This window comes from Urtica dioica, chromosome 3 (assembly GCF_054948205.1).
Source record: "Urtica dioica subsp. dioica isolate 48M chromosome 3, U.dioica_male_clone48M_v1_H2, whole genome shotgun sequence".
Taxonomy (NCBI): Eukaryota; Viridiplantae; Streptophyta; class Magnoliopsida; order Rosales; family Urticaceae; genus Urtica; species Urtica dioica.
This window is the reverse complement of record NC_142758.1, coordinates 33644733-33716821: the sequence shown is the minus strand read 5'-3', so window position 1 is coordinate 33716821 and position 72089 is coordinate 33644733. Positions and strand designations below refer to the sequence as shown.

Below are 72089 nucleotides of genomic sequence, written 5' to 3'. Positions count from 1 at the left end.
AATAACTACTTTGTTAGAGTACCCAAAAAAAAATGTGTTCATAATAATTGCAGTAGCCGACAAAAATTGACGTGACTAATGAAAATTACGATGAAAAAATTGTTATCATTATAATTTCAAAATAAATATTTTTTGATATATGGTCTAATATTCTATTCAAACTAAAATAATTAAACAAACACTACTAATATATAAAAAAAAAACTGTAAATTAAGATGTTATTTTTATTATATATATATATATATATATATATATATATATATATATATATATAATCACTACGTGGTCGTGAGATATAAAAAGAAATTGAAAAAGAAAAACAAAGTACGTGTAAGTTTTTTTTTTATTTTTTTTATACAAAAGCTGTTTTTTCAATCCTCTCTCTTCTCTATTCTCTCTTTTCTTTCTCTCGGTTTATACTCTTTACCCACCCGATATCTCACACCCAAAAATCTCCTGCAACTTTTAGATTGCGTTTTGACGGTCGAAAAATCGTCGTAATAATGCTAATTTCTCAAAGTTGGGTGGCATGGGTCGCCCCCGTGTTTCACGTGGGTCCGCTTCTAGATATTAGCTATTACCATGTATTTATCAGCCTACAAACTTTGTTATTTATCAAAATTAATCATTATAAATTTATAAATATCAAATGGATTACAAAATTTCACTTATTTTTAAGAAAAAACTATATGAAATAATCAAATGGCTACCTCCACTTAAAATTATAACCCAATTATTCAAATATTAAAAAAATAGTCCAACTCATGTTTATATCTCTATAATACGGCGCATGTGTCTTGCTTGAGTTTCGATTTTTCTTAATTTTTAGAATATTTTGTTAAATCTTTTATCGTATGGGGTTTAATGTGCTATATGACTAACTCTCTATTTTTTTAATATGACGATATGATGAACATGAGAGGAAGAAAAACAAGAGAAAAGTTTCAAAAATAACTAATTTCTAAAACGGCGTTTAAATCGAGGAAAAAAAATACCGTTTTCGTTGTCGTTTCGAGTCTCCTGATTTACGGAAAATCGACAAGCCGATGGAAAACCGAACGGTAAAAATGTGGAAAATGACATTCGATTTGCCGTTTTCAAATGTCGTTTTCCATGGAAAACCGACAAGCCGATGGAAAACCGAACAGAAAAAATGTGGTAAAATATATTTAAAGTATATACATGTAATACATACATATATTTTTCAATTTTTAAACATATATAAAGAAAATACATTATGTATATAATATTTTTTAATAGAAAATTGTATATATATATATATATAATATTTTATAAATTTGTGCTATTTTGTATGTAATATTTTTTATATAATATTTTGTATGTAATATTTTCATATAAAATAGAATCTTCACAAAATATTTGAAGACTAAAATATGTAATAATATTTTGTATGTAATACTTGATACATTGTATATAATACTTTAGAGAGATTAGGGTTTGAGAGCGAATTTGATGAGAGATTAGGGTTTGGGAGGGAATTTGATGAGAAATTAGGGTTTGAGTGTGGATATGGATTCTTGTACGATATAAAATAGAAGGGTAATTAAGACATTGTATAGGTGACAAATATGCAAAAAAAAAAAAAAAAAAACGAATATAATTTAGACTCATTTGTGATACAAATGAAATAATGTGCTGTTGTTGTGATTTCAACAGCAAATTCCAAAATAAATAGCATATCACAGGCCACATTTTTTTTTCTTTGGTAAGCTTGCTTTTGTGTGCAACTGAAGGGGGAAAAAAGAAAAAAGAAAAAAAAAAGTAGGGAATTGAAATTTTCCAAAAGCTTAGAAAAAGAAAGAGAGCTATGAGTTCCACAAATTTGGGGAAACAAAAAAAAATCAGGTTATATATATATATTAAGTTCCATTTTTGGGTTTTTTTTCGTGTGATTAGTTAAATTATATCTTTTTATTTGTGTGCTTTTATTTGCTTTATGAGCTGTGAGAACATAAAAAAAAATTATTTATTAATGAAGAGAATTGTAATACTTTGATTTGAATAAAAATTATAGTTGAAGATTTTTTTTTTTTTTAATGTATCATCGTTTCTTTGTAGGGCTTGGTTTTTTTTTTTCTCGTCTAAGGCCTCAATATGTATTAGGCCGACCCTGATCGGCCCTAAGTTAAGTTAAGTTAAATTAAGCGTAAAGTTGTATGAGTTGATATTAACAAATAATAATAAAACATCTATTCTTATATTGATTCTAATTTTTGTCAATTTCTATTCTCATACTTGTTATTTTCTTTTACTGGAGTCCTTGTGTTTGTAAGTCCATCACAATTATAACGTACTTCATTTGCTTAATATTAAATTATATTTTATGTATTAGTAATGTTAACCGTCTATCTAATATTCAATATCTTAATTAATATTTACGCCCAAATTTGTCAAAGTTGGCATGATAAAAGTATATATTATCACAATTATTAGCGTTTTATCTAGTAATGAATATTTTATTGGTTTTACAAGTTAATTTAGATAAATAAGCATAATAAACTAGACATTATGGATTATTAAACTTATACTAAGATGGTTGTTCAATTACGTATTTGAGAAGAACAAGTTGAACAACTACTCTATGCAAGATCAATTACACAAACCCATTTGGAAACAGTGAAATATTAAAGGATATAGAGAAATATAACCTAATTCGCTTATAAAGCACGTAATGTGGAGATTGTATATATTCAAAAGTGGAAAAAAAATTCACTACTACAAAATTGAAATTTTCACTTAAGAAAATTCTTCAAAATGACATGTATTGTAAATATGAGCATCTTGATTTAGATGTAACATGTCGCATCTAAATGATATCCTCCATATAACACTAGAACATTTAGACGGGGCAAGTTACTTCTAAATGCAACGTACACAATACAATAGAAGCGACATTAGAGTCACCTTTTCACTTCTAAAGTCACTTATAATTTATCTGCGAGTAGTTATTATTGTAGTGATTCCCTAACTGATTAGAGGTAAGCATATCAAAATTCGCAAAATAGCTCCCTCCATCAAATACACTACTACAAATTAGCATATTGGGTGCGGAAGGGTATTAGGTGCGACATGTCGCACCTAATAGTCGCACCTAAGCCCATATTAGGTGCGACATGTCGCACCGGATACTCATCCGGATGACTAAAAATTTCGCTAATGTTTAGTGTTATTCGGTGCGACATTGTCGCACCTAAAATGAATATGTCGCACCTAATACCTTTAGGTGCGACATTTGTCGCACCTAATACCTTTAGGTGCGACAAATGTGGCACCCAATGAGTTTTAAAATTAAATTTGTCAGCGAATCCCGCCGAATTTTTTTTGGATCTGGGATTTCATATTGGGTGCGACAATGTCGCACCCAATATGATTATTAGGTGCGACAATGTCGCACCCAATAGGTTTAGGGTTTTAAACCCTGCGTTTCTCCTTTTTCACACATTAACTCACTCTCTCTCTCTCTCATCTCACAAGGTCTCTCTCTCTCAGCCAGCCCCCGCCGCCGTCCTTCCCCGCTCCGCCGCTGCCGGCCCATCCTGGTACGTCCCCATCTCTCTCTCTGTCTCACCGGCCGTCTCTCACCATCTCACACTATCTCTCTCTCTCTCTCAGCCAGTCCCCGCCGCCGTCCCTCTCCGCTCCGCCGCTGCCGGACCTTCCTGGTACGTCCCCCTCTATTTCTCTCTCTATCTGTCTCACCGGCCATCTCTCACTCTGTCTGTCTCTCCCAGCCTGCCCCGCCGCCGCCTGGACCAGCCCCGCCCCGCCGCCTGGACCAGCCCCCTGCCCGCCCGCCCCACCGCTGCCTGGACCAGCCCCCCGCCCCGCCCCACCGCCGCCTGGACCAGCCCCCCGCCCCGCCCCACCGCCGGTTGGACCAGCCCCCGCCCCGCCGCCTGGATCGAACAACATTCTATTTCTGATTTTGTAATTTTTTTTTAATTTTAAAAACATATTAGGTGCGACATTGTCGCACCTGATATGTCGCACCTAAAGGTATGACTATTAGATGTGACATGTCGCACCTAATGACTTTAGCGACGGCATATTGTGATCTAGTGGGAGCTTGGATCATAGTTCACATGACCATCTCCTAAAGATTGTTTTAGCAATCAAACGCAATTACACATTACAATCAATGCTATGCAAGTACGATGTGCGCACATATTGAAGTTAAACACTCTTTCTTACTTATAGATGAAGAACCATAATCAATGATTGGGTAAGAGCTAAGTCGGCGTGTGTGATTAAAAGTGTTTTTTGATACTTAAAACTCTACGTAGGTTTTATTAGAAACCATAAAAGTAACCAAATCCGATCGTATCTCCAATAATATGTTAACTAAAAACACAAATATATTTTTATTTCGATTATCCCGGGGAAAAATATGTGACCAAAGTTACACTTAAGTCTTGACCACATAGTTGAATAAAAGTCTTGAAAAAAAATATGTTTCTCCGAAACCAAAACTATGCCTCAACAAATTAATATAGTACCTCTAGAAGACACACCACTCCTATCATGTGCATGTCATTGTTGGAATAGATCTAGGGTTTAAGAAAAGATTATCGCTTCTAGCAAGAGGCGGAATATAAAAATTTCTTTAGAAAATCATAAAACGTATTTACTACCTAGACAAAGTGCATGAGCGTATAATTTAAAATTTTAAAACTAGTTTGAGTTTTCACTCGGTACCGACATTGAATGGAGCTTGAGCGTTGAGAAGCCTTAGGAAGGTTGAATCGCTCGTCTCCCTACTTAGCTCGCCTCTCACTAGTCTTCTTGAACCTGTGAGTAACCACGAACGTTTCTACCACAAGAGTATTTCGAGTATGGTTAGGATTTAGTGTGTGGGCACTTTTAAACATTATGATTCAAGAACTTGTCTTGGAGTCAAAGAGCAAAACAAAACACTAGGTCTAATGAGGACCTAGGTGCCAAAACAAAAGAACAAGAAGAGAGCTAGAGAGAGAGAGAAGAGGGCGGCAACTTCTAGAGAGAGAGGCTCTCAATCTCTAAAACTGTGTGTTGTGAATTGTGAATGAGGTGGGGTATTTATAGGAGGAGGTTTTTCCTTGAAAAGGTACTTTCCTCTTTTCTATTGAATATCACATATTCATGAGCAAATCCATTGTTTCCTCTTTCTCCCTCTTGCATGTCCAACATGTCCTCATGGATTTGTTTTCTCATTTGCTTGCCTCTATGCTTGCCGCCACTCCTATTTTCTTATGGATAAAATTTGTTTCCTCTTTTTTTTTTACAAGTATCTTCATACATCAATGTACAAAATAAACTCTCTTTCTCCCTTATGCTTGGATGGTTTTAAGGCTTCTAGAACATGCTTCTAGATATTTCTTTATTTGTTCATGACAATATAAGAAAAACCCATTTAGAATTTTCACATAAAATTCCATGAAATGAAATTCAATCATCAAGGCCCAATTCTTTAATGTGGCCGTGTGACATGAATTCATAGTCATCATATGACAATGTCAAAAAACTTATTTATTGACATTCATACCATCCTGTCCAAAAGGACAAAATTACCCTTTAGACAATTTTCGTAAAACTTGTCTAGTTCAACATTTGAACTTGTTTTGACTTAGCTTTCTTGTTTAACTAATCCTACTCTAATGACTTGTGGTAGTGACCTCATGGATCCAAATGAACAAAGCTTGAGCTAGCATACTGGGAATCAAAAGTTCACAAACCTTTTCCAAGTTCTAGCTTAATGTCAACTGACTCCACTAAAGAGTTGACACTGAAATCTCTCGGTTCAAATGAATATATGTTCTTTTTAATTACCATTTTACCCTTCTAATTTTTATTTTCTCAACTCCTTTGTCGCTTATGAATTAGTTAGAAATAATGTATTGACAAGGAGCTAACCAGTCACATTGATTCATCCAAAAAAGTCATGACTCAATTTGGACACTGGCCAGTTCATTTATTCACATTCCAAGGAACAAAGCATGAGGTGATATACATTGCATTTCAGCAATCTTGTACATGAATTCCGTATCTATGAGATCATCACAAAGTTGTTCATGACATCTTCATAACTTAGTACTTCACCAATAAGTCTTGTCTATATCACATAGTGAATCTAGAACTCTGAGTTTCTCAAATGAGAATACGTAAGCTATGAATGACATGTTTCATTTCAGGATTGAGGTAAGCATGATGGTGACTCTGAGACATAAGAGGTTAAATGGTTTGTCCTTACAATGTCTCAAGAAGTGCACTGGTCAATTCAGTACCTTCAGAAGATACCTAGGATGAAAATATAAGTCTCCAACTCTCCTCATAACCAGACATCATAGATTCTCCTAACAATCATACTGAGATCAATAGCCCTTTGATCCTTAGATCATACCTCATTCACAACTCACAACACACAATTTTGAGATTGAGAGCTTTTCTCTCTAGATTGTTGGCCGCCCACCTCTCTCTCTCTCTCTCTCTCTCTCTCTCTCTCTCTCTCTCTCTCTCTCTCTCTCTCTCTCTCTCTTTCTCTCTCTCTCTCTCTATCTCTTCTTGACCTTTTTTGTTTTGGTACCTAGGTCCTAGTTAGACCTAGCGTTTTGATTTAACTCTTTGGCTCAAAGATTTTTTCTTGAGTCATAGTGTTTAAAAGTGCCCACACACGAAATCTTAACCACACTCAAATACTCTAGTGGTAGAAACTTTCGTGGTTACTCACATATTCAAAGAGACTAGTGCGAGAGGCGAGCTGCATGGGGATTCTCAACGTTCTTAAGGATTCTCAATGTTCAAGCTCCATTCAAGGTAGGTACCGAGTATAAACTAAATGTAGTTTTAAAATTTTAAATTATATGGTCATACACTTTGTCTAGGTTGTAAAATCGTTTTACGTGTTTTAAAAAACATTATGTTCCGCCGCTTGCTAGAAGCGATAAATCTTTTCTTAATCCTAGATCTATTCCAACAAATAGTATCAGAGCTATGGTCAAAGTATTAGCATGTGCATATAATTTGAAATATGAGTTTGAAAATTGTTTTCTTGAATTTACTCGAGTTATAGTTTTGCTAGAATTGTTATTTTAGATTTTTTTTAATTTATTGCTCGTGCCTTTAAGTGAAAAGGCATGTTTATTTTCTACACCTTTGGGATGATATTAAAACACATTAGAATCAGTTCTAAAACTTTTTAATTTTTTCATAATCAAAATCACGTTTTGATAAGTTTGAGAAATTTCGGGTAATTTTGTGACAAGTAATATTGTCTTGCTTGCTTTGCTTATTTACTCGCTCGTTTTATTTTTGTTGTTACTTTTTTTTATGCTATACTATTACCATGTTAATAAGACACATCTAAAAAACTTAACAACTCAATAAAACGTTCTGTTACACTTAAATCTTTTGCACTTAAGTCCCGACCGAATTTCTGTCCAAATTTCCTTGAGCTTAAGAATACATACTGTAAAAAGGATGTATCTCTCTGCTCGGAACTTGGATTTGAATGGTTCTTGAACCAAATTAAAGGTATGTGAGTCTCCTTTCCAATACAGTTGGAATTAGCTCAATTGGCATTCGAGTCGCCATTTACGACATTTTTACTCCGAGGTGTTCGCTGCCCGAGTTTCCAGGATTTCTTGAAAATTTATTTTTGAATTCAGAATCCCCGTTGGAATTAGCTCAATTAGCTCATTGAAAAGTTTTGATTTTTGAATATTTAATTGAAATTGAATTTTTACAAAACAAAAAAATATAGTTTGAATTTTGAAAACCGTTTTCACTTTCAAACTTGAAAATATTTTGTCATCAAAATCAAATAAGTTTTCAAAACTATATATATATATCACTTATTTTCAAAATATATTTGTTCTTTAAAATTTAAGTGGGAGGTCTCCTCGTAGACTAGTCGAAAAACTGCAAAAAGATGTGTAATCTCAAACTTCAAGTGTTTGAATGAGTTAGAAGTTCACACTTCACTCATACACTTTCCCAAGTAGAAAATATAGGAAAATGTCTGAGTATGTACCTTGTGCCTTTATGCACTAACACTGCTCTTCCTAGAAACATGACGATCTAAGGTTCAATTTCTAGAATTCAACTCTATCGGTCTATAACTAGGAAATGTGTTTCCGAACTTATAAAAGACGATGTGCCAACTATAAAAACTAAGTGGGAGGGTTATACTTATTGTTTGCAACCCACGATCCCCAACACTAATGAAAAGTGCAATTGTCGCGAGACTAAGAGTCACCCTCGTTGCCCTCTCTTAAATGAAAGTACACAACGACGCTTTGCTCTGATCATTGCTCGAAGAGCTACATCCGAGAGTGAGATGATAAGACAAGGCCTCCCCTCGGTGGATTGTTTTTTCAAAGTCGATCTCTTGGACTAAGTGGTTGGTTACACACATAGACTCAATCCCTAGTAATCCTCCCTGGAGGCCATGCGAAAGGATGTGAGTGATCAAACTTTTTTACAAGGTTGCTAGTCAATTTTGATGTATTGAAATCTTGGCTATGCATGAATGATGAGTCATTTACTTATGAAATAAGACTCTTTGCGGCCTTCCCTCGAAGGAGTAAAGTGTCATTTCGTTCATAACATCTTTGGATTTTTCCTGTCTTGTTCATCCTAAAAACTTACAAACTTAAATCCTAAACCAAAAGACTAATCATAAATTTGTGTCAACTTAATATCAGCAAGATGTCTCTCAACTCTCTCTCACTCATCACTTCCTCAAATAAACTCGAAACCGAGAACTACGTAGATTGGAAACGTAACTTCAACATCGTCCTTACCGTTGACAATCACAAATGGGTACTCATCACCCCGTGTCCTCCTCAAATGAATGATGATTTAACTCAAGCAAACGAAGATGCCTTGGCGGCCTGGCTCCACTCCGATGAGATTGCGACGTGCTATATCTTAGCATCGATGAACAATGTGCTGCAATAGCAACATCATGATATCAAGACAGCCGCCAACATGCTCTACAATCTCCATGAGATGTTTGGAGGGCAAGGGCGTCAGGCCAGACAGCAAGCAGTCAGACATTTTATGAACTGGCACATGAAGGTTGTGACTCCTATCAAGGACCATGTGATGCTGATCATTAGTTACCTGAATAATATGAAAATCCTGGGATCCGGGATTAATGGGTAGACCAAAATAGATATGATCTTGGAAACTCTCCCCGAATCCTTCGATACCTTCAAGCTGAACTACTCCATGAATAAACTAGAGTACACTGTTACCGAGCTAATGAAGAAGCTTCACACTACTGAAGGTCTAATTAAGAAAAACAGAAATCAAGGAAAGGCACCTGTTACTAAGCACAAAGCCTCCACCTCTAGACATAAGAAGAGACCTCACAAGGCCGAGAAGAAGAATTGTCCTGCCTACCTCAAAGCAAAGGAAAATAGTAATGTACTTATTACCGAGGCATGCTTAGTAGCTGATAATGTATCAACGTGGATTCTTGACTCCGCTGCTACTAACCGTATTTGTTGTTCCTTGACGGGTTTAAATAAAACCAAAAGCTTAGAGGAAGACGACTTCTCCTTCAGGTGGGGTGATAGGAGCTCAGTGTCAACAAAGGCCATGCGATCAGTGACACTATCTTTTGAAGTTCGAACCTTAAATTTGAATAATGTTTATTTTGTTCCTTCCTTCGGGAGGAACTTGATATCTGTTGCTCGTCTTTATGAGCAAGATTATTGTTTGAAGTTTATTAAGAATGGAATTAGAATTTCTCTTTCCAATAATTCTTTCGTCACTACTGCATGTATGTAGAATGCACTCGTTTACAATAATTCTGATTCCTCCGATCTAATAAAATTAACATATCTCTGACACTGAAGACTTGGTCATATCAGTCTAGACTGGATTAAGAGACTTGTGAGGGACGGTCCACTCCAAGCCTCTACAATAGGTTTCATTACCTACTTGTGAATCTTATATATAGAAGGAAAAACGACTAAGCGACCTTTCTCTATTAAGGGTTGAAGAGCCACTGAGTTGCTGGAACTCGTACATTCTGATGTATGTGGTCCACTTAATACACATGCACGGGGAGGATACGAATACTTTGTTACCTTCACCGTTGATTACTCAAGATACGGTTTTGTCTATTTGCTCAAACACAAATCTGAACTTTGACATATTTAAGGTCTTTCAGGCTTTAGTGGAAAAGCAAACTGGAAAACAGATCAAAACCCTTCGATCTGATCAAGGTGGTGAGTATATGTCTGGAGAGTTTGATGACTTTCTTAAAGAAGAAGGTATCGCTTCTCAGCTTACAGCATCTGGCACACCTCAACAAAATGGACTGTCAGAGAGAAGGAATCGAACTCTAATGGAGATGGATAGATCAATGATAAGTTACTCATCACTCCCTATTTCCTTTTGGGAATATGCCCTCGAAACAGCATCTTACATTCTGAACCAAGTTTTGTCTAAAACGGTTCCTGGTACTCTTCATGAACAATGGACTAGCCGTAAAAAGACTAGCAAGTTGGCTAGTAGGTCAGAATTGTGTCTGTTTGTTGGATATCCGAAGGAAACCAAAGGTTTCACATTCTATAGTCCCGAGGATGACAAGACTTTCATTAGCACGAATGCTCGTTTCCTTGAGGAGGACTTTATGAAAGATGTAAAACCTAGAAGCAAAATTGTGCTTGAAAAATAGTTGGGTGAGGATGCTTCTACCTCATCTTTAAGAACTGTTCTTACCCCAATCGAAACACAACATAACTCATCAGAGTCTCGTCAAGTAGTACTTCGATGTAGTGGGAGGGTTTCTCAAAAACCTAATAGGTACATGTCTTTCGGAGATACTCTCGTAGCTATCTCTGACATGGATGACCCTGTTTCGTACAACCATGCAATGGCTGGGTTTGAATCAAACCTTTGGCTTAACAACATGAAAGTTGAAATGCACTCGATGTATGTCAACAAAGTCCGGAAACTTGTAGACCTTCCAGAAGGGATTATAGCCGTAGGGTGTAAGTGGATATGTAAGAAGAAAAGGGGTCCGGATGGGAACGTCGAGACATTCAAAGCACGACAAGTGGCTAAGGGTTATACCCAAAAAGAAGGGATTGACTATGAAGAAACCTTCTCGCCAGTCATGATGCTTAAATCCATCCGCATGCTTCTATCCATAACTGCAACTCTCGATTATGAGATCTGGTAAATGGATGTCAAGACTGTCTTCCTGAATGGAAATCTTGATGAGCGCATTTATATGGCTCGACGAGACAGTTTCGTGGAGGAAGGTCAAAAGACCAAGGTTTGTGAGTTGCTTAAGTCTATTTATGGATTAAAGCAAGCATCTAGGACATGGAATATTAGATTCAATGAAACTGTGAAGAGCTTCGGTTTTGAGCAGTCAATAGATGAGCCATGTGTTTACAAGTTAATACAAAAAGGAAAAGTTGTGTTTCTTGTACTGTATGTCAATGATATATTACTCATAGGTAATGATGTGGGTAAATTGTCTGATGTTAAGATCTGGCTAGCAAAGCAATTCGATACGAAGGATCTAGGAGAAACTGCGTACATTCTGGGAATCCAAATCTTTCGAGATCGGAAGAACCGGACTTTATCGCTCTCTCAAGCATCTTATATTGATAAGGTGATGGATCGCTTCTCTATGCAAGACTTCAAGAAGGGCCAAACACTCTTTAGGCATGGAGTCTCACTCTCTAAGGACCAGTCTCCCAAGACTGCACAAGAGATTGATGACATGAGAAAAATTCCTTACGCCTTAGCTGTAGGAAGTCTCAAGCAATCTTGCATTGCTGACTCCACAATGGAAGCAGAATATGTGGCTGCTTGTGAAGCATCCAAAGAGGCTGTATGGCTTAGAAAATTCCTCAAGTATTTGGAAGTTGTTCCAAATGTCGACAAGCCCATGACACTTTATTGTGATAACAGTGGGGCTGTCGCTAACTCAAAGGAACCTCGAAGCCATAAGCGCTCTAAGCATATTGATAGGAAATACCATTTGATTCAAGATATCGTGCATCGCGGAGACATGGTGGTGAAGAAGATCTCAACAGTGGACAACATGGAAGATCCATTCACCAAAGCTTTAGACAACAAGGTACTCACATCTTCTTTGAGTCAAGTGGGAGTTTGTTGTCAATGTTGCCCACAAGAAGAGTATTAGTCTTTACTTATGTACATTTGATGTAATAAAGTCTCACGAAGACTCTTGCTTGTAATTGCTGAATAATTAATAAAAGTTGAAACGTTCATTCATTCTTCCTTGTCTGTTTGAAGCTTTATGCTAAACTATAGTCTTTAGTCCTTAAACAAACCTAACAAATCAAGAGTCAAGTATAGATTTGCATGAAGGAACTCTTCATGGTTTGCTTAAAACAGTATATTCACAATCTACGGATCAAATGGCTATTGATCTCGGTATGATTGTTAGAGAATATATGATGTCTGGTTATGAGGCATTGAGAGTTGGAGACTCTATAGTTCTTCCTAGGTATCTTCTGAAGACACTAAATTGATTAGTACACCTCTAGAGACAATGTAAGAACAAACCATTTAACCTCTTATGTCTCATAGGCGCTATGTATGAATTGCATCATGCTTACCTCAATCCTGAAATGAGACATGTCATTTCATAGCTTACATACTCTCATTTGAGAAATTCAGAGTTCTATATTCACTATGTGATACAGACAAGACATATTTGTGAAGTACTAAGTTATGAAGATGTCATGAACAACTTTTTGAAGATCTCACCTATATGGAATTCATGTACAAGATTCCTGAAATGCAATGTATATCACTTAATGCTTTGTTCCTTGGATTGTGAATAAATGAACTGGCCAGTATCCAAATTGAGTCATGACTCTTTTGGATGAATCAATGTGACTTGTTATCTCCTCGTCGATACATTGTTTCTAACTTATACTCAAGCGACAAATGAGTTGAGGAAATAAAACTAGAAGGGTAGAATGGTAATTTTGTAAATCCCATCTAGTTAATGATATTCTTGAAGGGTAAACATAGATAATATTGAATGGATCCACTCATTACAATTAAGAAGAATTCTTGAGTAGAAAATATATTCATTTGAACCGAGAGATTTCAGTGTCAACTCTTTAGTGGAGTCAGTTGACATTAAGCTAGAACTTGGAAAAAGTTTGTGAATTTTTAGTCCAAGTATGCTAGCTCAAGCTTTGTTCATTTGGATCCATGAGGTCACTACAACAAGTCATTGGAGTAGGATTAGTTAAACAAGAAAGCTAAGTCAAAACAAGTTCAAATGTTGACCTAGACAAGTTTTACGAAAATTGTCTAAAGGGTAATTTTGTCCTTTTGGATATAGGATGGTATGAATGTCAATAAATAAGTTTTTTGACATTGTCATATGATGACAATTGAAATGTATCACACGGCCAACATCCATGGTTTGGGCCTTGAAGGCAGTTTCCTTAGATCATCAATGCTTAGCCATCGTACTACAAATGGCTTCACATTTGACCAGGATTGAGATTCTCATCTTATGGATTCTCACCTTGATTTATATCTCTATCAGTTATGTTGATCGATGTATTTCTCATTTTATATTCTTCCAGTATATGCTACTTTGCAAGTGATCTTTGACTTACCACTAATGGTCAAGTCATACTGTTCGTAGTACATTATTTTACTATTAAACACATTAGCACTTTGTACATCTTTTAGATAATACACCAGACTTTATATCTTTCAGATAATAAGTCTACCTATTCTTGGTGCATCCCTATTGTTGCCAAGACTAGTTGAGAGCGCGACCCAAAAGGCTTGACCAGGAGGCTGAGGGGCCGACTGGGAAGACTCAGTTTCAATTGTGTCTTCTGTCTTGCCTTGCTTAGTTCATGTTGTGGCCGATTCATGTACGTTGAGTTCTTGAGATCCGTGTCTTGTGTTATATGCGTTTCAAGATGCGTGTCTCATGTCGCTAGTGCCTCAGGATCTGTGTCACATGGTACTTTTCTATTGGAGGGGTCATTTTTTGGTGCCAAAAAATGATGCCTTAACAAGTATTATTATTAAAAACAGATACTTGCATGAAAGGCTACATTATGCGCACGTCCGAGAGAGATAGATAGAGAGAGAGAGAGAGAGAGAGAGAGAGACGTATCTTGGAGGCGAGGAGCACGACGACAGCGAGTCTGGGAAAGAGAGGGAGGGCGAGAATTAGCAAGAGATAAACATTCCGAGAACGGGAGGCACGGCGGAGCACGATGGCGCGGTGGAGATCATAGGAAAAGAGAAAACAAGAGAGAGGTCGCGGCGAGTTTTTCGTTTTGCCTTTTTTTATCCAATTTCGAATGAATGTGGTGAGGAAGAAGAAGGCTTAAAATTGAATATGACTTATTTCTTAGAAACAACATTAGATGCGACATATTGCATCTAAAAGGTATGTCAAATTAAAAAAAAAAGTTAGCCTGCTCTTATTGTTACAAAAAAGTAGAGGCGATAGTTTTTACTATTAACTGATACTTGCATGGGTATGGATGAATGAAATACTACGTTGAGAGAGAGAGAGAGAGAGAGAGAGAGAGAGTAAACATTAATTCAATATTATTTCTAAAATAAACTGTCATGTATTTCAACATTATAATCAATTAATAATCGATAGATAGATCTTGTGTGCAAAATAGGGAATTAAAATAGAGGAGAAAAAAGAGTGAAAATAAAGAATTTTCTTTTATCCTTAATTAACGACTATCTTAAGATAGATAGAGAATGTTTGCAAAATAAGGAAATAAAATCAAATATAAATTATATGTTATTTCTAAAGTATATTGTCATGCAATTCACACTTATAAACAAGGACAATGAAGCAAAATAGCGAAATGAAGTTTGGGTCACATGCAAATTAGCCACGGTGTTAAAACATTTGAATAATCAGCCGTTGTGTCCATTAATTTTTGGATGATGTAGCTAAATCATCAATTTAAAGTTTTGAATTTGCAAAATAGCTGTTAACGGCGATTTTGGGTCAACACTTAGAACCGTCCGGGGTTCGGTCTAGGGCCGGGCCCTATGACCGCACGTAGGTTGGGTGTGGTGAAGTTCTTCTCTTCTCGTCACGTTCATCGTGTTCTTCGCGTTCTTCGTGTTCTTACACCTGAGAATCAAGGAACATGAACTAGGGGGCGCGGAGGGTTTTCCCCCGACGCGCACTCCGACGCTCAACATTAGTAGAGGTGGGGGGTCTCATCTCGTCTCTATAGGGTAGAGAGAGGAAATATTTCTCTAGTGAGAGAGAAGCAGAGCTTTTTTTTTTAGTCCAGAGAGAACTTACCTTTGTGAGTGAGTAGAGGGGGGGGTATTTATAGCTTTTGAGCTTGAGGCACATGGGCCTTGGAGGCAATTTTTGCCTTGAGACTTGGTTTGGCCGATGGTGTGCCTTGGATGCCGATAGTTCCACGCCGATAGTTCTATGCCGATAGTTCCATGCCGATAGTCTCGGCCATGAAGTTCGCCGATAGTTCCATGCCGATAGTCTCGGTCATGAAGTTCGCCGATAGTCTCGGCCATGAAGCTCGCCGATAGTTTTATGCCGATAGTCTCGGCCATGAAGCTCGCCGATGGTCTCGGCCATGAAGTTCGCCGATAGTATGGCCGCCGATAGTTTGGTCTTAAACTTCGCCGATAGTATGGCCGCCGATAGTTTGCATGACGATGGTTTCAACACGTCGATAGTTAGGTCTTGAACTTTGTCAATTCTTGTCGTTTTTGCCCTCGGGGTATCACTTTTATATTGTGAAAACGACGGCATAACATTAACCCCCAGTTTCTTGTGCGATTTGTCGTGCAGGAAACTTGTGCTTCTTGGGCCGTGGATATGTAAAATGTAACCCTGTGGAGCTCTGTCTCGTAAGACGTGACCTCGTAAGGTTGACTCTGTGGGGCAGTGTATCGTAACACTGTTGTCAATGGTGCCCACAAGAAGAGTAGTAGTGTCTATTTATGTACATTTGATGTCATATAGTCTTACGAAGACTCTTGCTTGTAATTGCTTATTCATTAATAAAAAGTTGAAACGTTCATTCACTATTTCCTTGTTTGAAGCTTTATGATAAAACCTTAGTCTTTTAGTCCATAAACAAACCTAACAACTTACGAAGAGACAAATGTAGATTTGCATGAACAAACTCTTCGTAGTTTGCTTAAAACGATATATTCGCAATCTTAGGGTCAAAGGACTATTGACCTCAGTATGATTGTTAGAAGAATCTAAGATGTCTGGTTATGAGGCATTGAGAGTTAGGGACTCTATAGTTCTTCTAGGTATCTTCCGAAGGTACTGAATTGACCAGTGCACTTCTAGAGACAATATAAGAACAAACCATTTAACCTCTTATGTCTCGAAGTCACTATGTATGAATTGCATCATGCTTACCTTAATCCTGAAATGAGACATGCCATTTCACACCTTAGTATTCTCATTTGAGAAAGTCAAAGTTCGGACTCACTATGTGATTTCGAACAAGGCCTATTGGTGAAGTACTAAGTTGTGAGTCTGTCATGAGTAACTTTGTGAAGTTCTCATAGATATGGAATTCATGTACAAGATTGCTGAAATGCAATGTATGTCACCTCATGCTTTGTTCCTTGGAGTGTGAATAAATGAACTGGCCAGTGTCCAAATTGAGTCCTGACTCTTTTGGATGAAACAATGTGACTTGTTAGCTCCTCGTCAATACATTGTTTCTAACTTATTCACAAGCGACAAAGGAGTTGAGGAAATAACAGCTAGAAGGGTAAAATGGTAATTTAGTAAATCCCGACTAGCTGATGACATTCATGAAGGGTAAACATAGATAATATTCAGTGGATCCGCTCATCATAATTAGGTCGAATTCTTGAGTAGAAAATAAATTCATTTGAACCGAGAGATTTTCAGTGTCAGCTCTTTAGTGGAGTCAGTTGGCATTAAGCTAAACTTGGAAAAGGTTTGTGAACTTTTGAGTCCAAGTGTTTAGCTCAAGCTTTGTTCATTTGGGTCCATGAGGTCACTGTCACGAATCACATCGATAGGAATAGTTAAACTGGAAGCTAAGTCAAAACAAGAACGAAAATAGTTAAAAGGGTATTTTTGTCTTTTGAGACAAAGGATGAAATGAATGTCAATAAATTTTTTTGACAAGTTCATTTGATGACCTAATGTCACTCGGCCATGACTTGATCATTGGGCCTTGTGAATTAATTTCATTTCATAAGAATTTTATTGAAAATTCTAAATGGGCCTTTTCTTATGTTGTCATGAACAAGTGAAGAAAATTCTAGAAGCCTTTTTCTAGACATAATAGGCGCCCACTACCCAAAGAGAAAGGGAAATTATTTTGTGCATAAATGTATTTAGATACTTGCCAAAAGAAAAAGAGGAAACAAATTTGCATAAGGATGCACAAGGTATTTCGGCCAAGAGAGTAATAGGCAAGCCAAGGAACAAAAAAAGGAAACAAATCCTAGCCTTCTAGAAGGCTGCCTTGGGCGCCCAAATGGAATAAGAAATAAGGGTTATTTTGCTCATGAATATGTGATATTCTATAGAAGAGGAAACTACCTTATTGAAGGTAAGACCTCTCCTATAAATAGGAGCCTCATTATTCTCATTCCATTCATTCCACACAAGTTAGAGATTGAGAGACTCTCTCTCTAGACATTGTGGCCGAAAATCCTCTCTCCCTCTCTCTAGTTTATTTTCGATTTTTTCTTGTCTTGGCACCTAGGTCCTCACTCGACCTAGTGTTTAGCTCTGCGACTTCGAGACTCGTTCTTAAGTCGTAGTGTTTAAAAGTGCCCACTCACTGATTCCTTCTTTTCGAGTGATTTAGTGATAGAAACTTTCGTGGTTGCTCGAGGTGCCGAAGAAAGAAAGAGAGACGTGCTACGAGGGGAGACGAGCATTGCAAACTTTCCAAAAGCTTCTTCAAAGTTCAAGCTTCAAGAAAGGTTAGAAAACTCTTAGCTCATATTGATTTTAATTACATGTACTTGCTTCTTTGTCTAGGTTAGTAAAAACTGTTTTTACTTGAAAAGAAATTTTTTAAAATTCCGCCGCTTCCCGAAGCGTTTAATCTTTTTCTTAAACCCTAGATCAATTCCAACAAAGACATGGCCCCGTAAGGCTTGATCCCGTAGGATGAGTCTCGTGGGACGTGGCCTCGTAAGGCTAACCCCGTGGGGCAGTGTCTCGTAAGATATGGCCTCGTAAGGCTAATCACTTAGGATTGAGTTCCATGGGACGTGGCCTCATAAGGTTAACCCCGTGGGGCAGTGTCTCATAAGACATGGCCTCGTAAGGCTTGATCCCGTAGGATTGAGTCCCGTGAGACGTGGCCTCGTAAGGCTAACCCCGTGGGGCAGTGTCTCGTAAGACATGGCCTCGTAAGGCTTGATCCCGTAGGATTGAGTCTCGTGGGACGTGGCCTCGTAAGGCTAACCCCGTGGGGCAGTGTCTCGTAAGACATGGCCTCGTAAGGCTTGATCCTGTAGGATTGGGTCCCGTGGGACGTGGCCTCGTAAGGCTAACCCCGTGGGGCAGTGTCTCGTAAGACATGGCCTCGTAAGGTTGATCCCGTAGGATTGGGTCCCGTGGGACGTGGCCTCGTAAGGCTAACCCCGTGGGGCAGTGTCTCGTAAGACATGGCCTCGTAAGGCTTGATCCCGTAGGATTGAGTCCCGTGGGACGTGACCTCGTAAGGCTAACCCCGTGGGGCAGTGTCTCGTAAGACATGGCCTCGTAAGGCTTGATCCCGTAGGATTGGGTCCCGTGGGACGTGGCCTCGCAAGGCTAACCCCGTGGGGCAGTGTCTCGTAAGACATGGCCTCGTAAGGCTTGATCCCGTAGGATTGAGTCCCGTGGGACGTGGCCTCGGAAGGCGTGAGTCTCGGACGACTTCGATCCTGGCCTGGAGGGCGAGCCTGGCCGGAGGTCGAGATCGCATGGGGGTCGAGATCGCCTGGAGGTCGAGCTCGCCTGGAGGTCGAGCCTGCCTGGAGGTCGAGCTCGCCTGGACGAGAGGTCCCCTCAGGGGTGAGCTCGACTTGTCTTAATCCCGGGCTCTACTCTATGGGCCGGGGTTGCCATGCATCCTCGCTTGAGTTCGGCCATATGTGGAGGTCGAGCTCGCCAGGAGGTCGAGCCTGCCTGGAGGTCGAGCTCACCTGGAGGTCGAGCCTGGCCTGGAGGTCGAGCTCGCCTGGAGATCGAGCCTGCCTGGAGGTTGAGCTCACCTGGAGATCGAGCCTGCCTGGAGGTCGAGCTCGCCTGGAGGTCGAGCTCGCCTGGTGGTCGAGCTTGCCTGGAGGTCGAGCTCTCCTGGGGGTCGAGCTCGCCTGGAGGTCGAGCTCGCCTGGACGAGAGGTCCCCTCAGGGGTGAGCTCGACTTGTCGTCTCTTGCCGAGGCTTCTTGATCGCCTCCGATTTGGAGTATTATGGCCATCTTTGAGGCTAGGTCATCGATCGCCGAGGCGAGAGATGTCGAAGTGAAGGCTAACGTCATTGTTGGAAACCCTTGTGGAGAGAGATTCGGCTCGATATTCGTCGGATTGATGATCTACCGCGGAGGAAGTGGATTTACTGGTGGGAACTCATGGTTGTTTTCGGGTCCCCTCCTTCTAGCGCCAAAATGTTAACGCCGATTTTGGGTCAACACTTAGAACCGTCCGTGGTTCGGTCTAGGGCCGGACCCAATGACCGCACGTAGGTTGGGTGTGGTGAAGTTCTTCTCTTCTCGTCACGTTCATCGTGTTCTTCGCGTTCTTCGTGTTCTTACACCTGAGAATCAAGGAACATGAACTAGGGGGCGCGGAGGGTTTTCCCCCGACGCGCACTCCGACGCTCAACATTAGTAGAGGTGGGGGGTCTCATCTCGTCTCTATAGGGTAGAGAGAGGAAATATTTCTCTAGTGAGAGAGAAGCAGAGCTTTTTTTTAGTCCAGAGAGAACTTACCTTTGTGAGTGAGTAGAGGGGGGGTATTTATAGCTTTTGAGCTTGAGGCACATGGGCCTTGGAGGCAATTTTTGCCTTGAGACTTGGTTTGGCCGATGGTGTGCCTTGGATGCCGATAGTTCCACGCCGATAGTTCTATGCCGATAGTTCCATGCCGATAGTCTCGGCCATGAAGTTCGCCGATAGTTCCATGCCGATAGTCTCGGTCATGAAGTTCGCCGATAGTCTCGGCCATGAAGCTCGCCGATAGTTTTATGCCGATAGTCTCGGCCATGAAGCTCGCCGATGGTCTCGGCCATGAAGTTCGCCGATAGTATGGTCGCCGATAGTTTGGTCTTAAACTTCGCCGATAGTATGGCCGCCGATAGTTTGCATGACGATGGTTTCAACACGTCGATAGTTAGGTCTTGAACTTTGTCAATTCTTGTCGTTTTTGCCCTCGGGGTATCACTTTTATATCGTGAAAACGACGGCATAACAATAGCCAAGGTTTGTCTTAGTTTAGTGAAATAGCCAAAATGTGCAACAATCTGATTTCAAAAAATAATTGACCACAAGATTAATTTTTTTTTAAGTGATAAATTGCTTATAATAATCGTCAAAAAAATTTAATCTTGACTATTTTGGCTATTTTGCTAATCAATAAGTTTCAAATGGATATTTTGTACAATTTTTCTTTAAATTAATTAGAGATGACTAATATATTCTTCATTTAATTTGATCTTTTTAAAAATAGGAATAAAAGCCAATTAAATCAATTTAGTCTCCAAACTAAAAAAAATAACCACTCAGACGATATTTATTAAATAAAAAAGGAAACTTAAAAAAAAACATAACAAAATACAACTAAAAAATAGGGCCTAATTTTGAAAAAATCAGGATTACGTTTTTAAAACAACAAACATTTAGGTTTCTAGAAAACAAAAGAATTAGTTTTACACATTGATTTAATTTTCAAAACACAAAATAATAGCGTTTATATATAAACAACAAACAAACAAACCAGTATTGTATAAAAAGACGATTATTTGTAAAAACTTGTTGTTATTTATTTTAAAATATAAAGTAATTGTGTTTATAAAAAAACAAACAAAATGATGTTTATTGTATATTTTTTCAAAAAAATAAAAAATAAAATGTATTTTTATTTTGTTTTTCATTAAAAAAAAAAAAAAAAAAAAAAAAAAAAAAAAAAAAAACTAGAGTACTACCATAATAAATAATCGTTACCATTAAAAAAAAATTAAAATCAAACCATTTTAAAAGTGACCTAAAAATTAGGAAAGTCAATAAAAATAAATGCCAAAATTATTCTAACCAACCAAACAGGAAATTGCAAGATTAGTAATAAAAAATAAATTAAAGGAAATGATATAATAGTAAAATTAGTTAATAAAAGATTACCTGAAATAACGAAGATGGCTAGTTATTACAATATAATGAAAGTTTAGCTATTTTTTTATAGAGTTAGTTTCAAGAACAATTTCTTTATAAATAAATTAGAAACTGATACGTGAACTACGAATTAAGATAATAAAATAATTGAGAGAAAACTATCTTAGGGCGAAAATTCGTCCCTCAAAACAGAACATTGGCAACGGTCAAACAAAGATTGAAAAAATAAATAACGGCCCGCCAAGGGAATACCGACCTTTAGTAGAGACTTAATCGCCAAAATCAGGGTTGAGCGCACCCAAGCTATCCAACGGCCCATGGCCTTGCCGACCAAAGGCAAGGCCCCGCCCCTACATGGGCGGCCACTCTCCCAGGCTCCGCCACTCACCGCGTGGCTCGGAGGCCCTCGGACCCTCCTCACAGGGTTCTGACGAGGCCTCTTGGAAACTGTGCCATGCATGCCCTCAGCCCATATGCCTATATATATGGGTTACCTCTCTTCATTTCAGTAAGTCGCTCACAACCCGAGAAAGCCCATACTCTCTAGATTCTCTCTAAAACTACTCTAAACGCTTCCGAGCTAAGATGACGTTCACTCAATAACGCACACATTACACTAATACTAATGTTGAACGTTGGAGTACGCGAAGAAAGAAAATCTTCCGCGTCTCTGTAGTTCACGTTTGTTTCCTCTCACAAGTCACAGACATAACACGACTCCCGACCATCATCAAAAGAGCTTGGTGATCTCAAACATTTGACGACACCAGCTTATGTGCAACCTCAGGGTCCGGCCTTAGGTTGAACTGTCGACGGCTCACTAGTGTTGACCTGATTCCGAGCGTTAACAAAAACGAAGAAAAATAAAATAAAAATATTTTATCATTAGTTTGCTGCTTCAAAGAGAGAAAGAGAATGTGAGAAAAGAGAAAAGAAAACTAAGTATTAATCAAATTTTATTTCTAAAGTAAATTATCATGCAATTAATGTTTTTATTTTATTTATGAAATGAATTGGGACATAATCGTTCTTTTGGACCCCTAACTCATCAAAATCTCGTCAAGTAGTACTTCGACGTAGTGGGAGGGCTACTCAAAAGCCTGACAGGTACATGTCCTATGGAGACATTATTGTAGCCGTCTCCGACATGGATGACCCTGTTTCCTATAGCCAAGCGATGGCTTGTTCTAAATCAAACCTTTGACTTGACGCCATGAAAGTTCAAATGCACTCGATGTATGTTAACAAAGTCTGGAAACTAGTAGACCATCCTGAAGGGATTAAACCCGTAGGGTGTAAGTGGATATACAAGAAGAAAAGGGGTCCGGATGGGAACGTCGAGACGTTCAAAGCAGGACTTGTGGCTAAGGGTTATACCCAACAAGAAGGGATTGACTATGAAGAAACCTTCTCGCCAGTCGCGATGCTTAAATCCATCTGTATACTTATATCCATAGCTGCAGCTCTCGACTATGAGATCTGGCAAATGGATGTCAAGACGGCCTTCGTGAATGGCAATCTTGACGAGCGCATCTACATGTCTCAACCAGACGGTTTCGTGAAAGAAGGTCAAGAGACCAAGGTTTGTGAGTTGCTTAAGTCAATTTATGGATTAAAGCAAGCATCTAGGTCATGGAATATTAGATTCGATGAAACTGTGAAAAGCTTCGGCTTTGAACAGTCAATAGATGAGCCTTGTGTTTACAAGTTAATACACGAATGCAAAGTTGTGTTTCTGGTTCTATATGTCGATGATATATTACTCATAGGTAATTATGTGGGTAAGTTATCTGAGGTTAAGGTCTGGCTTGCAAAGCAATTTGATATGAAGGATCTAGGAGAAGCTGCGTACATTCTGGGGATCCAAATCTTTCGAGATAGGAAGAACCGGACTTTGTCGCTCTCTCAAGCATCTTATATTGATAAGTTGATGGATCGCTTCTCGATACAAGACTCCAAGAAGGGTCAAACACCCTTTAGGCATGGAGTCTCACTCTCTAAGGACCAGTCTCCCAAGACTGCACAAGAGATTGAAGACATGAGGAAAATTCCTTACGCCTCTGCCGTAGGAAGCCTCATGTATGCTATGCTTTGCACTAGACCTGATATCTGTTTCGTTGTTTGCGTAGTTAGCCATTTCCAATCCAACCCTAGGCCCGAGCACTAGATTGCTGTTAAGCATGTTCTCAAGTATCTTCGAGGAACTAGGAACTTGATGCTTACATACTCAGGTACTGACCTGACTATGACGGGATATACCGACTCCGATTTTTAAGCGGATAAGGATTCCAGGAAATCCAATTTCGGTATCTGTGTTCATCCTTAATGGTGGAGCTGTTGTGTGGAGGAGTATTAAGCAATCTTGCATTGCTGACTCCACAATGGAAGCAGAATATGTGGCTGCTTGTGAAGCATCCAAAGAGGCTGTATGGCTTAGAAAATTCCTTAAGTATTTGGAAGTCGTTCCAAACGTCGACGAGCCCATGACCCTTTATTGTGATAATAGTGGGGCTGTCGGTAACTCAAAGGAACCTCGAATCCATAAGTGCTCTAAACATATTGAGAGGAAATACCATTTGATTCGCAAGATCGTGCATCGCGGAGACGTGGAAGTGAAGAAGATCTCAACGGTGGACAACCTGGCAGATCCATTCACAAAGTCCCTAGCGAACAAGGTCTTCGATCAACATCAAGAGGGATTAGGCATGAAGGACTACACACATCTTCTTTGAGTCAAGTGGGAATTTGTTGTCAATGGTGCCCACAAGAAGAGTTGTAATCTTTATTATGTACATTTGATGTAATATAGTCTTTTGAAGACTCTTACTTGTAATTGTTTATTCATTAATAAAAAGCTGAAACGTTCATTCATTCTTCCTTGTCTGTTTGAAGCTTTATGATAAAACATTAGGCTTTAGTCCATAAACAAACTTAACAACTTACGAAGAGACAAATGTATATTTGCATGAACAAACTCTTCGTAGTTTGCTTAAAACGATATATTCGCAGTCTAAGGGTCAAAGGACTATTGACCTCAGTACGATTGTTAGGAGACTCTATAGTTCTTCTAGGTATCTTCCGAAGATACTGACTTGACCAGTGCACTTCTAGAGACAAAATAAGAACAAACCATTTAACCTCTTATGTCTCGAAGTCACTACGTATGAATTGCATCATGCTTACCTTAATCCTGAAATAAGACATGCCATTTCACAACTACGTATTCTCATTTGAGAAAGTCAGAGTTCAGATTCACTATGTGATTCTAAACAGGGCCTATTGGTGAAGTACTAAGTTGTGAAGATGTCATGAGTAACTTTGTGAAATTCTCATAGATATGGAATTCATGTACAAGATTGTTGAACTGCAATGTATATCACCTCATGCTTTATTCCTTGGAATGTGAATAAATGAACTAGCCAGTGTCCAAATTGAGTCTTAACTCTTTTGGACGAAACAATGTGACTTGTTAGCTCCTCGTCAATAAATTGTTTCTAGCTTATTCACAAGCGACAAATGAGTTGAGGAAATAACAGCTAGAAGGGTAAAATGGTAATTTTGTAAATCCCGACTAGCTGATGATATTCATGAAGGGTAAACATAGATAATATTCAGTGGATCTTCTCATCATAATTTGGTTGAATTCTTGAGTAGAAAATAAATTCATTTGAACCGAGAGATTTTCAGTGTCAACTCTTTAGTGGAGTCAGTTGACATTAAGCTAAACTTGGAAAAGGTTTGTGAACTTTTGAGTCCAAGTGTTTAGCTCAAGCTTTGTTCATTTGGATCCATGAGGTCACTGTCACAAATATAGTTAAACTAGAAGCTAAGTCAAAACAAAAACGAGACAAGTTTTACGAAAATTGTCAAAAGGGTATTTTTGTCTTTTTGGACATAGGATGAAATGAATGTCAATAAATTTTTTGACAAGATCATTTGATGACTTAAGACCACTCGTCCAAAATTGATTTAATTGGGCCTTGTGGAATAATTTCATTTCATAAGAATTTTATTGAAAATTCTTAATGGGCCTTTCTCATGTTGTCATGAACAAATGAATAAGCTTCTAGAAGCTCCTTCTAGAGAGCATTGGCCGCCCAACACAAAGAGAGAAAGGGAGATTATTTTGTGCATGAATGTATTTAGATACTTTCCAAAAGAAAAAGAGGAAACAAATTTCCCCTATATGGAAAGGAGAGTTTCGGCCAAGTAAGTCAAGGGAGAAGCAAATAAAAGAGGAAACAAATCCAAGGCTATGCATGGATCCTCTTGGCCGTGTGAAATAAGTGGGAAAGGATGGAATATTTGCTCATGAATATGTGATATTCTATAGAAGAGGAAACTACCTTATTGAAGGTAAAGCCTCTCCTATAAATATAGCCCTCATTCTTCACATTTCATTCATTCCAAAGTTTTAGAGATTGAGAGTTTTTCTCTCTAGAACCTCTTGGCCGCCCCTCTCTCCTTCTCTCTCTAAGTTCTTTTCATTTTTGTTTTGGCACCTAGGTCCTCATTTGACCTAGCGTCTTAGCTCTTCGACTTTAAGACTTGTTCTTGAGTCGTAGTGTTTAAAAGTGCCCACACACTAATTCCTATTTTTCTCGAGTGATTATAGTGATAGAAACTTTCTTGGTTGCTCGAGTTGGCGAGGAAAGAAGAGAGACGTGCTACGAGGGAGACGAACGTTTTCAACCTTCCAAAGGCTCATCAATGTTCAAGCTTCTAAAATGGTTAGTAAATTTATTACGCTCATAATAGTTTTTATTTACGTGGACTTGCTCGTTATCTAGGTTAGTAAAATCGTTTTAAAATTCCGCCGCTTACCCGAAGCGTTAAACTTTTTCTTAAACCCTAGATCAATTCCAACAAAGTGCGCACTCACTAATTCATTTTCTCTCAAGTGATTCTTGTGATAGAAACTGTCGTGGTTGCTCGAGTTGCCGAGGAAAGAAGAGAGATGTGTTGCGAGGGGAGACGAACGTTTTCAACCTTCCGAAGGCTCATCAACGTTCAAGCTTCTAAAAAGGTTAGTAAATTTTTAATTCTCATAATAGTTTTTATTTATATGTACTTGCTCTTTGTCTAGGTTAGTAAAATCGTTTTACTGGTTTCAAAGAAAATTTATAAATTCTGCCGCTTGCTCGAAGCGTTAAACTTTTTCTTATCCCTAGATCAATTACAACAAATGGTATTATAGCTATTGTCAAAGATATGCATGTACATGTAATTAAAATTATGAGCTTGAAAATCATTTTTGAAAGTTTACTAATTTTGTGACAAGTTAGAATTGTTTTCTTAGATTTTTTTTTAATTTATTGCTCTTGCCTTTAAATTAAAAATCATGTTGATTTTCTATGAATTTGGGATATTATTACAACACATTAGAATCAGTTCTAAATGTTTTTAATTTTTATATTGAAAAACGTGTTTTTAAGTTTGAGAAAATTTCGAGTAAATTTTGTGACTAGTTTTCTTGTCTTACTAGTTTCTTTTATTTACTTGAATCGTTTTATGCTTGTTGTTATTTCTTTTGTACCATGTTATTACCATATTAATAAAACACAAATAAAAGGTTTAAAAACTTCCTAAAACGTTCCGTTACACTCGATTCTTTTTGCGCACTCAAAGACGGAACTTTAATTATTTTTCTTTTCTTCGAGCTGGAGTAAAACCCGCAGTAAAAGTTGCATAACTCTCTGCTCAGAATTCAAAATTTAATAATTCTTGAATCAAATTAAAGGTATGTCTGTACTCTTTCTAATACTATCGGTTTTACGTCAAAAGGACATTAGAGCCGCCAGTTATGGTGATTTTACTCTGAGGTGCGCGGCTGTTCCGAAGGTCCAGTTTTTTAGAAATCCGGATTTTCAGCCCCACTACCATGAGTTATAGAACTCTAATGAGAAAATTTTCTTGAGCAAAAATGTTTTTTATAAGATTATAAACATAATGTGAAAGATTAAAATGTTTTGATTTTTGAAAATTTAATTGAAATTGAATTTTTTCAAAACTAGTTTGAATTTTCAAAAACCGTTTTCGTTTTCAAACTTGAAAATATTTTATCATCCAAATCAAATAAGTTTTCAAAAAATTTTCAAAACTATATATATATCACATATGTTCAAAATCTATATGCTCTTGAAAATTTGAGTGGGAGGTCTCCTCGTAGACGAGCCAAAAAATAAAAAGATGTGTAATCTCAAACTTTCAAGTGTTCGAGTGAGTTGAAGTTCACACTACCCTCATGCACTTTCCCGAATAGAAAATAGGAAAAGATCCGAGTATGTACCTTGTGCCTTTATGCACTAACACTGCTCTGAACATGAAAATCTAGGATTCTTTTCTAGTTGTCCACTCTATCGCTCTATAACTAGGAAATCCGTTTATAAACTTATAAGAGTCGACGTACCAACTCCAAAAACTAAGTGGGAGTGTTAATGATGTGTCATTTACTTATAAATGGAGATTTTCTGCAGCCTTCTTTTGAGGGAGTAAATTATCGTTTGGTTTATAGCACCTTTGGATTTTATCAAATGTTACAAACTTAAATCCTAAACCAAAGACTATTCAAAAACTTGTTTCAACTCTTATAGGCAAAATGTCTCTCAACCCTATCTCAACCATTCTTTCCTCGAATAAACTCGAAGGCGACAATTACGTCAACTAGAAACGTAACCTCGACATAGTCCCTACTGTCGACAAGCACAAATGGGTTCTCACTACCCCCTGTCCTAAAATGAATGAAGATTCGACACAAGAGGAAAATGACGCCCTGGTGGCCTGGCTCCGATCCGATGAGGTTGCGAGGTGCTATATTTTAGCATTTATGAACAATGTGTTGCAACAACAACATCTTGACATCGAGAATGTCGCTAATATGCTCTGCAATCTCCATGAGATGTTTGGAGGGCAAGGACGTTAAGCTAGGCAACAAGCGATCCGACAGTTTATGAACTGTCGTATGAAGGCTGGAACTCCTGTTAGAGATCATATGATGCTGATCATTAGCTATCCAAACGAAATGGAGATCCTTGGATCTGAAATTGATGGGGAGACTAAAATAGACATGATCATGGAAACTCTCCCCGAATCTTTCCATGAACAAGCTAGAGTACATTGTTACCGAGCTTATGAAGGAGCTTCACACCGCTGAGGGACTCACTAAGAAAAAGAGGGCTCAAGTAGAGGTACATGCTACTGCCTCCACCTCTGGATCTAAGAAGAGACCTCGCAAGGCCGAGAAGAAGAACCAACCTAAGGTTCAAAAGAAGAAGAAAGCGCCAAAGGCTCCGAAGGTGGACAAGTCTAACGTCAAGTGCCACCACTGCAATGAGCCTGGTCACTGGCATAGGAACTGTCATGCCTACCTCAAAACCAAAGAAAAAGGTATTGTACTTGTTACTGAAGCTTGCTTAGTAGCTGATAATGTATCGTCGTGGATTATTGACTCCGCTGCTACTAACCACATTTGCTGCTCCTTGACTGGTTTTAGGAAAAGCAAAAGCTTAAAGAATGGCGACTTCTGCTTCAAGTGGGGTGATGGGAGCATGGTGACTGCGAAGGCTGTGGGATCCGTGACGCTGTCTTTTGAAGACCGCACTTTAAATTTGAATAATGTTTATTATGTTTCTTCCTTTAGGAAAAACCTAATATCTGTTACTCAACTTTTCGAGCAAGATTATTATTTAAAGTTTATAAAGAATGGAATTCGTATTTCTTTTTCAAATTCTTTTGTCACTGATGCTTGTATGAAGAATGGTCTTTTTTTTTACATTCATCCCACTCGACCTTCTCTTTTAGACACCAAAATAGATAACGATCTAATTAGGGAGCCAAAGAGGATCAAACTTTATGAATCCTCCGATCTAACAAAATCAACATACCTCTGGCACTTAAGACTTGGTCATATCAGTCTAGACAGGATTAAGAGACTTGTGAGGGACGGTCCACTCCAAGCCTCTACAATAGGTTCATTACCTACTTGTGAATCTTGCATAGAAGGAAAAATGACTAAGCGACCTTTCTCTGATAAGGGTCGAAGAGCCACTGAGTTGCTGGAACTAGTACATTCTGATGTATGTGGTCCGCTCAGCCAACAGGCACGTGGAGGGTACGAATACTTCGTTACCTTCACCGATGATTACTCACGATATGGTTTTGTCTATTTGCTCAAACACAAATCTGAGACCTTTAACGTATTTAAGGTCTTTAGGGCTTTAGTCGAAAAGCAAACTGGCAAAGTGATCAAAACCCTTTGATCCGATCCAGGTGGTGAGTATATGTCTGGAGAGTTCGATGACTTTCTTAAAGAAGAAGGTATCGCTTCTCAGCTTACCGCACCTGGCACACCTCAACAAAACGGAGTGTCAGAGAGAAGAAATCGAACTCTTATGGAGATGGTTAGATCAATGATGAGTTACTCATCACTCCCTCTTTCCTTTTGGGGATATGCCCTCGAAACAACCGCTTACATTCTAAACCAAGTTCCGTCCAAAACAGTTCCTGGTACTCCTTATGAACGATGGACTGGCAGTAAAGTAAATCTTGGCCGCATCAAAATTTGGGGTAGGTCAGAATTATGTATGTTTGTTGGATATCCAAAGGAAACCAAAGGTTTTACATTCTATAGTCGTGAGGATGATAAGACTTTCGTTAGCACGAATGCTCGTTTCCTTGAGGAGGACTTTATGAAAGATGTAAAACCTAGAAGCAAAATTGTGCTTGAAGAAAATTGTGTGAGGAAGCTTCTACCTCATCTGTAAGAACTGTTCTTACCCCAACTGAAACACAACCTAAGTCATCAAAATCTCGTCAAGTAGTACTTCGACGTAGTGGGAGGGCTACTCAAAAGTCGAACAGGTACATTTCCTATGGAGACACTCTCGTAGCCGTCTCCGACATGGATGACCCTATTTCCTATAGCCAAGCGATGGCTTGTTCTGAATCAAACCTTTGGCTTGACGCCATGAAAGTTGAAATACACTCGATGTATGTCAAAAAAAGTCTGGAAAAACCTTCCTGAAGGGATTAAACCCGTAGGGTGTAAGTGGATATACAAGAAGAAAAGGGGTCCGGATGGGAACGTCGAGACGTTCAAAGCACGACATGTGGCTAAGGGTTATACCCAACAAGAAGGGATTGACTATGAAGAAACCTTCTCGCCAGTCACGATGCTTAAATTCATCCGCATACTTCGGCTTTGAGCAGTCAGTAGATGAACCGTGTGTTTACAAGTTAATGCACGAAGGTAAAGTTATGTTTCTGGTACTAAATGTCGATGATATATTACTCATATGTAATGATGTGGGTAAGTTATCTGAGGTTAATGTCTGGCTGGAAAAGCAATTCGATATGAAGGATCTAGGAGTAGCCGGGTACATTCTATCCAAATCTTTCGACATAGGAAGAACCGGACTCTTTCGCTCTCTCAAGCATCTTATATTGATAAGGTGACGGATCGCTTCTCGATGCAAGACTCCAAGAAGGGCCAAACACCCTTTAGGCATAGAGTCTCACTCTCTAAGGACCAGTCTCCCAAGACTGCACAAGAGATTGAGGACATGAGAAAAATTCCTTACGCCTCAGCCGTAGGAAGTCTCATGTATGATATGCTTTGCACTAGACCTGACATATGTTTCACTGTTGGTGTAGTTAGCCGTTTCCGATCCAACCCTGGACCCGAGCACTGGATTGTTGTTAAGCATGTTCTCAAGTATCTTCAAAGAACTAGGAACTTGATGCTTACATAGTTAGGTACTGACCTGACTATGACGGGATATATCGACTCCGATTTTCAAGCGGATGAGGATTCCTGGAAATCCACTTCAGGATCTGTGTTCATCCTTAATGGTGGAGTTGTTGTGTGGAGGCGTATTAAGCAATCTTGCATTGCTGACTCCAAAATGGAAGCAAAATATGTGGCTGCTTGTGAAACATCCAAAGAGGATGTATGGCATAGAAAATTCCTTAAGTATTTGGATGTCGTTCCAAACGTCGACGAGCCCATGACCCTTTATTCTTATAATAGTGGGGCTGTCGCTAACTCAAAGGAACCTCTAAGCCATAAGCGCTCTAAACATATTGAGAGGATATACCATTTGATTCGAGAGATCGTGCAGCGCGGAGACGTGGAAGTGAAGAAGACTGCACTCTCCTTTAATACTAGAATTATATTTACTCATCGTGACGAGTGTCCACTGATTTAGTCAGTACGTGATCATGACCCTCCAAGTTCTGCCCGTATCGAGATAGGTCCATTTGTTCCGTTATACCTTTCTCGTTACATATAAGCCCTAAGCATCGTTGCTTCCCCAGCGAAAGATACAACCGAACGTAAACCAACTTCGAAAGTGTGCACAATCAATCGGTTCTGGAATAACCACTTAGGCGAGAGATCATTAACCTTCTTTCAGGATGGCTAGATTCCATATCTGTAAAACACTTTCTTCTACAATCATGTCCCGACTTCCCCTAAGACACCTATTTGATCGGTGTATAACCAGCCTTCAACGTGGTGAGTCAAAGAAGCCGGTAACATGATCTAGAAGTCCATGATTTCTTCAGGATATTAGATCAAGCGCCACTGTGACCATCATAAGCGGCCTCGGCTAGTGCATTGTAACGATCCTTAAACGACCCATCTATCCAAACCAAAGCATGTCCAGGTCATACACCTTCTGCAAGTGTATAATGCTCCATCTGAGTGATCAACCCTCACTCATGTTCCACATATATGAGTTTAGATAAGGTTTTCCAGGCGCATATCAGTCATCGACCAAGTTTTAGTTCACTGCCCGATCTCGGATGCCCAGCATGCGATTCAGTTTGATACGGAGACTATGGATGATAGTTGTTATTGATTCTGAATTTTAGCTCTTCAACTTTGAGACTTGTTCTCGAGTCGTCGTGTTTAAAAGTGACCACTCACTAATTCCTTTTCTCTCAAGTGATTCTTGTTATAGAAACTGTCGTGCTTGCTCGAGTTGCCGAGGAAAGAAGAAGATGTGCTGCGAGGGGAGACGAATGTTTTCAATCTTCCGAAGGCTCATCAACGTTCAAGCTTCTAAAAAGGTTAGTAAATTTTTAATGCTCATAATAGTTTTTATTTACATGTACTTGCTCTTTGTCTAGGTTAGTAAAATCGTTTTACTTGTTTCAAAGAAAATTTTTAAATTCCGCCGCTTGCTCGAAGCATCAAACTTTTTCTTATTCCTAGATCAATTCCATCATATCGATTATAACAAAAATCCAAGAGTCATCATGATTATTTGTTCGTTTTTAAAATGTACCTTTTAATAAAATGTTCAGTAGTATCTAACTACGTAGATCCAAAGTCAACAGAACATGTTCCTCAAAGGACAGTTCATCTTATTTTAAATAAGATCCCAAATGAACTGGTTCGTGGTATCAGAGAGAAGGGCAACATCATTGCCAGTGTCTCTTCTCAAGGGCTCAATCCCTTAAGTACCAATCCGCTTGTTCGAACACATTCATTGTTCAATTTATAGATCTCTCAAATCCTTCAAGCTAATAGCTTGACAGGTTGATCTACTAAATAAGAGTTTATTGACTTAAAACAAGTTAGCTTGATCTTCATTATTAAAGATCAATACATTCATTTAATGAAAGATTATGTTGATGTTTAAAATATCAATACATTCATTCTTCGGGAACTCGAGTAACAACGAAAGTTTCTATCACATAAATCACTCAAGGTAAGAAGGAATAAGTGTGTGGGCACTTTTAAACACAAAGACTCAAGAACAAGTCGTAGAGTTGAAGAGCTAAAATAAACGCTAGGTCAAATGTGGACCTATGTGCCAAAACAAAAACGAAAAGAGTTAGAGAGAGAGAGAGGGAGAGAGAGAGAGAAGTGGACGGCCAAGAGTTCTAGAGAGAGAATCTCTCAATCTCTAAAACTCTGGGATGAGAAACAATGAAAATGATGGCTCTATTTATAGGAGAATGATTACCTTCAAAAGATAGTTTCATTTTCTCTATAGAATATCACATATTCATGAGCAAATATTTTGTTTCTCTCTTTCTATTTGGACGTGCAAGGTAGGGCTTCTAGAAGCAAATTTGTTTCCTCTTTTGCTTGCCTTCTCTTGCCTTGGCCATGTGACTTATTTCCTCCTAGAGAAATTTGTTTCCTCTTTTTCTTTTGGCAAATATCTTCATACATCAATGCACAAAATAATCTCTCTTTCTCTTACTATGTTGGACGTGTAACACCTTCTAGAAGAGGCTTCAAGATTTTTCTTCATTTGTTCATGACAACATAAGAAAAACCCATTAAGAATTTTCAAGTAAAATTTTATGAAATGAAATTAATCCTCAAGGCCCAAATACTTAGCCTTGGCCGTGTGGATCAATTCATTGTCATCATATGACAATGTCAAAAAACTTATTTATTGACCTCCATTTCATCACATGTCCAAAAAGACAAAAATACGCTTTAGACAATTTTCGTAAAACTTGTCTAGTTCTTGTTTTGACTTAGCTTCTAGTTTAACTAATCCTACTCGAAATGACTTGTGACAGTGACCACATGGATCCAAATGAACAAAGCTTGAGCTAACATACTTGGACTCAAAACTTCACAAACCTTTTCCTAGTTTAGCTTAATGTCAACTGACTCCACTAAAGAGTTGACACTGAGAATCTCTCGGTTCAAATGAATTTATTTGCTACTCAAGAATTCAACTTTATTGTGATGAGTGGATCCATTGAATATTATCTATGTTTACCCTTCATGAATATCATCAGCTAGTCGGGATTTACAAAATTACCATTTTACCCTTCTAGCTGTTATTTCCTCAACTCCTTTGTAGCTTGTGAATAAGTTAGAAACAATGTATTGACGAGGAACTAACAAGTATCATTGTTTCATCCAAAAGAGTCAAGACTCAATTTGGACACTGTCCAGTTCATTTATTCACATTCCAAGGAATAAAGCATGAGGTGATATACATTGCATTTCAGCAATCTTGTACATGAATTCCATATCTATGAGATCTTCACCAAGTTACTCAAGACATCTTCATAACTTAGTACTTCAACAATAGGTCATGTTCAGAATCACGGTGTGTCCGAACTCTAACTTTCTCAAATGAGAATACGTAAGCTATGAAATGACATGTCTCATTTCAGGATAGAGGTAAGCATGAAGCAATTCATACGTAGTGACCTCGAGACATAAGAGGTAAAATGGTTTGTTCTTATTCTGTCTCTAGAAGTGCACTGGTCAATTCAGTACCTTCAAAAGATACCTAGAAGAACTATACAGTCTCCAACTCTCTATGCCCCATAACCAGACATCATAGATTCTCCTAACAATCGTACAGAGATCAATAGTCCTTTCATCTTTAGATTGCGAATATATTGTTTTAAGCAAAACATGAAGAGTTTGTTCATGCAAATCTATATTTGACTCTTCATTTGTATTAGGTTTGTTTAAGGACTAAAGACTATAGATTATCATAAAGCTTCAAACAGACAAGGGAGAATGAATGAACGTTTCAACTTTTATTAATGATTCAGCGGTTACAAGCAAGAGTCTTCATGAGACTTTATTACATCAAATATACATATGTAAAGACTACTACTCTTCTTGTGGGCACCATTGACAACTCTTATTAGACTTATTTAAGAATTTCATCATAAATGATGCATAAAATCATGCGAAGGATTAAGCTATTTTAAATTCATTCAATAGCGGCAAGATTCTAATTAAAGATGCACCCACTTATTAATTGATTATTTATGGCAAGTCAATAATTAATTACACTTCCACTCATATTATTGTCATGATTGCAATTAATCCATCTTATAGGTTTCCATCATAAATGATGGTAACAATCATGTGAAGGACATTGCTGTCATTATATTGTTCAATAATGACGATATTTTTATAAAGATGCTCCCATTAAATTCAATGAACAATCGTGGCTAGAATCGTTTAACGGATGCTCCCACTCAATAATATGATTCTAGTGACTAGGATCCAATAAAGGATGCTCTCACTTAATCAATTCTAGTGACTAGATTCCATTTAAGGAAGCTCCCACTTAGTTATTGAACTAGAGTGTCTAGGTTCTTATAAAGATCTTCCCACTCAATCAATGTATCATCAACACCAACTTTAAAGTTGTGTTATCTTATTATCTCTTAATCACACAAATCATTTGTCGATATGAGATAATTATTTAGACACTACCAGAGTTCTAAATAGTTCTTATCATTTCTTAAAACACATTTATAATAGCAATTTTAATAAAGCAATAAAAGCTAATTAAAATTCTAACAGAGATTATTAACTCGGATAGTATAATATTGTGCACCTATATAGTTAATGAACGGAAACACGGTCCTTCATATTCTATATTTAATTAAGGGTTAAGCATTTATGCATATTCAAATATCATAAAGGCAATTTAAGGCAATTCATAAATGAGTAGAGAAATATTTAATGACTCATTCATATGTTCATAATTAATGTAATAAATAAAACATAAAGAAAGAAAAGACTCATCCTATCTGGAATAGTCATAAAAGACTACAGTCCAGAAAACCTCGGATTATTTGTGACACAACTCTTATGTTAAAAAAATAAATCCAAAAATGAAAGTAATAAAACTACTGGGAAATTTTAGATCTTGAGCTGGAGCATGAGCTTCTCAATAATTCGAGCTTGAATCCGACATTGCTCAGCAAGCTCACCAACACCATCGCATTCCTCCAGATCTATTCTGCAACAAGAAAAGAATTATGCTCATGAATAATTATCCTCAAAAACAATTTTAGGATATCATGAATTTTTCGGTCCATTACCAGCATTCTTCTTGTTCTTTTCAAGCTCGGCTATGCATAAAGGACAGTTCCTCTTCCAATGGTCTTCAGTGTGACAGTGGTGGTATTTGCCCACCATGTCACGCTTCTTCTCTTTTCATTTTCCACTTCTCTTGAAGTTTCTCATTTCCTTGTTAGCGGGAGCTTTCCCCTTCGAAGTACTAGGACGTGTCTTTAATGACCCAGCTCCAGAAGACATGTTCTTCTTGGATTTCGGCAAAGAACTTTTGTCAGCTTACAGAGCTGATCCTTTGTTCTTTCTTACGTCAACTTATTCATGATATAGTTCGACGTGAACTGTATGAAATCACTCGAAAGGGAATTTAGGATAATTCCCACCTGAGTGACCTCATCCATCAAAGCCCCATGGATTCAGCTTCTGTGAAGTAATTAATTATTTTCATGACATGATCCCTCAAAGGAGTTCCCGTAATCATCCTAGTGCTAGTGCACGTACGGGTGAGTTCAATACGGGCTTGCTCGTTCTGCATCCCAAACATTTCCTGCAGCGAGTCAAGGATCTCCACAGTAGTCTCCTTACCTTCCAAATTTGTTCGCAACACATCAGATATGCTCGCGAGCATGTAGGCTATGGCTTTGTTGTTAGCCGCAGTCCACTTGTCAAAATCATGGCCTTCTGCGAGCGGGATGAATTTGATGTCGGAAAAGGAGGTCTCTCTTCAGTGAGGATAAAGCGAATGCTTTCACTCACCAGCACAGTATTCAGGTTAGACTTCCATTTCGGGAAGTTCTCACCAGTCAGGACGTCTTTCGACAACAGGACCATAATAGGGTTCGACATGATTACTAAAATATAAAAGCACATATATATTAAAAATATGAAAAGAAACAAGTTATCAATAAGATTTAGGAAAATAAAAACATTATGTAACCAAGCACGGGATAAAATACTAAGAAAAGAACCCAATTTTCATATTTCACTGTAATCCACTAATAGCCATAGTCCGTCCCACTATGGTGGCGTAACGGAATGCACATAGTGAAAATCGAGAACCATCTCAGATTAGTGAACAATCGTGGTTCATGACACTTCATAACTATGTTCACTAACTACCAGCAGTCATTTCAAGCATAAGTCGACCCAACATTTCGGCTGAAGTGAGCTTAGCTCGCTTGTGCTAGCGTAACTAGTCAGAAATGAGATTTACCCCTTCCCCTATCGTTAGAGACATAACATTGGTATTGCAATCAGAAAAGACCCTCCGAATGGAATCAGTCAGACATGGCGTTCAAAAGAAGATCCGCTAGCACTGAGGCGATCAGTCATCCTCACGGTATTATGTCAATGTTGGAGACCATTACAGACTCATTATACTTTCAGTATTATTATTTTTGATCTCCTAGCATTCACTTTCATCTAGGTGATCCACTCGAATTATCTAATTATATTAAAAACTCGAGTGTTTCTAAACTACCCTTTAAAAACAATTAAGTTTCGATATAGCTTAGTGATTAGGAGCATCATGACATCTAGTCTTGATTATCCTAATAGCATTCCTTCACAGAAAAAGCTTCCAGAGAGGAGGGAAGACATAGTCTTTTAATAACCCCCAAGCTTAGTCTCTTATCGGCTTGGTGACAAAGCTTCTCTGATCATTTCAACTCATTTATTAAAATATATCCTAATCATATTACATAAGTTACATATAATAAATGAAAGCCCATGATAGCCCACAAAATAATTTTTCAAGATATATCATACATGGCAAAGCAATTAATTAAACAAGTATAACAAACCATATATGGTTTTGATTCGGATTGATCGTATCCTAATTGATTCTTATAAATCTAACTTGATGAACTCAATCACATAAGTTCATAGATTCTTGTTGAGCACATTCTCTGTCTCAAGTGAAAAATAAATAAGTGTCAAAGATTATTTATTTTTCCATATATTATCAAAAAAATAATTTAATGATTAAGGCCCAATACAATTGGCCTTTGAAAAATAAATTGATGTCTATGATCATTTATTTTTCATGTTTTAAATAAAATTTATTTGGGCCCAGCCCATATAATTAATTTAAATAAAACATCAAAAAAAAAATTTATAAAAATCGGTTTGGGCCTCTTGGACCAAACCGGGCTAACGGGCTTTGACCTGGTCGAATCCTTGAGCCCACTTGCCAAGGTAGGGCTCAACAAGTTAGCTCGGATCAAGAGCCAAGGGGGCAAAAATCCGAGACTCCTATCTAAGGGGTAGGCGGAATTTTGTAACAAGGATGTCACAAAATTCGTCTTCTTTGTCAAAGGTGGATCTCTGGAACTCCGATGGGGCTGTGCTTCGCACCGTCATCTCATCTTGCAGTGGGTAGTCAGCCTTCCGACTTTCACGACGATTGGATTACAAAAAGTATTTTAAATAAAATCACAAAAACCTATACCCTTTGAATTTCGGGTTTAACAATTCTAGAAAAGCGAGAATAAAAAAACCTACGATCAACCACGAATCACAATTCACATATCATATCATACTGAATTGAATGAATAACATATCACAATATAAATTCATAAAAACCATATTAAAATTAATTACTAGAACGAATCGATTAATTAAGTAATCAACTAGCTCTGATACCACTTATTGGTGATTAATGCACCTTAAATAACCAATTAAATGCGGAAAAGAATAATTACCGTAACAAGAAGTAATTATTAACATGGTTATTAAACAAGATCTAGATTACTTAATTAATTAATCATAAGAAACTTCATCAAGCATCCATATCAGATAAAAGACGAGTTTAAGAAAAGTTACAGTTATTGGCTCACGAACCGAAAGATTTCACAATCCGTCTTTGTCTTGAATATACAAGCCTCCACACGATCATATTTGGAACTCCTCCTTCAAGGACTCGATGTGATGACACCAAAGTCTTCCGAAACGTAATCTCCGAGGAAGATAAGACAAAAGAGTGAGCTTCGTTATATCTCACTAGATCTGGAAACGGGGTGTTTTCGATCTTTTTCTCTTATTTCTAATAATGAAATTGATGCAATTCCGAGGGGAAGAAGGAGAAACAAGCACGCAGCCACAAAGGAGAGTGTGTGGGTGTTTTTAGCTGTATCGGTAGGTTCCATATTTTGCTTCACATCAGCCCTCTATTTATAGCAGTTTAAAAGGTATCTTTATAAAATATTCCAGAATATTCTAAAAGATATTATTTACTTTTATTGTGTTCACACTAGTGGATTAAATCTCAACCCTTGGATCTCAACAAGTGAATCATATTTTTCATCTCATTCATCAGATCAATATCTAGGATTTTATTTTATACAACAGTATAAAATATTTTCTGTTGAGAAAATCTAGGAAATTATATTCTCCTAAATATCCTCCTAATATTTAGCCTAAATATTAGGAGAGAATACAGGAAAATATACTTCCTATTTATTCTCATATATTTTAGGAACAGAAAAAATACTGGCTACCACATTAATGCAAAAAAACGTCCAACACAGTAGAGGATAGGCGATTTTTTTTATTTTTCAAGGCCCAATAGATTTAAGCCCATTAAACACTTATTTACTTTTTCAACAATAAATAATAAGTTTATTTACTTGATCTAGCAATAAATAAACAGTTTTACTATAAATATTTATTTAATTCCCAAAATACCATTTTTGGAATTAATGTTGTCAATCACTATTACAGCAAGTGAGATTATAATAATAATACATACTATTATATTAACGTTCTTATCCGCCTTTATCGAAACCAAATCGGAGACGATGGACCTAGTAGTAGAAGCTTAACAAATCCGATTAAAAGATGAAATAGTCCTTTCTCTTTTTCGATCGATTTGTCCATTCTTAGTCAATACTCCACCGTGTAAGCTATGACTGAACTCTCCTTTAATACTAGAATTATATTTATAATAAATCTCATTTTTACCCTCTGGACTCGAAAATGTTCCAAACTCAAATCAAAACTCAGATACGTGTTACAAAGCCCCACTTCTGTCAGTATTTGGACGTTAAGTTATCACATTTTGATGACGTGGCATTATTTTAAAGGCTATAATAGTATTTTTGGTTATTCTATATACTTTTAATATTTAAAATTGTTTATCAAATTGTTATTATATCAGTTCGATTTTGATTGTTCATCAAAGCTTCGCTGTGAATCCATGGACGGAGGGAAGTGATTTTCGCCTGATATCTTCGGTGATTCAGCTAGGTAAAAACCCATGGAAATCCCTGTTTTTCCTTCAAAAATTAGGATTTTCTTATTTCAAATTTGGGGCTTTTGGAGCTTCGAAACCCTAACAATGGCGAACCAAAATCAGATCCTCGTGAAGATCGAACCCAACGAGAACGCCTTCGTCACAATCAACCACCCTAAGTCGCTCAACACGCTAACCAGAGCGATGATGAAAGACCTCGCTCAGGACTTCAAGGCTCTGAACCGCGACGATTACGTTTGCGTGGTGATTCTCTCCGGCTCCGGCCGCGCCTTATGCTCCGGCGTTGATCTCACGGCGGCAGAGGACGTTTTCAAGGGAGACGTGAAGGATCTCAAGGCCGATCCGGTGGCGCAGATGGAGCGGTGTCGGAAACCGATCGTCGGAGCGATCGGAGGCTTCGCCGTCACGGCGGGGTTCGAGATCGCTCTCGCTTGTGACATCGTCGTCGTGGCCAAAGGAGCCAAGTTCGTCGACACTCACGCCAGATTTGGGATATTTCCATCGTGGGGTCTGTCTCAGAAGCTGTCGCGTACAATCGGAGCCAACAAAGCGCGCGAAGTGTCGTTGACAGCGACGCTTCTCAATGCAGAATTTGGGGAGAAATTAGGGTTCGTGAACCATTTCGTCGAAGCAGACCAACTTTTGAATAAAGCCTGAGAAGTTGCAGAGGCCATAATCAGAAACAGTCATGACTTGGTGTTGAGATACAAGGCTGTCATTAACGACGGTCTGAGGCTCGACCTTGCTCACGCTCTTGCGCTCGAAAAGGAGAGAGCTCACAAGTACTATAACGGGATGTCGGTGAATAAGAGCAAAGCTCGGATTGTTATTGGTGTTGCGATTCGGGGCTTTTTTGTGTTTTCAGATGGGAAGCTCTGGAGAGGCGAGCAATAAGGCCATCAATGCTTTGGTGGGAGGGTTGGTTCGGGAGAGAAGAAAAAAAAAAGAAGAAATGGAGGGGACATGCCTCTGAAAAGGAGAACGAGAAGAAGAGAAGAAAAAGAAGAGTTTTTTTTATTGATAATTGCACATATTTTAAATCTCACGTGACAAAAAACGTGACATTTAACGTCCAAAATTAGACAGAAGTGGCAATGTGTAATAACGTCATTCGTTAAGAGATTCTCAATGCAACATTTTCGAGTAGAGTGGGCAAAATGTAACCGACGTACGAGTCCAAGAGGTAAAAATGAGATTTATTCTTATATTTACTCATCGTGACGAGTGTCCACTGATTTAATCAGTACGTGATCATGACCCTCCAGGTTCTGCCCATATCGAGATATGTCAATTTGTTCCGTTATACCTTTCTCGTTACATATAAGCCCTAAGCATCGTTGCTTCCCCAGCGAAAGATTCAACCGAACGTAAGCCAACTTCGGAAGTGTGCACAATCAATCCATTCTGGAATCAACCCTTAGGTGAGAGAACATAAACCTTCTTTCAGGAAGGCTGGATTCCATATCCGTAAAACACTTTCTTCTACAATCATGTCTCGACTTCCCAAGACACCTATTTGATCAGCGTATAACTAGCCTTAAACGTGGTGAGTCAAAGAAGACGGTAACATGATCTAGAAGTCCATGATTACTTCAGGATATTAGATCAAGCGTCACTGTGACCATCATAAGCGGCCTCGGCTAGTGCATCGTAACGGTCCTTAAACGACGAATCTATCCAAACCAAAGCCTCTCCAGGTCGTACACCTTCTGCAAGTGTATAATGCTCCCACTGAGTGATCAAACCTTACTCATGGTCCACATATATGAATTTAGATAAGGCTTTTCAGGCGCATATCATTCATCGACCAAGTTTTAGTTCACCGCCCGATCTCGGATGCCCAGCATGCGATTCAGTTTGATACGGAGACTATGGATGATAGTTGTTATTGATTCTGAATGTTATCATACCTCAACCCACTAATCATATGATGCTAATAAAGTAACTTCTTATCTTATTTAGCAATCATCATCTTCTAGTGGGCAATATTCCTAACACTTCCGTCGTGCTCCTAGCCTCCAAGGTACGTCTCTCTCTTTCCCAGACTCGCTGGACTTCTGTCGGTCTCCTCGCCTCCAAGTAATCTCTCTCTCTCTCTCTCTCTCTCTCTCTCTCTCTCTCTCTCTCTCTCTCTCTCCCACCTGAGACATGTCACTTCTAGCTGTTTCACACCCAAACGCGAGAATCAAAAATTAAAAGCGACATGTCATGTCGCTTCTAAAACATTATTGCGTTGTGACGGGAGGTATTTTTTAAACGACTTGTTGCTTCTAAATGTTTCAATGCTTTTAAAAGCGATAATAAATATGACATGCCGCATCCATTTTTCTCGCGGTTTGACAGGAGGGGTTTAAGAAACGATCGTTGCTTCTAAACATGGCAGTGCTTTTAAAAGCGATAATAGTGTTAGAGATGAGGAGCCTAATCGGCGCCGAGGTGACAACTGAAGACCTTACGACGATGATTTGCGGATGTTCTTTGTAGAGCGCAAGAGAATTGTAAACACATTTTTTTTCCCGATTTGGGTTTTAGTGGGAATCTGCAGCGGCAAAGTGGACGTAGCTTTCGCATTGAAAGTAAATCACTATAAATCTGTGTGCGCTTTATTTTGTTCTTCGCAAATTTCATTTTTTTTTTATTATTTTAGATCGGATTTGTGTGTTGAATCCTAACAAATAGCTGCGAAACATCGCATCCATTTTTCGCTTCTAAAACTTAGATACATCAAGTCGCATCTACAAACATAGAAGCAAACTTTCAAATGCGACGATCTTTACTTCTAATGTCGCTTTTAATTCACTTTTTGATGCGACATTTTGATCTTTAGAAGCGAAAATTATTTTGTATAAAAGGTTATTCTTCTCATAGTGGTTCCGTTTTTAGTATCTCAAGAATCAAATTATAATTTTAGACAATATTATAGTATCATTCATAAATCATTATAGCATGTCACACTTTTGAAATACTAAAGCGACGCAGCCAGAACTGAAGGAAACGAGATTGAAAAATGTTCAGTAAGGAAAAATTGCAAGTATAATTGGGACTTTATGAGGTTTTGAAAAATAAAACAAGACCCCCTATCGGTAGTCAATGTGATATAAACAAACCTAAAACTAATTTCACAGTAAGTTTATTTCATTGATCTATCGAGTATTATCTAATCACGTCACTTATTTTCCTTGGTCACTATTCCTTAGGCTCACAAATCCAAACTCGTACGTTAATAAAAAAAAAAAAAAAAAAATCAAATTCTCATCCATTAAGTTTAATAATATTAGAAACGGTCTATAAAAAAAAATAAAAAAAAACCCTAACCGTCTCTCCAGATCTGGGAAAAACTCAGTCTCTCTTTAAAACTTTTGTCACTTCCCTCCTGGGAGACGGACGCCGGCGTTGGTCGGCTCCGGCCCGGGAGGGAGGATTGAAAGATCTCTCGTCTATCTATTGAAGCTCTCTTTTTTCATCCTCACCTCCATAGGATTCCGACGTCGGTCCCGGAGTTCGCCGACTTGCTTTGACTTTGTCGGATGTGCTGTACTAGAGACGCTTGATCTCTTTCATCGTTGGTGGTGTTGGAGTCTTTGGCGACGACGGATTTTGCAGGGCTGCTCAGTTGACGACCAAATCTGAATTTTTTGATCTAGTTATGGATCCTACTCGATCTTCAGCAGATCTGATTCTCGTTGACAGAGCCATTGCCGTTCAGTCCGTCACTCCTGCCGTCCACGAGGTCAAGTCCTGGCGTGCCAAGATCTGCGGTGTGAGTTTTGTTGTTTTGTGGGTTGGAATTTGGTGTCTATGCATTGGGTATAAGAGAGATCTCATTAACTTGCGTTATAGTTTTGAGTCTGATTTTTTTATTTTCCTGTTTTGGATGTTGAACGTACTTTTTTATTTTGTTGTTTGTCTGATTTTGTTTTTTATTGCAAATGGATTAGCCATTTTCCACCTTCCCATTTTGGACTTCCTGTTAGAGTTTTGTCTATAAAGGCTGAATAATTATTTTCTTTATGGTTATCTGACTGCAGTTGGATTGACCTCTCCATCAACCATTATGGGTTTACTGAAAGAGCCAAATGAGTGCTCGAATTTTAATGTGCTTCATATCTCTCCTCTTGATAGAAGTGTGCACAAGATGAGCGAAAACTTGTACTTAGTATTAGTTTCTTTCCGACCTAAGTTCGAGTTGTGTTTAAGATATTATTCTCCTGTATCAACTGGTATTTTACCCATTTTCTAATGGAAGCTTCGTGCAATTATTCAAAAAAAAAAATATTAGAGATCCGATTTCTATCTACCTGATATTTGAAGGTTTGTGAGTGTTCATTCAAGTACCATTTATGGATTTTTGATCTTATTTAGCTCTTTGTAATTACAGCTTTTGTAATGTACCAACATTGTTTCGAATCGAATATATTTTTTTCAAGAAATTGTTTAGTTTTCTTGTTGTTCTTTGTTATTTGAGACGAGACTATCTAATATTATTTTCAAGTGATACAATATACTATTTTAATTGTTTACATGCAGCCATGACTATCTATGATCATTTGCGACCATGTGCAACCATTTGAGTTATAACTCTTCACCTTGATATTCGATTTTTACGTATGAATAATAAGCGTGGTAATTAAAACTTATTGAAATCTCTATGTGATGCTAAATATTATACAAAGATTATATTTATAAAACTAAAGTCACAGTGAAGACCAATTTCGACTAAAGAGTAAATGTTCTCCAACATGATTTTGTTTCTAAATGAAAGATTTTAGATTATTTCTTTGCAGCATTTTTTTTCATAAGATTTTTGAACGTCTATTTATTTGCAAAAATCCAATATTGAAGAGAAGATTTCTACGTGGTAGTCTGGTAATGAACAATATTTAGTATATAAAATTTAAAATATTTGGAAATAAGGCACGTGTTGTGTTTGGAAACACTACACAAAATGTAAAAACCGTAGTGTGTCATGGATCAAATAGTTTGGATAAGATGATCAGTGACCAATCATGTGTTGACAAACCTACAGTTAGTCCTCACTTCCCCTGAAGCAAGGCTTTCTTGATTTACAATGTTTCCAAGCTTGACCATCGCGTCGGAGAAGTGTTGGAAGAAGAGGAGCGGATCCATGGCGTATCGCTTGACAATGTCCCTCGTTTGGACGCTGAAAAAGCTCGAGTACATCTCTTGGTCCGAGTTCAATAGCCCTTCTCCTTTTAGGAGCGTGTGAAAGAACGAGTTGTCGAAGAGATTTGGCGTCACATTATCGATGGCCGTTTCGTTGTTGTCTCCTCCGATCATGGGGCAAATGGATTTTAGGGTTGAGAGGTATGTCTCTGAGATAGGGTTTAGACCCGAAGTTGCTCGAAAGTCGCCATAGATCCGATCACGGAAGCTCGCGCACCGCGCTACTCCAATAGTGTGTGCTCCTAAAAATAAATTATTTATTGAATAATTTTGACTCGGTTAATTTAATAATGTAAAGTATACTCGTAAGCGTTTTCACCCACAACAAAGTAGCTCAAGACGTAAGAAATTAGCCATGATTATCTCGCATTAGGCTTGAGCAAGCCCTTATTTTGACTAACAGTTTATTATAAAAAGCAAGACATATCTTTGATTTAAATAGGTTAAGTGAGTTGAAGTCTATTTGAGATTACTTATTAAATAAAGTAAATACAAGTTTTAAAAATGAAAAAGGAAATGACGGCATAAATAATTAATGTTTTCGTAAACATACACTTAAATATTTATACTTGTTTTTTCGCGGAAAAAATACGTAATGTTGGATTTATGTTACACAGTTAAATAAGTCAGTTAAATAAGTCTCAGATTAATAATGATTTAATATTTTTTCTTAAAATTAATTAAACATTAATAATATCACTATAATAATATAAATTTAATTATAAACGACTTTTAAAATATAATTAGGCATTAATAATATTATTAAAACGATGAAATTTTTATTTATTTAAATTAATCGAAATGTTTATTTATTTAAAGTAATCAAGCATTAATATTATAATTTTTGAATTAATTATTAAAAATGAACGGCTTAGTATTTTTATTATAAGAAACGATTTAAAATTTTTATAATATCAGTTTTAGAAAAATATTCAATTAATTTTTTATAATAAATATGATTTGATATATTTGTTTAAAATTAATCAAGCATTAATTATATAACTTTTAGAAAAAAAAAAACTTAATTAATTTTTTATTAATAAAAACGCTTTTAATAATATTATTGTTATTGAATTATAATATTAAATTTATTTATAATTAATTTTTTCTATAATAATGATATTATTAATGCTGAATTACTTTTCAGGAAAAAAAATATTAAGTTTTGTTTAATTTGAGGTTGTCACGTGTATTTTGGTAAATTTAACTAATTTTGTTTGGTGCAACTAAAAATTAATGTTAGGTATTTTGCCACGAAAAAAAAAAAATATTTAAGTATATGTTTATGAAAATATTAGGTATTTATGCCGTGATTTTGTAAACAAAAATAAATTAGGGTGTATTTTTAATAAACCATGTTGTTAAAAAGTATATATAATAACTTAACACCTATCTTACTGATGTCAAAGTAATTGTCTCGTCAAGACTTTCACATTGGTACCAAATTTATAAACATAGTGGTGTAGATTTTAAGTTTTTTTTTTTTTTTTTTTTTTACGAGAAATATAAAGTATCTATTAAATTTATAAATACGTTGGAATTGGATAGTTTAATTTTTCTTTTTTTAACATATTTCCCTTGAAACAAATAATTAATGTGTGATTACATTATACTAATAGACGGCAGAAAAATAGACAACTGGTGCTTTAAACTTAAATGTTATACCCAAACATTTCTTCAAGGACTATGGGATGTATGAAAACATCATACTCATGAATAAAAAAAAGTAAGCCCCAAATTTTTTTTTTAATTTTAGTAAATTGTTACCTGAAAGAGCTACCATATCAGTAACGGATAGGCCTTGATAAAGAAACTTGGAGATGATATTAAGAAGACCATGACTTGGTATTGGGAGATTTGTCTCCGCAAGTTCAGAGCTTGCTGTGACTGAGTCCTTTCTTCCCACAGGAACGTCCCAATAAGGCCCACCAACCTAAGTTCCAAAAATAATAATGGTCATTAAAAAAAGGAACAAAATTTTAAAACCAACACAAATAAATTTATGTTCATGGCTAACCAAAATCACAGCGTCTCTGGCTGCAATGGTGAGAATATCGGCGCATGAGACAATCCCGGGACACTCAGACTCGACCACGTTCTTGATCCTGTCAACGAGCTCGAACCCATTTAAGGATTCCCGATTCGGAGAAGCTTCTTTCTCTCCTTTCAGCGTGATCGTATCGTCCAACAAAATCGAGCCGTCACAACCCTGAAGTGTGAATACAAACAAATAAACAAATCCTTTTAGAGTTGGAGAATTAAAAAAAAAAAAAAAAAAAAAAAAAAAAAAAGGACCAAGCTATGATTTGTAACTTAGCAATAGTTCTTATTTATGATTTGTAGCAATTTGGATGTGGTAATCATAAACCATAGTTTTTATAAGCTAATGAGTTTCCTAAACATACTGGTTATGTGCTCGGAGTAATACTTATACCCTTTATAGAAATTTCCTACAAATTGATAACAAAAATTCAATATATTTTCTCCTTAAAATTATATTTTATTAATGGGTCCATTAGATATATAGTCATATTTATATTTTTAAATTGCTATTTAGCCAAACCTTAATAAATATTTGGTAAATAACCACGTCCACGTATATATGCCCGTAAATTAACTAAAATACTCTATTTTATTTACACGCGGGAAATAAATAGGATATTTTAGTCAATTTATAGGTGTAAATATGTAGACGTGATTATTTACAATATATTTACCAAAAGTTGGCTAAATAGCAATCTAAAAGTGTAAATATAGCTAGTATGCTAATTAATTGTTTATTAATATATTATTCTGAATTATAATTTAAAATGTAAATGTTTTTCTTGATTCGTCTAAAACTCAAAAATTATATGAAATTGCCAAAAAAAAAAATTAGTGGTCAAATTGCTATAGAGGTGGCAATTACATAATTACTATTTCCTACTCATAATAACATCGAAAAATATTTACGAGGGATCAAAGTGCAAACCTGAACAAAACAGTCGTGGAAATGTAGCCGGACGATCTTTGCTGCGCTTCCTGTGTCGGAAACGACCATGCATTCTGTTTCTTTCTTTATGACATCAAACACTTTTGGACATGTCTTGGCATAGTAGTCAAGCGTCAAACCGAAGTCACTGGCTTCAATGTTGGCGCTCAAACAAGTGAGGCTCAAAATAATCAAATTCACAACCAAGGGTCTGAAAAAACCTGAATGAAGTCTCATTTTTCTTTTACCCTTTGGAATACAAGTTTTTCTTGGGCAAGTGTTAATAATGGTGATGGTGGGAGAGATATGGTGAGACTCTGAGATGAAATACGTATATGTGTGTAAATATTTATAAACACGAGGGAAGCGTGTTCCATACTCTTTTTTTTCTTCATTCTTTTTTTATAATGTTTGAGTGACTCGCATGAAGATCTCCTTAGAGAGTTAGAGTCAAGAGAAGATGCAACTACTTTTTTTGGCCCGGTTGGTGGGTACTCCAAAACTAAAAGTTTCATGTCTGAGTTTTTTTTTTTTTTTTTTTTTTTCAAGAATTGAATTATACAATGGAAGTCGTGTTGTGTAATTTACTTTTTTATAATTTTGGTCCAACTTATTACTATAAAAGATATGTTCTAGTTGCCTGAGTTAGAATCTCTTTTCCAGCTAATGTTTTAGTCCCTTCAAATATTGGTGAATCAAGTGACTAAAATTGCGGATTATATAACTAAATTGATTTCATCGGCAACTTTTGGTTAAACCACAACACCTTTAACGTTACTCGTATATTGTTGATTTTTTGGCAAACTTTTCGTGTTTGAATACACTTGCTGGGAATCCGATACAAAAGCAAGAATTTATCGTCCTCGTTTGCTTTTCTTTATTTTTTTTAATCTTTTAATAGACAGATAAAACAGCTAATCTTGTTGAGAACGAGATTTGAGTTTGTATGAAAGTGATAAAGACGTATATACGAGGATTACCCACCGAACTGAAGCCAAAGTATCATAACCAGTTTTAATATTCAGCTTTGTGGGGGGGGGGTTTTTTTTTTTTTTGGCATACAAAAGTCTGAACTATTTTAACATCCTAATAACAATTTGGACTCAAAATTTCCAAGGAAATGAAAACTAATAACCTCATAAAGGCGAACCAGAAAACTAGAGATAGAGGAGCGACCAATCTTCGATGACGTTTGAGATTTCCACTCATTTTTGCCAAGGAAAACGAAATTCTAAAATTAGTGTATCCATATTCCCTCAGATTTTTCTCTCCAATTTTATTTCCCTCGAATAATCCTCATCCAAGCAAACACCAAAAACTTCAATGTATTTAATTTCTATTCCCTAGGATTTTGAACCTCCCAAACATACCTGATGCATAAACAAGAATTTCTTATCCACATATTTTTGTTTTTTGTCTTTTAAACATTGCAGAGAGAGGAAATAAAAAAGCAGTCAACTTAGTTGAGAACAAGCTTTGAGTTTACAGGCATGGTAAGAAAGTGATAAAGACGCGTAACTACGAGTATTAACCGAACCGAAGGTGAAATATTAGAAACAGTTTTAATACTTGGTTATCTCTTTTAATCTAGACAAGTGATCCCAAACTTTCACAGGAAATGAAACCTAACTCCATTAAGGCGAACCCGAAAACTAGACATAACAGAGCAATTACGAGATTGCTGATAAGACGCCTGGTAACTCTCATCAATAAAATGATACGAAAGTAATGCCTGATCAGAGTATATAACAGATATTTGAACATGAAAATTTCTAAACAATTACCACAGAAAATCAGGTTTTCTGAAAGTAGAGCTCGGACAACTATCCAGTACTTTAGAGACACTTGAACATAAATAAATAAAAATAATAATAAAAAAAAATGTAATCAAAAGCGTCTTACTTGAAATTATCGCATCATTCAACTTAATTTTAGTTTTTCCATATCTCACTTTAGAAAAAATTCTTTCGAAATCTAATCAAGGCAAAATCAGGTATACATTTTGGAGTCAAAGAGATGGTCAACTCGACCATCAAACTCGGAAACTTCACCATCATCCCCGGAACCACTCTCACCCAATCCAGGCAAAGCACTCTTGACGAGAGATTTCGCGAGCGAAACGGCGGAGCCCCCGGATTCAGGCCACGTGGCGCAGAGCGTGGCGGCGATTCCCGCCACCTGGCACCTCGCGAGAAGGGCCGCGCCGAGCCCGTCGACGACGCTCCCGGACGGAAGATACTTCAGCCCTTTGAAAAGCCCGTTCGGCCGTTTCCTCTGGGCCGAGGTCTCTAGCCTGAAAGCGACGGCGCGTTCGTCGTCGGCCGAGAGCCCCGGGCCGCGGAAATTCCCCCGCCGCACGGAATCGAAGATCACCACTCGCTCCGGCGAGATTCGGTTGCCTATCAGAGCTTTAGCCACAGCAAAGGACCTCTCGGCCGGGACCGAGACCCGAACGAGGACAAGAATGGCCGATTCCCCGACGGCGCAGATGTCGATGGTATTGCGGCGGAGAGAGGATGAGTCGATCGAGTTGCCGGAGAAGGGAATCTCCGGGAGGGTTAGGGTTCCGATCAGCGATTTGGAAGGGAATAGGCGGTGGAGGGCGAGGAGAGAGGGGTTCGAGACGGCGACGATGAGCGTCGATGGTCGGAGAGGCTCGCCGGAGTTCGAGGCGGAGAAGGAGAGGAACGGAGAGGGGATCGGCGGCGACGGAGGAGCGAAGTTGTCGAGGTCGTCTTGGTGGAATCTCGATGGCGGTGGAGTCTCGGTCAGAATGTCTTCCATCTTCGAATTTTGTTTCTCAGCTTTGGTTCAGCTAAAAAGCCCTAATTTCGTATACACAGAATGAGAGAGACTATGATTCAGTGTTGTTAGGGTTTGTGATGCTTGGTTTTGTTGGCAGAAAAATGGAAAAAAAAAAAAAGAGTGAGAAGAAGAGCTGACCTTTTTTTAACGCAGAGCAACTGATTGGCTACAAGTCGAACGACACTGCAGAGAAAGAGAGAGGGAAAATACTCTCCTTCCCTTTTTTAATGCAAATAATTAGTTGTGCCATCTAAAACACTAGCAATTTGGTTTTAGTCAATTTTTCGTTAATTTCCCGTAAATAGCCATCTTGCTTACGTGGCAGCTTATTAATTGAATTAGTTTTACCTTTTTGTCCTTACGCTATTTTAATTAGGCATTTTTTTTTAATTTCGAATTAAATATTGAAACCGAATAGGGAAGTTTTCAAATTTGAATTTTGAGCAGATTTTGAAAGTTCTCAGCCATTAATTGTTATGTATTTGGAAATTTTCAGCGTTGATTTTAGTTAATTAGTTTCTATTTTCGTTGCAATTCATTAGGTAATTAATTTCGAATTAATTCTTCATTCATTGATATTATTTTGTCTTCCATATATTCATAATTTCCAGAATTTTCGTGCTCAAAATATTTTCAGAATTTTTTCAGTTTATTTACACGAGTATACTGTAAATTGGCTTTCTATTTACAGTGAATATACTGTAAATAAGCTTCGTATTTACACGAATATAGTGTAAATAAGCTTCGTATTTACACGAATATACTGTAAATATGATTTCTATTTACACGAACATACTGTAAATATGATATCTATTTACACGAACATACTGTATTAAAAAAAAATCATAAACTTCTCTCAGCAAGAAGCTTGTTGCTCGTCGCCGCCACCTTCGTCGCCACCAGCAGCAGCCCCACCGCCCACCGCCGCGTACCCCAAAATGGCCCGCGCCTTCGTCGCCATCCACCGCGATCCCCGCGTCACCTCTTCCACAGCGTCCTTCTCAGACTCGATCCCGATGCAGATTCAAACAATTTTCTACAGCAAATCTAAAAAAACAACGCCACTCACTCAAACAATACTATTGATTTCAAAAACAACGCCATTCTCATATTAAAAATCCTTAATTAACATTCTTGAACAAAAACATTAGGATGCAAACACAATTTCTCGGTAAAGTAAGAACAACCTTTTTTGGAAAAAAAAAAATAGAGCAGCTGTAAAAAAAATTTAGAACAGCCATTTTTTGAAAAAAAAAAAAAACAACTCGGGATATTACCTTTTCTTTGTTGTTGGGTTCGAGTGTTTATGATCTTCAATTGCATAAAAGCTTCCGAAAACTCTTTAATCGCCGAAAAGTTCCAGAACTTCTTCATTTGCCGAGTTTCGATCTGAGTTTTTTTTTTTTTTTTTTTTTGCTCTGAAATGGTTAGGGTTTTTTTGCTATGAAATTGTGTTCGAGTGATTTGTTGAGGCTGCGTGATTTGGTGTATTAATTAATGACGTTAATGACGTTCCTTGAATAGCGGGAGTAGTTATTGACCGAATATTTGGTTTTTAATTTTTTAATATCTGGAGTAAAAATGGGCGGGAGTTATTTAAGGTCATTCATGTCTTTTAACATGCTGTAAATAGATTGTTGCGGCTATTAACAAAAAATTAACAGAAAGTTGGTTAAAACCAAAATCCTTATAACCGTGTGGCTTATATAGCTATATAACCCTTTTTAATGGATATATATATATATATATATATATATTAATAAAATGTTGATCTTTAATTATCAAAAATATCGTCTGATGTTTAATTAAAATAACGAAATTATACCATAAAATAAATAACAGCGTTATAAATCGTTTTTTATTGACTTTTTAATGAAGTTGACTCTAATATTTATATGTAACTTCGTTTTATCTTTATTCACTCGCACCCTATATATAATTTATTTAAATAAAAAAAAAAAACAACAATCACTGCATCAAAGAGAATACAGACAGAGGATAGATGTAAAAATCGACAGTTCATAGTCATCAAAATCATTATTCGTGCGTCAAATCCAGGACTCAGAGATACAATTCCTTGGGATGTATGAGTTTTATTAGCCTATATCGATTTAGGGCTATTTTTAATTCAAAATTGGGAATTTGAAAGTTCGTGTACTGGTTCCGGGTTTGGTTCAGTTTCTTATATCAGAGTCAACATAATAAAGTGTCAATAAAAGGAATATTTGTGACACTGTTATTTATTTTATGGTATAATTTTGTCATTTTAATTAAACATAAGGTACAAACCAAACATTTTTTAAAACCAAAGCTAAAGTCGACATTTAACTATGACACAAGATATATATATATATATATATATATATATATATATATATATATATATATATATACATATATATATATATATGTGTGTGTGTGTGTGTCATGTTCGTAACGAAAAAAAAACGATGAAAATAAATTTGAGTAATTATCAAAAGTTTAGGAGATATTGACATGTATATTAATAATTCTACTCACTTTTCCAAAATCAATCTAAATAAATTTCGTATGTCTCTTTTGTGTTTAAATAAAATTTCATATATCCTCCTGTGTCCCTTAACATTCATATTAATATTAATTATATACCTTAAAATGTGTTAACATATCAAAACCCTCCCTTTTTATAATAATTTTTTTTTCAAAATTAAAAATGGAAGTGCTCGTTTTCAAAAGAAGTGATCACATCATGGCCACCAACGATGGTGACAAAAGCAATACCTTACTAGGGAGAAGAGAAAGCATTGTTGTCGCCGTCATCATAGTCGCTGAGCATTGTGCAAACTCTCTGAATCTGGTTGACTAGCTCAATCAAACTCTTCATAGTCGTCATGAACAAAAGCTCCATGAGTTGTTTATTCTCGCGCTCGAAACTCTAGAATTCTCTCCCTTTTGTTAAGTCCTTAGGACCTTAGCGAAGAAGAAATGGAAGGCCAAGCGCATGAGCCAAAAAAGAATTTTGTTCTTTATTTTATTATAAAATAAATTCAGAGTGTAAATTGAGGGAATTCATCAAACGGAAAATGGACAGTTCAATTTTAGTTATAAAAAAATCAACAAAATCTTAGAAAAAATGAGGGTTTTTATATGTAAACACGTTTTGAAGTATATAATTGATATTAATAGAAATGTTAAAGGACACTTCTGATATTTTTAGAAACTGTGAGAATAAATGCAGTATTTCGATTAAACATAGGGGAGACATGATATTTTCCCATTTAACATGTATCAAAATCCACGTCTTGTGTAAAATCCAACCGTCTAAAGTGTAAAACCTACATCTTGTTTTTATTTTCTCTTATTCTCCATCTATGTTGTATTCGTCTACCCATTTGTTTTCGTCCTTCATGAGACACAACCAAAGCATCAACACCCAAAAAATTTCATTATCTAACTTTTAGATTTTTAATTAAAATTTTGAAAAATACTTTTTAACTTTTTTTAGAAAAAAAAAACTATAAAAAAATGCTTAATAAACAGTGTCAGTCAAAGCCATTAATTGACTTTTAATAATAAGAAGGTGTATGTATACACGAACCTCATTTAGAACGTTGGAATCAGAAGAAAGTAGCCAACATTTGTCCATTTTTAGCAGAATAACCAAATAAATGATGTGGCATTCGATTTAATTTTTTTATCCTGATTTCAAGTTTTCAACCTTATTAATATGGGTAAACTAGCAACGTAGCCATTTTGAAACATGGTTTTTGAAATATAGCCAACGTTTGGTAAATTTTGCAATCTAGCCATTTACTGAAATTTACGGATATAAAATACCTAATTTACCCTTTTTCTTATACTTACTTGATCAAAACACTAGCCCACGTTTGACCGGTTTGAATTGTATACAGCCAATTAATTTCAAATTTTTTTTCGCAATTTAATTGGATATTTAGCTAATTTAATAGGAGATTCGGTAATGTAATTAAAAGAGAAAATTTAATGCAATAAATGCACAAAAAATTTACCATAATTGACAAAAATTAACAAATCAGCGGAGATTAACAAAAATTTACAAACATTTACACTGTATTTGCTTACACGGCTATAATTTAAGCAATTTAATTTTAGCTTTTTGAATTCATAATAGGAGATTCGGTGATATAATTAAAAGGGAAATGAAATATATTTATTTGATTTAATAAAGTCAAACAAGATAATGAATACGCGTAATTATGATAAAATCCCGTTCAAAATTAGAAAATAAATTTGGAAAACAAAAATACCGTATTAAATGCGTATTAAAGGAAATGAAAGAAATTGGCTCTACCTGCACATATGTAAATTTACCATAATTAACAGAAATTAACAAAGCTACGGAGATTAACAAAAATTTACGAACATTTACACTGTATTTGCTTACACGGCTATAATGTTCATTAAAGAAAAAAAATAACCACTTGCCAAATATAGAATTTTTTTGAAATTCGAAATATGAACCGAATATAACAAATTCGGCTACAAAACCAAGTTTCAAAACGTGGGCTAGTATTTTTTAAAACAAACCAAGGCTAATATAGTAAATACCATCTTACATAAATATGACACGTCATCAAATTTGGCTAGATTCGAAAATTAAACGAAACGTTGACTAGATTACAATTGCAACGTTTGATGTGGCTTAGATCGACTAATTTTTCTATTAATATTCAGTATCATTTTTCCGTTTTTGTTTTAAATTTAATTATAGGGAAATCATAAATATTAGGTGCTTATTTAGAACTTTTATTTTTCCTTCCCAGTTTATAGCAATAGATTTTCTAAAATCTTCAGTCTGATTTTTGAAGCTCCAGAAATATTTTTCGTCAATGGTCTCGTCATTCTTCTTCGATTTTAGGGCTGAAAGAGGAATAAAAATAACTTTGATTTTGGGTATTTTAGGGCTGAGAGAGGAATCAAAATAACTATGATTTTGCGGGATTTGAAAAAAAATGTAAAATGTCATACCGTTTAATTTGTGGGATACTATTGTCTAATAGTTTTGTTCATGGCTATCCAGCAATATATGCCATACTGCAAAAAATAATTTTCAATTTAACTAAATAACTACAATACCCACCTCTAAATTAGACCACTTCATTTTAATTCATAAATATAAACAAAAAAATAATTGAATTCAGAATATTGATGTCGCAGTTTAATTATTGGAAAACAACTTCCGGACATATATTCAATACAATTGATTTTGTGTATTTATAAGTTTCTCGTTTTCTTCCACGGTGACATTTTCGGTCGAAATCGGTTATCCAACATTCATGGAGCTGTGCCTGTGTGTAAAAGGATCACGATTGTGTATTTTTGGTGATTTTGCATTTAAAACGCCTTAACTATTAAAACCGAATTATTACAAGTTTTGGGTGACAAGGAGAAAACAATTCATACATGTGAATGAAAATTAAAAATTGTACAGTCTCTGATGTCGTTAGCTACTAGCTAGGACCTACCTTATTCATATTCTGTCACGTGGTAATTTTATCGTGGCAAGCAAAAATATTGTTCTAAATAATTAATTCACTAATTTTACTATGGTACTATGAGATTATATTTAGCAGTTGCATTTACTTAGTCTATTGTGTCTTCTCTTATGACGCCCGTTTAATCCATTGGAAATAAAGAATATCGTGTTAGAAGAATTGTTAATAAAAGAGTATTTATTAATAAGTGTATAGGTGATTTGTGACTAATACCTGAGTGAGGTTCACTCATCGGAATTGTTTAATTTTTGCGTATTCTTATTCCTCGTTGCGACAAGTATAAGATTTATTATTTGTTAGCCAAAATCATTACTATAATTAATAGAAATTGATACTCAAAGTGTGCTTAAAGAACACATTTGTTATGTGTAAATGAAGTGAATTCCAAGAGTCCTACATGGATTGGGTAAGTGTGTTGCGTGGTGTTTATATACTATCATCTTTCTTTAGTGGATATGCAAGTGCAAGAGAGGAGAGTGTGAGTGAGTTATCTTTTAACCCCTCGCACGCACACACACGCGCGCGGCCGCTGTCGAGCCGAGCCGGGCTCGGTTTCAGGAATGTCTCAGGCTTGGGGTGGGCCAGTCCTTATCTTTTTATCGCAAAATTCACTTCCGAAATGTTTTAATTCCGTAAATAACTTTTGTGTTATGGTGAGAATTAATTGATTAAGTTGGTAGTAAAATCTACGGTTTTGCATGGGTTAAGTACATGTAACCGGTGCTTTGATGGAGACGTTATACATGTGTGAGCGAGCTTACAAGGATGTTTAATATACGTTCATAACCGATGGGCATTAATGTATTTATTGGCTATTATGACTGAACGTTTTGGAGGTTCAAATTCGTGTAACCACTGCTTGCTTCGGCTATAAAAGGCCTTGAGTTCTCTCATTCAAACACACCTTGAGTTTTCCTTTCTCCATCTCTTCGAAATTTTTTTCTTTGTTTGCAGTCTGGTGGTAGTTCTGACACTTGTGTTCTAGTTCGCTGAAGTCAAGCCGAGTGGTGCTAAGCTTGTCTTATAGTCGTTGTATCCTGGAAAGCTTTCGCTCAATTTTTCCCACACCTGTGGAGGGCGATAAAAAGCTTCAAGGAAACCGTCAAACGGGCCTCAACAAACTTTCTTTGCCGACCTCTTTTTTTCTTTTTTCATTTCTGGTTTATGTTCTATTTTATTTCCTTGCTTTTGTCTTTAATTTCTACCAATATTATTTGTAATATTGCTAACAATCTTGAAGCTTTTTTATATCCGTTTAGACAGTTTGCGAGGAAGAGAAGAAATTGAACTTTGTTTCTTTTCCGGATTTGGTTTTATTAAAGGTTACTCATTTTGTTGATTTCTTTTATAGAAAATGACTAACGTGAACGACACGACGATTGTGAATGTTGATGGGAGCCTCACCGAGAATCTCTCCGTGGTGAACACCCGACTACCATAATGTTTGGTCAAATTCCTGTGACCTTGGGTCAAGACTCGATGGCGGCTACGATCGGGAACGGACTTGCGGGTCTTATCCAACCAATGGCTTCAAAAGCCATGAACGACTAAAACGGTTCCGCGGTACGTGGGCCCGCCGTCATACCGGCCGAGAAGCCCGAGAAGTTCACGAGATTGAACTTCAAACATTGGCAACAAAAGATGTTGTTTTACTTGACAAAGCTCGGTCTTGCGCGGTTCATGATCGAAGATCCAACGACTCCTCGCGAGGACGAAACCGATCGTGAAGTGCTAATTGCGTTTAGCGCATGGAAGGATTCCGACTACTTGTGTCGAAATATTGTATGAATAGTCTCAAAGACTCGTTGTACAATATGTATCGCTCCAAAAGCTCCTCCAAAGAGCTTTGGGATTCATTGGATCGGAAATACAAAACCGAAGACGCGGGCTCTAAGAACTACGTCGTGGACCGCTTCCTCGATTTTTAAATGGTGGATTCAAAGATCGTGGTGAGTCAAGTCCAAGAGCTGCAACTTATCATCCACGAGATTCATACCGAAGGGATGACCATTAGCGAGTCATACCAAGTTGCCTCTACCATCGAGAAACTACCCGCGGGGTGGAAGGACTTCAAGAACTATCTTAAGCATAAGCGAAAAAAGATTAGTTTTGAAGACTTGGTTGTTCGTCTCCGAATTGAAGAGGACAACCGTGGCTACGACAAGAGGTTCAAGACCCACTCCGAGAAGGCTAACGTCATTGAAGATGGCGAGAGCTCGAGGGGAAAGAAACCCGCCCACAAGCTTGGGCCGAAGGGAGGGACGTTCAAGAAGAAGAAGCATCAACCAAGGTTCGTGGGAAAATGCTTCAACTGTGACAAAGAAGGTCATCGTGCTATCGATTGTAGGAAGCCAAAGAAGAAGAATGAGGCCAATGTCGTGGAGGGTGATGATGAACACCTCGTCGTTGTGGTCTCCGAGGTGAACATGGTGGACTCGAATCCCAATGAATGGTGGCTGGATTTTTGAGCAACCCGCAACATATGCTCTGATAGAAACTCCTTCTCCACCTTCAAGTCGATGGAAAATGGGGATAAGTTGTTCATGGGCAACTCTGCCACCTCTAAGGTCAAGGGAAAGGGCGATGTCTTTCTGAAGATGACCTCTGGGAAGGTGTTGAAGCTCACGAACATGCTTTATGTGCCCGATATAAGGAAGAATCTCATCTATGGGACTGTGCTGTGTAACCATGGGTTTAGAATGGTTTTAGAGTATCAAAAGATTATACTATCTAAGAACGGGATGTATGTGGGCAAAGACTATATTAAGAATGGCATGTTCAAGATGAATGTAATTTCCATCAAGGCCAATGAAATAAATAAGAATAATTCTTCCGCTTATATGATTGAGTCATCTAATTTATGGCATGGTAGACTAGGTCATGTGAATTATGACACGTTGAGAAAGTTAATTAACTTGGATTGCATTCCAAAGTTTAATATTGACTCAAAACATAAATGTGGAATTTGTGTTGAAGCAAAATTAACGAGAACATCTTTTCATAGCGTTGAAAGAAGTAACGAATCTCTTGACTTAATTCATACCAATTTATGTGTTTTAAAGTTCATGCCAACAAGAGGTGGTAATAAATATTTTGTGACATTTATTGACGATTGTACAACATATTGTTACGTTTACTTGCTTAAGAGCAAAGATAACGCAATTGAGAAATTTACCATGTTCAAATTAGAAGTTGAGAATCAACTTAATAAGAGTATTCAAAAGGTCCGAAGTGACCGAGTAGGTGAATATATTGAGCCTTTTGGGGCGTTTTGTGCACAACATGGTATTATTCACGAATTCACTCCTCCTTATTCTCCTCAATTAAATGGCGTTGCCGAACGAAAGAATCGCACTCTCACGGAGATGATGAATGCGATGTTGTTGGGTTCTGGGTTACCACAAGAAATGTGGGGAGAAGCAATCTTGTCTGCAAATTACATTTTGAACAAAGTACCCCGAAAGAAGGAGGATAAGTCTCTGTCTGAGTTATTTATAGGAAAGAGACCTTCCTATAAATATTTACAAATATGGGGGTGCTTGGCCAAAGTAATGGGTCCTCCTCCGAAGAAAATGAAGATAGGACCAAAAACTATAGATTGTGTCTTCATTGGATATTCACACCATAATGCATATCGATTCCTTGTGTATGACTCGAAAAACCCCGATATACACAAAGATTCAATTATGGAATCTAAAACTACTTCGTTCTTTGAACACGTGTTTCCTTATAAGTCTAAGGAAGATGAACCTAGTTCATCAAACCACTTTCTTGATGATATTGAGGAAATAACTCCAGAAAATGATGACGAGTCTGAGGATGAGATAGGGTCTGAGGGACTTAGACGAAGCAAACGAGAAATCATTTGGTTCTGATTTTCTGACCTATATGCTAGAGGCTTTACCTCAAACATACAAGGAGGCTGTTAACTCCGTTGAGGGTCACTTATGGAAAGATGACATAAGAAGTGAGATAGACTCTATCTTGCAAAACCATACTTGGAAGTTGGTTGATCTTCCTCATGAAAGTAAAACACTTGGTTCAAAGTGGATATTCACGAGGAAGATGAAAGTCGATGGTACTATTGATAAATACAATGCAAGACTTGTTCAAAGTGTTGTCAATGGTGCCCACAAGAAGAGTTGCAGTCTTTATTTTGTACATTTGATGTAATAAAGTCTCATGAAGACTCTTTCTTGTAATTGCTTATTTATTAATAAAAGTTGAAACGTTCATTCAATCTTCCTTGTCTGAAGCTTTATGATAAAACCTTAGTCTTTTAGTCCATAAACAAACCTAACAACACATGAAGAGACAAATGTAGATTTGCATGAACAAACTCTTCATGGTTTGCTTAAAACGATATATTCGCAATCTAAGGGTCAAAGGACTATTGACCTCAGTACGATTGTTAGGAGAATCTATGATGTTTAGTTATGGGGCATTGAGAGTTGGAGACTCTATAGTTCTTCTAGGTATCTTCCGAAGGTACTGAATTGACCAGTGCATTTCTAGAGACAAAATAAGACAAACCATTTAACCTCTTATGTCTCGAAGTCAGTACGTATGAATTGCATCATGCTTACCTTAATCCTGAAATGAGACATGTCATTTCATAGCTTACGTATTCTCATTTGAGAAAGTCAGAGTTCGGACTCACTATGTGATTCCGAACAGGACCTATTGGTGAAGTACTAAGTTCTGAAGATGTCATGAGTAACTTTGTGAAGTTCTCATAGATATGGAATTCATGTACAAGATTGCTGAAATGCAATGTATATCACCTCATGCTTTGTTCCTTGGAATGTGAATAAATGAACTGGCCAGTGTCCAAATTGAGTCTTGACTTTTTTGGATGAAACAATGTGACTTGTTAGCTCCTCGTCAATACATTGTTTCTGACTTATTCACAAGCGACAAAGGAGTTGAGGAAATAACAGCTAGAAGGGTAAAATGGTAATTTCGTAAATCCCGACTAGCTGATGATATTCATGAAGGGTAAACATCGATAATATTCTGTGGATCCGCTTATTACAATTAGGTTGAATTCTTGAGTAGAAAATAAATTCATTTGAACCAAGAGATTTTCAGTGTCAACTCTTTAGTGGAGTCAGTTGACATTAAGGTAAACTTGGAAAAGGTTTGTGAACTTTTGAGTCCAAGTGTTTAGCTAAAGCTTTGTTCATTTGGATCCATGAGGTCACTGTCACAAATCACATCGAGTAGGAATAGTTAAACTAGAAGCTAAGTCAAAACAAGAACGAGACAAGTTTTACGAAAATTGTCAAAAGAGTAATTTTGTCTTGATGGACATGGCACGAAATGAATGTCAATAAATTTTTTGACATGGTCATATGATGACTAATAACACTCGGCCATGATATGTTCATTGGGCCTTGTGAATTAATTTCATTTCATAGAATTTTACTTGAAAATTCTTAATGGGCTTTTCTTATGTTGTCATGAACAATTAAAGAAAAACCTAGAAAGCCTTTCTAGAAGGCTTTTTGGCCGTCCAACGCAATGAAATGGGAGATAAAATTCGTGCAGCCCTTAGTGTGAAAGAGAGTTTATTTTGTGCATTAATGTATGAAGATACTTTCCAAAAGAAAAAAGAGGAAACAAATTTGCTTCTAGAAGCAATGAGGAATTCAGCCAACCAAGAGAGGAACTAAATGAGGAAACAAATCCAAGGCATTGTTGGACAAGGTTGGACGTGCAAAGCAAGGGAAAAAATAGGAAATAAGATTTACTCATGAATATGTGATATTCTATAGTAAAGAGAAAACTACATTTTGAAGGTAATCCTCCTCCTATAAATACCCCACCTCATTCCTCTCATTACATTCATCCCACATAAGTTAGAGATTGAGAGACTCTCTCTCTAGACATTGTGGCCGCCCACTCCTCTCTCTCTCTCTCTCTCTCTCTCTCTCTAAGTTCTTTTTGTTTTTGTTTTGGCACCTAGGTCCACATTTGACCTAGTGTTTTAGCTCTTCGACTCTAAGACTTGTTCTTGAGTCGCCGTGTTTAAAAGTGCCCACACACTAATTCCTTTCTTTCTCGAGTGATTTATGTGATAGAAACTTTCGTGGTTGCTCGAGTTGCCGAGGAAAGAAGAGAGACGTGCTGCGAAGGAGACGAACGTTTTCAACCTTCCGAAGGCTCATCAACGTTCAAGCTTCTAAAAAGGTTAGTAAATTATTTATGCTCATAATAGTTTATATTTACATGTGTCTGCTCTTTGTCTAGGTTAGTAAAATCGTTTTACTTGTCAAAAGAAAATTTTTAAAATTCCGCCGCTTACCGAAGCGTTAAACTTTTTCTTAAACCCTAGATCAATTCCAACACAAAGGGTATAGACAACAAGAGGGGTTGGACTACTTTGATACATATTCTCCCGTGACGAGAATAACATCTATAAGATTGATAATTGCAATTGCTGCGTTACGAAATTTTGAAATTCATCAAATGAATGTAAAAACTGCTTTCCTTAATGGAGATCTCGAAGAAGAGATTTATATGACTCAACCCGAGGGTTATATTGCTCATGGACAAGAAAGTAAAGTGTGTACATTGGTCAAGTCGCTTTATGGCCTTAAACAAGCCCCAAAGAAATGGCATGAGAGATTTGACACTATGATGATGTCAAATGGATTTAAAATCAACGAGTTTGATAAATGTGTGTATATTAAAGTCGTTGATCATGGGTATGTTATTTTATGTTTATATGTTGATGACATGCTCATTGTGGGTAGCAATGATTGCATGGTTCAATCCACGAAAGATATCTTGAACTCAAGGTTCGATAAGAAAGATTTAAGACTTGCTGATGTAATCTTAAAGTTCAAAATTACTCGTATGGATAATGGAATTATCCTAGATCAATCACACTATGTTGATAAAATTCTAGACAAGTTTGGAAAGGGAGATTCTGGAGTCTCTACAACTCCCATTGACATAAGTCAACACTTGTCTAAAAATAAAGGTGAAGGCATCTCCCAAATTGAATATGCAAGAGTGATACGCAGTCTCATGTACTTGATGAGTTGTACGAGACCTGATTTGGCCTACACTGTTAGTAGACTAGCTCGATATACGAGTAATCCAAGTACCGAACACTGGAAAGCAATCGTGAGGGTACTGAGGTATCTACGATTCACTCGTGATTATGGTCTACACTATGCAAGATATCCTGAAGTCATTGAAGGTTACACTGATGCGAGTTGGATATCTGATATTCAAGATTCAAAAGCCACTAGTGGATATGTATTCACTCTGGGAGGTGCGACTATATCTTGGAAATCCTCCAAACAAACTGTGATAATTAGATCCGTGACGGAATCTGAGTTTGTTGTGTTGGATAAATGTGGCGAAGGAGCTGAATGGCTTAGGAACTTCATGGAGGATATTCCTGATTGGACTAGACCCGTGCCTGCAATATGTGTATATTGTGATTGCCAATCTGCTATTGGTAGAGCACATAATGTGATGTATAATGGTAAGTCTAGGCATATCCATCGACGACATAATACCGTTAGACAACTTCTCTCGTCTGGAGTCATAAGTATTGACTATGTTAGGTCCAAAGAGAAGAGAAATTATGGATCCGCTAACCAAAGGGTTAAATAGGGACCTAGTAGAGAAGACATCTAAAGGAATGGGACTAAAGCTCATGGCAAATAAAGCCAAGTCAAAGGAAACCCAACCATGATGACTGGAGATTCCAAGATCTTGGTTCAAAGGGACAACCTAACTGTCAATGGCTAAGTGAGGTCACTGTGGGGAACCCCCGATCTTATTCCTATTAAGATAGTGATTCCCGTACGAGATTAAGCTTAGAGCTTTTTAATGATTCTGTGAAATTGAATTGTTGAGATTCCGAATGAGTAATGCGGGATTACTCTTGATAAAAAAAATCACCTTTGTGAGAGAGAGAAGTGGGGCCGCTTCGAAAGAGAATTATTTGGGCTTAATTCTTTAGAAACTCTTGCAGAACCAGGCGAATGTTCAGGGCAAAAATGAACATAACCATGAGAATTGAACCTGTGTCAGGGAGATATCAGTGGGGGATATGTTTATCTTTTATACAAAACGACAAACAGTTCAAAGACATCGTGTCTACTGAGTAGTCAGTAAAGATGGCATATCTTTCCGATGGAAGGTTCAAATGCTCTACCTACGCATCCTATACCGGTATTGACCGTAGAATCTATCACCACCTTGAGTCGTGTCGTTTCTTTATAATTGTCGTCTCACAATTTCATTCATGTGGAGGATTTTTGGAAGAATTGTTAATAAAAGAGTATTTATTAACAAGTGTATAGGTGATTTGTGGCTAATATTTGAGTGGGGTCCACTCATCGGAATTGGTTAATTTTTACGTTCTTATTCCTCGTTGCGACGGGTATAAGATTGATTATTTGTTTTCCAAAATCATTAATATAATGAATGAAAAATTGATGCTCAAAGTATGCTTAAGGAACACATTTGTTATGTGTAAAGGAAATGAATTTCAAGAGTCTCACATGGGTTGGGTAAGTGTCTTGCGTAGTGTTTATATACTATCCTCTTTCTTTAGTGGATCAGCAAGTGCAAGAGAGGAGAGTGTGGGTGGGTTATCTCTTACCCCTCGCGCGCGCACGTACACACACGCGCGCCGCCGCCGCTGCCGAGCCGAGCCGGGCCGGGGTCGGGCTCGGTTTCGGGTTTCAAGAATGTTTCGGTCTCGGTCTCGGGTTTGGGCTTGGGCCAATCCTTATATTTTTTTGCTTGATTGGGCTATAAAAGGCCTTGAGTTCTCTCATTCAAACACACCTTGACTCTTCCTCTCTTCCTCTCTTCGAAATTGTTTTCTTTGTTTGCAGTCCGGTGGTAGTTCTGAAACTTGTGTTCTAGTTCACTGAAGTCAAGTCGAGTGATGCTAAGCTTGTCTTATAGTCGTTGTATCCTGGGAGGCTTTCGCTCAATTTTTCTCACACCCGTGGAGGGCGATAAAAAGTTTCAAGGAAACCGTCAAACAGACCTCAACAAACTTTCTCTGCCAACCTCTTCTTTTTCTTTTTTCATTTCCAGTTTATGTTCTATTTTATTTTCTTGCTTTTGTCTTTAATTTCTACCAATATTATTTGTAATATTACTAACATATCAGACATTTATTCCCTTCGTGGAGGCACAAATGCTAGAATCATTTTACCAAGAAAATAAAATAAAAATGTACTAATTTTAGCTTGACACATATATTGATATCATTTAATAATTTTTTTTACTACTATATGTTAATTCCATTTTTAGATCATCAACATTTAAAAACTCACGCGGTTTGATCCAAAGTTAAACCTATGATTGCGCGTGGGTTGAAAGGTGATAAAATATTTCGTTTATCGACTTTGCCTCATCAAAAGTTATTTTCGTATTCTTCGTCTTCATCATGGTCGTCATGTTCGTCGTGTATTTCACGTTTCTAATGAAAAACGTGAAGTAGAGGGACGCAAATGGTGTTCCATTGATGTGCATTCAAATGCTCAATATTAGTTCGAATATCTTAATAAAGTGGGCAATATCTCGTCTCTAAGATTTCTAGAGAAAGAACATGAGAAGAGAATTAGGCAAAGTTTTTTTTAACTCAATAAGTACTTAATTTTGATTTTGAAGTGTGAAGCATATACAAAGATAGTCTTTGTGACATGTGAAGAATTTGTGGGCCCTGAAGAAATTGAGTCAAGGAGACATGGAGGGTCCCTTTTTTCTGATACCTCGAGGGCCATGGGCTCAATATTGTGAGCTGCCCGAGGGTAGACAGGACTAACTTTCAAGTGACCGGAGACTCCAGGTCATGGATTGGCCGAGAGGCGAATGATGATGATTCTGTACTGGTTGGAGTGGCCAAGTGGCTTGGCTAAAGATATGTTGAAAGTGGCTGAGTTGTTCTCGTGCCATGACCGAGAACAACCCATGGCCTTCGTTGAAGACCTTCGCTAAGCATTAATTGGTCAAGTAGTTCTCGTGCCATGTCGAGAATTGGCTGAGTGGTTCTCGTGCCGTGGACGAGAATGGCTCGTGGCCTTGGTTGAAGACCTTGGTCGAGCATTGGTTGAGTTCTTCTCGTTCCATGGCTGAGAATGGCCCATGGGGTATGTTAAAGATCACCCGAGAGTGGCTGCAGTTGATGGTCGCACGAGTGGCCGAGTGATTGAAGGCTTGTATGATGGTCGAGGACATGGTTGCGTTGGTCTGAGTATCTGAGTACTCGTGACATGGCTGAGAGAATTGCTAACAGACTTTCTCGTGCCATGGCCGAGAGACTTTATCGTGCCATGTCCTAGAGAATGTTTTTTGTGTCATGGCTGAGAACTCTCGGCTGAGGATTCGAAATCGAGTACTTGCGACATGGCCCATAGATTTTAATGTGCCATTGTCAAGAATTCTCGGTTGAGGATTCAAGACCGAGTATTTGGGTAAGGGCCGAGAGATATTTTCATGTTGTGGCCAAGAGGTTTCAGATCCGAAGCGGTTGCTTCGTCTTTGTCCGGAATTTGTCTTAAGGACCTTATCAAGGACTTAACTCGAGGACTTTGTTAACAATTCGACTTGAAGACTAGTTCGATAATCAGTCTTGAGGACTTTGTTATGGGATATAGCTGGAGGACTTCGTTCGATAGTCTTTCTTGAGGACTTTGCTCGAAATTTGTTTCAAGGACTTCGTTAAGAATTCGACTTGAGTACTTCGTTCGATAACCCATCGAGGACCTCGTCAAGGATTTGGCTTGATGACTTCATTTTATAATCCGTCTTGATGACTTCTTTAATGATTCGACTTGAAGACTGATCATGCATCTTGAACCTCTTTAGCAAGGTGTTCATCTAAATCTCACGTCAATGTCCCAAGTCTAGATGACAGGGCTAAGCGGAATCCATAGTTGTTAGTATGATGGCCCAATGCTTTGTGGGCCCATTTTTTTGATGGGCCGCCACATTCATATCGTGGAAAGATTTTAACACACTATTATCGCTTAATCAGTTAGTAAGAGTAAATAATGTTGATTACCAATACTATACCATATTAACATTATATACATACATATATATATATATATATTTATATAATTTGTATATCTATGTTTAGAAGAAAGCGAAATACCAACGATCTTCTTATTCTTCCGAATGATTTAAGCACCAACAAAGAAAATCAAACGTACCAAAAAAAAAAAGAAAAAAAAAGAGGAAAGTGAAAGAACAAAAAACAAAAAGAAATCTTAACTTGAACAATATGTGCTTGAGATTCAAACTTGGCTCTCAGCACTGTCTGCTTTTAAAGCTGTGTGTTGTTGATCATGATCATATCTGTTCTCTGCTCGTCTGACCCTTCTCACATCTCTCATCTTCTTAACCTCTCTGCAAGCCTTCTTATTATTCGCCAAGAAACATTTTGCTTGTTGCTCTGAATTATAATTATTATCGATTCTTGTGCTCTTCATCCCAAGACCGACAATATTGTTTGGAGCCATCACAGCTGGCTCAATCGGACCTGAAGAGGCATCTGAGGCCATTGAATCATCACTCTCATCGCCATGATTACCATCTTCTTCTACTATATTGCAGATTTGATCAGAGCCAATGTACATTGTCCAACCAGACTCCGTGTCACTGGATTTCTGACCTGAAAACACTCCAACAACTTGGGAAGAGTCCATTGCTACAACAAACACATAGAAAGACAAAGTCCCCAGAGAAATATTTGTTCCTAAACAAACCAACACTGTGGAGCAACAACCACCTGGGGGGTTGTATGTAATAATCTCTCTCTCTCTCTCTCTCTCTCTCTCTCGCTCATATTTATTTGGTAATGTGCTGATATAGCTTTTAAAAATGAGAGAAAGCAAGTGTAACTGAGAAAACGACAAAGAGAACCAACCCAGATTACTTTAGATGAGTACTCATTATGATAAAACTATCGGCATAACTTCTCTGCTGCTTCAATCACTACCAGACAAAAACAGGTCGTGATAATTACACACTATATACTTATATAAACAAAAAATAGGGTCTCTAAGATGATTTATAAGATAAGATTACTCATTATTAATGGTATGCACTTATACCACTGTAATTATTAGTAAATAATTTGGATCATTCACCTGAAAATAAAATAACCACCATACCTTCTCCTCTGCTTATTCCATTAAATACAAGGAGAAGAAGAAAAAAGGACAGCTATTAACAGCTTGGTAGAGAACGTGAATCAGAAACCAAATCACTCTCGCTGACACCACTTTGGCAATTGAAACAACGTGAAAGATTGGTGCGAAATTGGTTTTGGAAGGAATCATGGTTCTTGTGCATAGCTGAGAACCCCAGCCAATTAAAAGAAAAATATAACAGAACAAGAGAGACATTTTGGGAGCCGAAACATTAATGAAAGGCTTTGAACAGTTCTCTTTTTTTGAAGTTATCTATTTTTTTTCTTCTTACTTTCTATAAATCTTGAGTTCTCTCTGGTTATTTGCCATCAGTAATTACAGCAGCCTTTTCCCAGTGGAAGAATTTAATGTCATCAGTACCAAAATTGGGTTTGTCATTTTTCTACTTCTTTGCTTCTTTTATTTTTATTTTATTATTTCCTATCTACCTCTTCTAAGCAGGTAGGTCTAAGTATTAGGCTTTGCTGTCTCTGAAGTTTTTGCATCAGAGACATAATAAATACCTTACACACTGACTACGTTCTAGTTCTAAATAGTTAAGCAATTAGGCTTGCATTACATGTTATTATAAATCAATTTCGAGATAGAAAAATATAAAAATAAAAACGTTGTGGCTTGACAATATTATGTTTGGTGCTGAGACCAATTCCTGGGATTTGTTACAATCTTGAAAGGTTGATGAAATTACCTTTGTCTGGTCTGTTAATCATCAGTGTTTGGTAGAGCGATTCTAAATATTAGACTAGGATCCAGAAAAAGAGCTCCCTAGGGAAGGCAAATTTGAAAAAACAAATTCAAGTGGGGCTAATTTCAAAAAACAAATTTCAACTGGAGCGAATATGTAAATTTTTAAGATAAAAATAATTAAAAATAGGTCAAAAATGTATGTGTGTGTGTGTGTATATATATATATATATATATATATATATATATATATATAACGTAGATAATAAAGAGCACCTCATTTCCCTGTTTCCTGAGACCGTCACGTGGCGTTGCCAAGCGACGACACTTTTCGGTCTTAAAATTTTTTTTCCGGCCTTTAAATTTTTTCCCTCTCTCATCAATATATTTTATATAATTTTTGTTTATGTATATTATTTTTTTTTCTCCCTCCCTCATCAATATATTTTGTATAATTTTTTTTATATATATTATAATCATAATTACTAATATTATATTATACTATATCAATAACATACATTATTTTGAGTATATGTTATTATTATATATATATATATATATATATATATATATATTCTTGGAAAAACTATGTGGTATTAATATTACACGTAGATTTTATATGTTATTATTTGATATATAATACACTTTTGCGATTTAACATAACAATATATATTATTAATATAGATATAGGAAGTTTTTCTTACTTTCTATTCCTCTATATCTTTTTCTTTTATCAAAATTTAACTTCAATTTTTATTTACCTAAATATTTTTTGTACATAATACTTCTAAGAAATCTGACAGATAGGAAAACATGCAATATTTTAAAAAACTTTGAAATGATAAAAAAGTTTTTGTGAAATCCCAAATTTTAAGTTTAATAGAAAAGCTAAAATATTGTTATCGGGTGACGATAGTAATTTTTTTTTTAATGAAGTAGTAGCTTAATTAAAAAAAATCATTTCTTAAAACGCTTATTGTGGTTTCAAAAATTATTATTTTGCATTAATTCTTTTTGGAAAAGCTAGATTTGAATGTCTTCTATCTAAATCATTAATTGAAAAATATTTTTATGAAATACAGAATATTTTCCGATTTTCAAACTTAAAACATTTATTGTGGATTCAAAAATTATTATTTTGCGTTGATTCTTTTTGGAAACGCTAGTTTTACATGTCTTATTTTTAAAAAAGTAATCAAAAAATATTTTCATGCTATACACAATATTTTCTGATTATTTACGATTGGTCCGCAAACGTGTTTTCCCGAGCCGTCCATGATCAACGATTGTACTTTCCGAAATGAAGGTGAGAATAATCTCACTGCAACACAGATTAGTTCACAAAAATAAAATACGTAAGTATATGATCTGAATGAGTTTATAATAATTTTTTGAAATTGTTACTGCTTGATTATTTGACATATGTGTGTTATGGTATGATATGATATAATATGATAAATTATAAATGATATGTTATGATATGCTGAGTTTATGATATGATATGGTATGGTATGTTATGTGATGATATGATATGGTATGGTATGTTATGCGATGACATGTTATAAATTAGAATACTTATATCATGTTCTATTTCTAGTCATGTTATCATGTATATTTTATGTCATACGTCATTCGTGCATGTAACGAAAATAAAAAAGTGAAAAGATAAAGATAAGCAATGGAGTCGTACCACCTCGAGCTACAGAGGTCTTAAGGAGAATTTCTCGAGCCGACTTACGGGCCCAAATGGGGAAATTTCTCGGGCCGAGGCCCTAATATATTTATTAGATAGAGCGAAGTGTGGGACCTTGCAATCCCATATCTTCGTCTCTAAAGTGTGCACTGAAATAGGTACGACTACTCTAGGGGCACCCCGAACTAAAAATTGATAGAATCAAGAAAAGAAAGATCAAGTCACAAATTAGTTTTAAAATACTAATAACCGATTCATGCATTGCATTACTCTTTTTTATTTTGTGAGCTTTATATTATTCTCGCTAAGCGTAAGCTCATTTCTTCGAGAGAAAAAAAATATACGTATGTGTTGTAGGTAAACAACTTGCAAGGAACTGAGCAGGGCGGACTAGCAGCGTCGATAGCGAGAGGGTTGAGTTATGGTTTTCATTTACAGAATAAGTCTTCCGCTACAAGTCTTTAAGAAATAAATTTTAAAGTTTTTATTTTCAAGTATTTCAAAGTTATATAAAGTTTCAAAGAGTTTTCTAATTTAGTTGAGACCAGAATATGGATTATGTTTTAGTATTTTTGCCGCTATGTTTAGTTTTAAATTCGTATATTCA

General features: G+C 36.9%; 3 protein-coding genes and 1 pseudogene across 3 annotated transcripts; 1 reads left to right on the top strand and 3 right to left on the bottom strand.

The window, feature by feature from the left end:
* The first annotated feature begins 40516 nt into the window (after positions 1–40516).
* Positions 40517–41326, top strand: LOC149402626 (putative enoyl-CoA hydratase 1, peroxisomal pseudogene; annotated as a pseudogene).
* A 3965-nt stretch (positions 41327–45291) lies between these two features.
* LOC149402625 (Peroxidase superfamily protein) lies at positions 45292–48905 on the bottom strand. The gene is made up of 4 exons (XM_089609709.1): positions 48588–48905; positions 47634–47825; positions 47384–47549; positions 45292–45858 (listed from the first exon to the last, which is right to left on the bottom strand). The coding sequence occupies exons 1-4, from the start codon at positions 48822–48824 to the stop codon at positions 45437–45439; spliced, it is 1017 nt and encodes a 338-aa protein (XP_089465835.1). The 5' UTR covers positions 48825–48905; the 3' UTR covers positions 45292–45436.
* A 1522-nt stretch (positions 48906–50427) lies between these two features.
* LOC149402624 (trigger factor) lies at positions 50428–51599 on the bottom strand. Its single transcript, XM_089608783.1, has 2 exons — positions 51531–51599; positions 50428–51412 (listed from the first exon to the last, which is right to left on the bottom strand). The coding sequence occupies exon 2, from the start codon at positions 51369–51371 to the stop codon at positions 50577–50579; it is 795 nt and encodes a 264-aa protein (XP_089464909.1). The 5' UTR covers positions 51372–51412; positions 51531–51599; the 3' UTR covers positions 50428–50576.
* Positions 51600–68055: 16456 nt separating this feature from the next.
* Positions 68056–68598, bottom strand: LOC149402623 (uncharacterized). The gene has a single exon (XM_089608182.1). The coding sequence runs from the start codon at positions 68596–68598 to the stop codon at positions 68188–68190; it is 411 nt and encodes a 136-aa protein (XP_089464308.1). The 3' UTR covers positions 68056–68187.
* Positions 68599–72089: the final 3491 nt, after the last annotated feature.

What these genes read in the sequence shown, in the direction of transcription:
- LOC149402625 (XM_089609709.1), bottom strand. Translation starts at nt 48,824, where the DNA reads ATGAGACTTCATTCAGGTTTTTTCAGACCCTTGGTTGTGAATTTGATT. An exon ending in TCCACGACTGTTTTGTTCAG is followed by an intron (nt 47,826 to 48,587) that starts GTTTGCACTTTG and finishes TTCACACTTCAG; the next exon opens with GGTTGTGACGGCTCGATTTT. An exon ending in CCAGAGACGCTGTGATTTTG is followed by an intron (nt 47,550 to 47,633) that starts GTTAGCCATGAA and finishes TTTGGAACTTAG; the next exon opens with GTTGGTGGGCCTTATTGGGA.
- LOC149402624 (XM_089608783.1), bottom strand. Translation starts at nt 51,371, where the DNA reads ATGGAAGACATTCTGACCGAGACTCCACCGCCATCGAGATTCCACCAA.
- LOC149402623 (XM_089608182.1), bottom strand. Translation starts at nt 68,598, where the DNA reads ATGGACTCTTCCCAAGTTGTTGGAGTGTTTTCAGGTCAGAAATCCAGT.